This window comes from Ursus maritimus, assembly GCF_017311325.1.
Source record: "Ursus maritimus isolate PB19 chromosome X unlocalized genomic scaffold, ASM1731132v1 scaffold_X1, whole genome shotgun sequence".
NCBI lineage: Eukaryota > Metazoa > Chordata > Mammalia > Carnivora > Ursidae > Ursus > Ursus maritimus.
In genome coordinates, this window is record NW_024423319.1 from 49,607,148 (window position 1) to 49,679,236 (window position 72,089).

Below are 72,089 nucleotides of genomic sequence, written 5' to 3' on the forward strand. Positions count from 1 at the left end.
GATTCTTGGAATGGAAAGGAAAGCCCATAATAAGATTAAGAAGAGTAGAAAGCACAAAAACAGTAAAAATAAATATAGCTGTAAAAAAGGTTGTGAAGTAGGACACCATACTCTAAAACACGGGGGGAGAGAAATAAAGAATGGGTTCAAACTTAATCAATGATCAACTTAAAATAGACTGCTATATGCAAAAGATGTTAAATATAAACCAAATGGTAACCACAAATCAAAAGCCAGTAATAGATATGCAAAACATAAAGAAAAAGGAATTGAAGTATATCACTAAAGAAAACCAGGCAAACATGAGAGAGGACAAAAAAAGAAGAAAGGAAAAAAGAACTACAAAAATAAGCATAAAACAAGTAACAAAATGCAATCAATAGATACCTATCAATAGTTAGTTTGAATGTAAATGAACTAAAAATGCCAACCAAAAGACATAGGGTGATGGAATGGATAAAGGAAGACCCATCTGTGTGCTGTCTATAAGAGACTCATTTCAGACCTAAAGACACCCACAGATGGAAAGCGAAGGGATGGAGAAACATTTATCATGAAAATGCATGTGAAAAGAAAGCTGAGGTATCTGAGGTAGGGGAAAAGCACAAGGTTAATATTTCCCCAAAGCCACTGGCTAGGAAAATAAGGTTTGATTTTTGTGAATTACTGCAATCAGCAGGGCTTAAAAACTCAAGTTTTAAAGGTCAGCAGATGTGGCTGAGATAGAGCCCTGAAGACACTGCCCTACTCCTGGACAAGGCAGGCTAACAACCTGAGGGTAGACTGTGGGGAAACAGTAATCTGAAAAATGCCTGGGTCACAGAAATTTGCTCTTCTCAGAGTGTTTCCTTGAGAGGCAGCATTCACAGAGTTGCCTCTCCATGAACAAAGGAGCCTGCTGGTGCCACTTCCCTCCACATCGCTCAACAACAAAAAAGCAAACTGCAGGAAGTGTCGCAGCACCAACTTTGGCTGCTTAACGTACTTACACAAAATCACATACCTCTACACTCTGGTAGGACTGCCTTCTCAGTCAAGCTTGCCTCACTCCCAGGATGGTGGGCCACTACCCCAGATGAGCAAAAAACCCTTCCCATACCATGTTTCCTGACCAGAGATTTCTGAAGGGCTTCAGTTCCAGTGGAAGTAACATCAGGTCTCATTTAGCAAGGAAGCAGACAAGAACACCCAGCTGAAACTCACCGTATTTTGGCCAAGGACAAAACACTGCCCACTAAGGACAAGGAGAGCCTCTACAGACAACTGCCCTGTGTTGGGGTTAATGTAGAGCATGAAATCAACCATAATAGCTGGCTTGCTAAAATGTAACACAGAGACTGCTGGGGGCAAAGGAAGGTTTTGGAGAACGGCATAGGCCTTTGGAATGCCAAGGCCTGTGTGAACACTTTGCTGTAGGAATGCCACAGGGAGTTGCTTTCCTCGAAGCTTTCTTAGCCCAAACAGCCACCCTATGATTAAGAGAGGCATGCATTGTTCTTTAGGTTATGTTTAGCAGAACTCATAGAACACACAGATCAGCATATCATATCTTTCCCATAAACAGATCCTACCAGCTCCAATAAGACCCTTTGTCACACATCATGTGCTTGAGAGACAGTGATAAGGATTTTTTATTATCCTGAAGGACCAATAAAAGTGGGAGCAAAGAAGGGCAAAGGGTCCTCATCTCTGAGCATTGACCCTCTTGCCTTCTCCTCTCTTTTCACAGAGAAGTTTAGAGTAGTCTTTCATCTATTGGTACAGGGATTTCTGGTCATTCCTGACAGCCCTGAAGAATAGAGCAACCAAAACACAACAGCAGAGCTTACCCAGCATACACCACAAACACTGCCTTAAGTGCCAGTCCCTGGACTATATATGACTTTTTCTTCATAAAGCCATTACTCTCTGGAGGGAGAAACATAACAGGCTTTTCCAACACAGACAAGGAAGAGATTAGACAAAATGCCACAATGGAAGAATTCATCCCAAAAGAAAGAACAAGAAAAGTTCACAACTAGAGATCTAAGTGAAACAGATATTAGTAACATGCCTGACGGAGAGTTTAAAACAACATTCGTAAGGATACTTGCTGGGCTTGAGAAAAGCATGGAAGATATCAGGGAGACTCTTACTGAAGAGGGAAAAAAAGTCAATAATTAGTAGACATGAAAAATGCAATAAATGAGATTCAAAATAGGCTTAATACAATGAATAGAAGGCTGGAAGAAGCAGAAGAGTGAATAAGTGCTATAGGAGAAAAAATAATGGAAAATAATGAAGCTGAACAAAGAGAACAAAGAATTATGGAACATGAGAACAGACGTAGGCAAATCAGTGACACCATCAAACATAATAACATTCCTCTTATAAGAGTACCAAAAGAAGAAGAAAGAAAAGGGGGCAAAAAATTTATTTGGGGAAATAATAGCTGAAATCTTCCTTAATCTGGGGAGGGAAACAGACATCCAGATCCAGGAGGCACAGAGAACTCCCATTAAAATCAACAAAAGCTGGCCAACACCAAGACATATTACAGTGAAATTTGCAAAATATAGTGATACAGAAAAAATCCTAAAAGCAGCAAGACAAAAGAACTCTGTAACTTCCAAGACAAGAACAATAAGGTTAACAACAGATCTCTCCGTGGAAACATGGCAAGCCAGAAGAAAGTAGCATGATACATTCAAAGTGCTGAATGTGAAAAATCGGCAGCCAAGAACACTCTATCCAGCAAGGCCATCATTCAGAATGAAAGGAGAGAGAGTTTCCCAGACAAACAAAAACTGAAAGAGTTTGTGATCACCAAACCAGTCCTGCAAAAATATTAAAGAGGACTCTTTGAGTGGAAAACAAAGACCAAAAGCAACAAAGATTAGAAAGGAACAGAGAAAATCTCCAGGAAAAATGCAAAACAAGTAATAAAATGGTGATAAATACATATCTATCAAGAATTACTCTGAATGTAAATGGCCCAAACACTCCAATCAGAAGAAATAAGATGTCAGAATGGATTAAAAAAAAAAGAAGAAGAACAAGACCCATCTACATGCTGCCTACAAGAGACTAATTTTAGACCTAAAGTCACCTGCAGATTGAAAGTGAGGACAGAACATTTATCATGCAAATGATGTGGAAAGAAAGCCAAAATACAAACACTTCTATCAGAAAAACTAGACTTTAAAACAAAGTCTGTAACAAGAGATGAAGAAGGGCATATTATCATAATAAAAGGGAGAGTTCAATAAGAACTAATAATTGTAAATATTTATGTACCCAACATGGGAGTTCCCAAATATAAAAAAAATAAGAAGAAACTAATTGATAATAATACAATAATAGTAGGGAACTTTAACACCCCACTTACATCAATGGACAGATCATCTAAAGAGAAAATCAAAAAGGAAATAATGGCTTTGAGTGGCACACTGAGTCAGATGGACTTAGCAGATATGTTCAGAATATTCCATCCTAAAGTAGCAGAATACACATTCTTTTCAATTGCACATGGGACATTTTCCAGATTAGATCACTTATTAGGTCATGAATCAGACCTTAACAAATACAAAAAAATTCAAATCATACCATGAACCTTTTCTGAGCACAATGGTATGAAATTAGAGGTCAAGAAAAAATTTGGAAAGATCACAATACATGGAGGTTAAAAACATGATACTATAATGAATGTATGAACCAGAATATCAAATAAGAAATTTTAAAAAATACAAATGCAAACAAATGAAAATGAAAACAGAATAGTACAAAACGTTGGGATGCACAAAAGCAGTCCTAGCAATACAGGCCTAACTTAAGAAGCAAGAAAAATCTTAAACAAACAACCTAATCTTTCACCTAAAGTAACTAGAAAGAGAACAACAAAGGAAACCTAAAGCCAGCAGAAGAAAGGAAATAATAAAGATTAGAGGATAAGTACATGATACAGAAACAAACAAACAAAAAAACAATAGAACAGATCAATGATCAACCAGGAGCTGGTTCTCTGAAAAAAATTTAAGAAACTGGTAACCTGTAGCCATATTCATAAAAAAGAAGAGAAAAAGACCCAAATAAGTAAAACCACAAATGAGGAAGAAAAATAACGACCCAACACCACAAACATACAAATAATTATAAGAGAATATTATGAAAAAATATATGCCAACAAATTGGGCAACTTGGAAGCAATGAATAAATTTACCTATAAATTACATATAAAATTACACATAAATATATACGTAATACATAAACTACCAAAATTGAAAAAGGAAGAAATAGAAAACTTGAACAGACCCATAAACTACAAAGAAATTGAATCAGTAACCAAAAATCTCCCAAAAAACGAAAGTCCAGGGCCAGATGACTTCACAGGTGAATTCTACCAAACACTGAAAGAAGAGTTAATACCTATTATTCTCAAACTATTCCAAAAAATAGAAATGGAAGGAAAACTTCTAAATTCATTCTATGAGCCAGTAATACCTAGATACCAAAACCAGATAAAGACTCTGCTAAAAAGAGGCCTACAGGACAATATCCCTGATGAACATGGATTGAAAAATTCTCAATAAAATACTAGCAATCTGAATCCAACTGTGTATTAAAAGAATCATTAACCACAACCAAGTGGGATTTATTCCTGTGTTTCAAAGGTGGTTCAATATTAACAAATCAGTGTGAAACACCAGATTAATAAAATAAAGGAAAATAATATGATCCTTTCAATAGATGCAGAAAAAAATTTTATGTACAACATGCATGTGTGATAAAAATCCTCAACAAAGTAGGGTTAGAAGGAACATACCTCAAGATGGTAAAGGCCATATGTGAAAGACCCACAGCTAATAAAGTCCTTAATAGGGAAAAACTAAGAGCTTTTCCTCTACAGTCAGGAACAAAACAGGGATGTCCACTCTCACCATGGCTGTTGAACATAGTATTGGAAGTCTTAGCCCCAGCAATCAGACAACAAAAAGAAATAAAAAGGATCCAAATCAGTAAGAAAGAAGTAAAACTTTCAATATTTACAGATGACATGACACTCTATATAGACAACCTCAAAAAACTTCACCAAAATCTGCTAGAACTGATACACAAATTCAGTAAAGTTGCAGGATACAAAATCAACATAGAGAGATCTGTTGCATTTCTATACACCAATAATGAAACAGCAGAAAGAAAAATCAAGGTATCTATCCCATTTACAATTGCATCAAAAACCACAAGATGTCTAGGAAGAAATCTAACCAAAGGGGTAAAAGATCTCTACTCTGAAAACTACAAAACACTGATGAAAGAAATTGACAATGACACAAAGAAATGGAAAGGCATTCCATGCCTATGGATTGGAAGAGTAAATATTGTTAAATTGTCTATATTTCCTAAAGCAATCTACACATTTAATGCAATCCCCATCAAAATACCAACAGCATTTTTCACAGTTAAAAGAAACAATCCTAATATTTGTATGGAGCCACAAAAGACCCCAAATGGCAAAAGCAACCTTGAAAAAGAAAAGCAGAGCTGGAGGCATCACAATTCCAGACTCCAAGCTATATAACAAAGCTGTAGTGCTCAAGACAATAGGGTACAAACATAGACACATAGATTAATAGAACAGACTAGAAAACCCAGAAATGAACCCACAACTATATGGTCAATGATGTTCAACAAAGCAGGAAAGAATATCCAAAAGGAAGAAGTCAGTCTCTTCAAGAAATGGTGTTGGGGGGCACCTTGGTGGCTCAGTTGATTAAGCATCTGCCTTTGGCTCAGATCATGATCCCAGGGGCTTGGGACTGAGCTTCCCATCAGGCTCCCTGCTCAGCGGGAAGTCTGCTTCTCCCTCTGTACCTCCCCGTGATTGCGCTCCATCTTCCCTCCCACCTCTCTCTCAAATAAATAAATAATCTTAAAAAAAAAAAGAAATGTTATTGGGAAAACTGTACAGAAACATGTAAAAGAATGACCCTGGGCCACTTTCTTACACCATACGCAAAAATAAAAGCAAAATGGATTTAAAACCTAAATGTGAGACATGAAACCATTAAAATCCTAGAGGAGAACACAGGCTGTAACCTCTTTGGCATAGGCTATAGCAACTTCCTACTAGATATGTCTCCTGTGCCAAGAGAAACAAAAGCAAAAATAAGCTATTGAGACTTCATCAAAATAAAAAAGCTTCTGCATAGTCTAGGAAACAATTAAAGGGAGCCTGGGTGGCTCAGTCAGTTAAGTGTCTGCCTTTGGCTCAGGTCGTATTCCCAGGGGCCTGGGATTGAGCCCTGAGTCAGGCTCCCTGCTCAGTGGGGAGTCTGCTTTGCCCTCTCCCTCACCCCCTGCCCCTACCCCTGCTCATGCACTCTCTCTCTTTCTCTGTCAAATAAGTAAATAAGGTCTTTAAAAAGAGGGAACAATCAATAAAATTAAAAGGCAACCTATGGAATGGGAGAAAATATTTGCAAATGACATATCTGATACAGGGTTAGTATCCAAAATATATAAAGAACTTATACAACTCAATAGCCCAAAAATAAATAATCCACTTTTTAAAATGTGCAGAAGACATGAATAAACATTTCTCCAGAAAAAAACATACAGATGGCCAACAGACACATGAACAGATGCTCAACATCACTCATCATCAGGGAAATACAAACTACAATGAGTTATCACCTCACACCTGTCAGAATGGCTAAAATTAACAACACAGGAAATAACAGGTGTTGGAAAGGATGTGGAGAAAGGGGGACCTTCTTACAATTTTGGTGAAAATACAGACTGTTGCAACCACTATGGAAGATAGTAAGGAGGTCCTCAAAAAACTAAAAACAGAACTGTCTTATGATCCAGTAATTGTACTACTTGGTATTTATCCAATGAATACAAAAAAATACTAATTCAAAAAGATATATGCACCCCTTTGTGTAATACAGCTTTATTTACAATAACCAAACTGTAGAAGCAACCCAAGTGTCCATGAATATATGAATGGATAAAGAAGTGGTATGGGATACCTGGGTGGCTCAGTCAGTTAAGTGTCTGCCTTTGGCTCAGGTCATGATCCAGGGTCCTGGGATTCAAGTCCCACTTCAGGCTCCTTGTTCAGTGGGGAGCCTGCTTCTCCCTCTGCCTGCTACTCCCCCTGCTTGTTCTCTCTCTCTCTGACAAATAAATAAAATCTTTTTAAAAATGTGGCATATGTATATACAAGGGAATATTACTTGCCATAAAAAATGAAATCTTGTCATCTGCAACAACATGGATGGAGCTAGAGTATTATGCTAAGCAAAATAAGTCAGTCAGAGAAAGACAAATACCATATGATTTCACTCATATGTGGAATTTAAGAGACAAAACAAATTTCATAGGGGAAAAAAGAGAAGCAAAACAAGAAACTTTTAAGTACAGAGAACAAACTGATATTTACCAGAGGGGAGGTGGGTGGGGGGATGGGTTAATAGGTGATGGGGATTAAGAAGTGCACTTGTTGTAATGAGCACTAGATGTTTTATGTGAGTGTCGAATCACTAATTGTACACCAGAAACTAAATGTGCTTGAAAATGACATATCTAATACAGAACAAAATTATATTATATATAATATAAAGAACAATGGAATATCATTCAACCATAAAAAAGAATGGATTCTTTCCATTTCCAATGACATGGATGGAGCTATAGGGTATAATGCTAAGTGAAATAAACCAGTCAGAGAAAGACAAATACCATATAATTTCGGTCATATGTGCAACTTAAGAAACTAAACAAATAAGCAAAGAAATAAAAAGAGAAAATCAAGCAAAAGACTCAAGTATAGAGAGTAAACAGATGGTTACCAGAAGAGAGGTTGATGGGGAGATAAGTGAAATAGATGAAGGGGATTAGTGCTCTTGATAAGCACTGAATAATATATGGAATTGTTAAATAATTATTGTATGCCTGAAACTAATATAACACTGTATTTTAACTACATTGGAATTAAAATTTTAAAAATTTAGAAAAAAGAGAAAACTCACAGGACATATTTCAGAATAATGCTAACAGCTTAAATTTAATAAGCACAGATTATGTGCTAGACACTAAGTTGTTAATGTTTTTATCATATTTAATCCTTACATAAACACCACAAGGTACATGCTATTGTTAACTCATCTTTACTGACGAGGAAAGTGAGGAAATATGCAGCAACAGCAAATATTTTTGTTAAAGCTCCCCAGCTGGTAAGCAACAATATCAGACCTAAAACCCAGACTGCCTGACTTCAGTGACTGATCTCTTCACTAATGTTCTTATGGCAAATGTCAAAATAAGTGTTAGTCAGTAAATACTTAGAAATACAGAAAAGAGAAATTTTCCCCTAGGATAAAAATGAAAAATATATATTGGGTGTGAGTTTTCATTTTTATGTAAATGTTAGTTGTACTTTTGGGTAAGCAAACAATATGTTAAAATGGAAACTTGCAAAAAAGAAACAATAGGATGTGATCATTTGCATTACAAAGTTTTATTTGCTTCACAAACAATCATCATAATTTTCCTTTAAATAAAATCTCCCCTATCATGCTCAGATTATGATTGGGTTCACCATACACACACAAAGTAAAAGAAAAAAAAAGTTTCTGTAATACGAGTATTTTATAAAACGGTATACAACTTTACTCAATTTCATATGCAAACTCTGAGGCTTCCAACAAAGACCAAATAGATAAAGAAATAAAAACAACAACAACAGCAACGGTTTACTCATCATCTTGTCTTTTATAGATGAGAAAATGGAAACATAGGAGAGGTGATCTGTCCAGAGTTATATAGCTAGTTAGTAGCACCTTCATTAGCAAGATCCTTGTCTTTTGAACCCCTGCTTTGTTTTCTTGAAACTATACTACTTCACTCTTATTTAATAAGAAGCAAAAATAACATTAATAAATTTTATGTAAAATGTTCTTACTTTTCTGTTGTTATAATGCACGGACATATGTGAACATGTGAACCTGAATACAAGAGAATAAGAAAGCAATAAAGTAGCCCATATTAACCTGGACACTCCTATCATAACAATTTAGGTTTCACTCATTTTTTTTATAATAATATTTTTTATTATGTTCATCACCATACAGTACATCCCTGGTTTTTGATGTAAAGTTCGATGATTCATTAGTTGTGTATAACACCCAGTGCACCATGCAATACGTGACCTCCTTACTACCCATCACCAGCCTATCCCATTCCCCCGCCCCCCTCCCCTCTGAAGCCCTCAGTTTGTTTCTCAGAGTCCATAGTCTCTCACGCTTCATTCCCCCTTCTGATTACCCCCCCCTTTCCTTATACCTTTCTTCCCCTACCGATCTTCCTAGTTCTTATGTTCCATAGATGAGAGTAGGTTTCACTAATTTCTCTTACCCAATTTCTCTCATCCTGTTAAGGGTCCCCAGGATGAACGTCATTCATATATCTCCGAAAGCTAAGAATGCATTTGATCAGCTCTGTGACTACATTCCTATATCAGTGGAGCTTCACATGCTTCTGATGTGATGTCAAATGTACATACTTGCTTTGTATCAGTAGTTCAGAAAAGATTTTTCTATCAATTCACCAAGGCTGATAGGTTTATTATATAACTTCTTGTGGTAATACTTGTAAAAGACTGAAGGTGAAATGCTCTGTTTTTATTCCTGGTTTCCTTGAAGAATAATATGAACAGTAAATAAGTGAGGTCTGCAAATAAGATGAAGTCACAAAAAGAATTTATATGTGGATCACCATAGATGAAGTATAAGCATTTACTCTCTCAAATTGTGGTGAATCTAATAGTCTGTAGTCTATGTGATCAGAATTTCTATCAAGTCAATACATGGTCCTCATTCTTAAAGGTGTTTGACTCATACCATTTATATTTTGGTCTGGTTCATTAAACACATAATTTATTGGTTATTAAAATGCCCTGCAGTATTTTTCTGTTACAGAAAATATAAAAAGTGATTTATGCAGCTTGTTTGTAAATTGATATATGTCATAAAGACAAGAGTTGTAATTTGTTTCCAAATAGTACTTCTTTACAATCAGAACTGGTTATAGTTTTCAAAGCTTAATCACAGCAAAAACAATTAAATCTGGTAGTTGAACTGGTTTAGAAGCACAAAGCTCCCTTCATAAAGTCTGTTGTCCTAGTTAATTTGTACTACCCTTTTAGCTTTTGGTCAAAGTGTGCACTTGTGCAGGTTGACAAATAAAAATGGACCAATCAAGAAAAAGAAACCTCTCTGGCCCACATGAGGTTACCTATTTCATACTTTATTTTCCCAAAAGCCATTTCTAAGAGCGGGGCAGACAAGACTAAAGACAAATTGTGAATCAAAGGAAGGACAAAATGAAATAAAAATGAAGGACAAACATGATAAGATATTTGCAAGGAACATCTTTTTGATGTCTTATCTATTGATCATAAACAAAAATCCAAGCCCAGGGCTTATGGCTATAGATCACCAAACTCGTCTTAACTTAAAAGTGGCTGCTTGAACTATTCCTCCCCAAACACCAATGTTTCTTTTTCCTAAACAGAATATTTCTCCCCGTAAAAATAGTGTTCTCATTTCAGGAAAAGATCAAGTATGGATGAAAATCCTTTGCAGTACTAATGACTTTTTCCATCATATTTCTCCTTTGAATACATATAGCTTCTTTCATTTCTGGAATGTCCTTTATTGCTTTCAACATCTTCCTTGTCTACAGTGCTAGAACTATGCATACATGATTCTAAGACAAATAAGGGCCTTGTAATATGAGAGCATTAATTTGAGTAAATAAGCATTTGTTGGGTTTTTAAGTATTTTATTATTAAATTCACCACATATTTGGTGCTTTTTTATTCCAAGTAATATTTTGTAGGGGAATTTTAATATCACTTAGACTCCATTATCAAAAATGAATGCCAGCAATGTTCTTAAGAGATGCAAATTCTGCTACTTCGCCTTCCACACCATAAACTTATTCACCTTTTCCATTATAATGGGGCTAAATTAATGAAGATTTCAAAAGTGCAGCATTTGGTGAAAATTACAGAAGTACTTAAAGGGCTTATTATTTGCAGATTCACTGGCAAATGATGTGATTTTGGCTGCTGACTAGCATGTACGTATATCCTGCTATATTGTCTCCAGGATGCGCTGCATTTCACTCTCTGTCATACACACCAATGAAGAAGAGTAATAAAACACATAATACAAAGCAGCAGGTGACTTGCTGATCTCCTCATTAACCTGGGGAGTAAAGATAAAGGGATGTAGGGGCTGCCACAGGAGAATAGTACAACTTAGGCTTTTGTGTTTTTTTTTCCTTCTAAGGGTAACCATAAAAAAATCAAACACAAATAATTTGTCCTTAGAGGTGCCCACATTGTCTATAACCTGTTTTTCCCAGAAACTAGCATGCATGCTCATCTTCTAACTGCCCAGGAACCTCACAGAACTATTACTCCTATTGTCTCCAGAGATCCTTATGCTCTGCATGTTTCCTTGCTCTCGTACCCAACCCAAAGCAAAGCCTGCTCTGTGTTCCATTTCATTTCATCACTAATTTATGCTTTCCAAGGTGGCATACACACATGTTGCCATTCTGCTCTCAACATGCCCACAGGAGACCACATTAATCAGATATTCCTGAGTCAGGCTCACAGCCTTTCTCAACAATCCAGACAGCCATTACCACTTTAATAAAATGAAAAAGCATGTTACAAAAATTCTATGACTTAAATAGATACTTTCATAGCTTGATAAATGGTATCATATAAATGTTAACAGTGAACCAGTATTTTTAATAAAGTCAAAAGGAAAATAAAGGATTTTTGTTATTGTTGCAGTTATGTAGCATTGAAAGGGGCTCATGAGAACTAAAGCATTCAAAAGTCTTTGTGTTGTCCAGTTGGAGGGTACCAATGTTGACTGATTTTAGAATTTTCTATGTTAAAACAAGGATACTAAAATAGGTAAGTAATCACTGAAATTTTTTTAAAAACTCAGTTTAGGGGCACTTGGGAGGCTCAATCATTTGTGTCTGACTCTTGATTTGACCCAGGTTATGATCTCAGGGTCATGGGATTCAGCCCCACATCAAGCTCCATGCTCAGTGGGGAGTCTACCTGACATTCTCTCTTTCCATCTCCCTCTGCCCCTGCTCCCTGATATCTCTCTCTCTCTCTCTAAAATAAATAAATAAATCTTTTTAAAAAGTTCAAAAGATTATAATAAAGTAGAAACAAAATACAACAAATAGAAAATATATATGATAATTTAGATAAATGCAAAAACTTCACTAATCACTATAAATATAAATAAACTGTCCAGCTCAAACACAAAGAGTGTTCTACTGAACTTTCTTTTAAAAATCCAGTTATGGAGGAGGGGGGCTGGCTAAAATGGCAGCGTAGTAGGAGGACCATAGGCTTGCCTCATCCCTTGAACAGAGCTAGATAAAAATCAAATCATTCTTAATACTCAAGAAATCAACCTGGGGACTGATAGGACAAACTGCACAACTAGAGAGAGAGAAAAGGCCACTTTGAGAAAGATAGGAAGTGTGGAGATGTGGTTTGGGGGAAAAAGGATCATGGGTACAGTGGAGGGAAGGGAACACTGAGGGAGGAAGTTTGCAGAGAAAGGTGAGAGAGACTGAAGTGCACAGGAATATACACAAAGAGAACACTTCCCCAAAATCATTGGTTGGGAAAATGAAAGGGGCTGAATGTTGTGAGTTTTTGCAATCAGAGGGGATCAGACTAGAGTTTTAGAGGTCCCCAGGCATGGCTGGGATAGAACCTGAGGATGCCACCCTACTCCTGGAGAAGAAGCAGGCAAACAACAACAAGGCAGACTGTGTGATCTGAGGATCACCTAAGGGGCATGGGGAGAAACTGTATATATATTTTCAAGTGCAGCCGTGAGAGATGGTATGGCCTCTCTGTGGACAAAAGAACCAGTGGGCCATTTGCTTCTCTCACCCCTCAGCATGGACACAGAGACAGCTGCTGAGGGTGGATAACCCAGTCACTGGCTATTTAGCATGCTTGCTCCAAATCCCCAAATGCCCCAGCGCTCTGGCATGACCATTCTTCTGTGTCAACCCTGCATCAGGCCCAGTGCAGCAAGACCCTTTCCCACAGGACCAGTGCAGGTCCCCACCATGCCAGGTCCCCTGAAGTTTGGAATTTTAAAAATCAGCAGGCTTGGGTCAGGGAGAGCCCAAGGTGTGCCATGCTGCTCCAGGCAAGCAAGTGACCCAGAGGCAGACAGTGTGAAATTAGCAATCTGGGAAATACTTCTGGCACACGAAGGAAAATTATTTGCTTCTCCAAAACTCCCTCCTTGAGACTCCCCTTCCCCTCAGCATAAACCAACTTCAGTAAACACCACCAACACTGGCTGCCTAACCTGCTTACACCCAGTCATGACCCCCTGTGTTCTGCTGGTACTGCTTTTTTTTTTTAAGATTTTATTTATTTATTTGACAGAGAGAGAAAGACTGCCAGAGAGAGAGGGAACACAAGCAGGGGGAATGGGAGAGGAAGAAGCAGACTCCTAGCAGAGAAGCCTGATGTGGGGCTCCATCCCATAATGCCAGGATCATGCCCTGAGCCAAAGGCAGACGTTTAACGACTGAGTCACCCAGGCACCCCATGCAGGCACTGCTTTTTTCCAGCAAGTAGGCCTAAGGACTAGTGCAGAAAGCACCTCCCAAAAGAGACCAGCACAAAACCCTGCACAAACCAGTCTACTGACCATAGAGTTCTACAAAGCTTCAGTTCTAGTGGAAATAGCATCAGGTCTCCTTTAACAAGCAGACCAGAGCTCACCTAGTTAAAACTCACCACACTCTGGCCAAGGTTCAAACACCGCCCACTGTAAGGAGCAACTCTGCAAATGATGGACCTGAGGCATAGAGCAGCCAAAAAAAAAAAAAGGCAGCAGAGTGCATGCAGCACACACTAAAGACACTTCCAGAAGTGCCAGGCCCTCAACATTATATGACTTCTTCATAAAGCTGTTACACTCAGGAGCAAGGAACACAACAGGCTTGAAGAAGAAGAAGAAGAAGGAGGAGGAGGAGGAGGAGGAGGAGGAGGAGGAGGGAGGAAGAGAAGGAGAAGAAGAAGAAGACAGAGACCTTGACAAAATACCAAGACTGAGGAATTCATCCCAAAAGAAAGACTAAGAAAAGGTCATGGCCAGGGATCTAATTGAAACAGAAATAAGTAATATGCCTGATCCAGAATTTAAAGCAACAATCATACGGATACTAACTTGGCTTGAGAAAAGCATGGAAGACATCAAGGAGACACTTATCACACAGGAATAAAAGCTAAGAAACAATCAAGCCAAAATGAAAATTGTAATAAATGAGATTCAAAACTTACTGAATGTAAAGACTACAAGGATGGAAGAAGCAATGGAGCATATAAGTGATATAAAAGATAAAATTATGATTATAATGAAGCTGAACAAAAGAGAGAAACATTTTAGATTATGAAATTAGAATTAAAGAATTCAGTGACTCCAACAAACATAATAACATTTGTATCATAGGAGTCCCAGAAGAAAGAGAGAAAAGGGGGCAGAAGGTTCATTTGAGAAAATTATAGATAAAAACTTTCCTAATCTGGGGAAGGAAACAGACATCCAAATCCAGGAGTCACAGAGAACTCCCATCAAAATCAACAAAGGCAGGTCAACACCAAGACATATTGTAGTGAAAATTGCAAAATATAATGGTAAAGAAAATATCCTAAAAGCAGCAGGACAAAGGAAGTCCCTAACTTACAAAGGAAGGCCCATATGGCTAGCTGCAGATCTCTCCACAGAAATATGGCAAACAAGAAGAGAGTGGCATGATATATTCAACATGCTGAATGGGAAAAATCTGCAGAAAAGAATACTCTACCAGCAAAGCTATCATTTAGAACAGAAGGAGCAATAAAGAGTTTTCCAGACAAACAAAAACTACAGGAGTTTGTGACCATTAAATTAGCCCTGAAAGAAATATTAAACAGGACTCTTTGAGTTGGAAAGAAAGATCAAAAGCAACAAAAACTAGAAAGGAACAGAGAAAATCTCCAGAAACAACAACAAAACAAGTAATAAAATGGCACTAAATAAGATCTATCAACAATTACTCTGAATGTAAATGGACTAAATGCTCAGATCAAAAGACATAAGGTGTCAGAATGGATAAAAAAAAAAAAAAGACCCATCTGTATGCTGCCTACAAGAGACTCTTTGTAGACCTGCTGATTGGAAGTGAGGGGATGGAGAAACATTTATCATGCAAATGGATGTCAAAAGAAAGCCAGAGTAGCAATACTTATATAGGACAAACTAGATTTTAAATCAAAACTGTAACAAGAGTTGAAGAAGATGACTATATCATAATAAAGGGGACTATACAAGAAGATCTTACAATTGTAAATATTTATGCCCCCAATGTGAGATCAACCAAATTTATAAAATAATAACAAACATAGAGGAACTCATTGATAATAATACAATGATAGTAGGGGACCTTAACACCTAACTTACATCAATGGACATATCATCTAATCAGAAAATCAACAAAGAAAAAATGGCTTTCAATGACACACTGGACCAGATGGACTTCATAAATATATTCAGAGCATTTCATCCTAATGCAGCAGAATACACATTTTTTTCAAGTGCACATGGGACATTCTCCAGAATAGATCACATTCTAGGTCACAAATCAAGCCTTGACAACTACAAAATGATTGAGATCATAGCATGCATATTTTCCAATCACAAAGCTGTGAAAGTTGAAGACAACCACAAGAAAAAAGAATTAGAAGGACCACAAATACAGGGATGTTAAAGAACATCCTACTAACAAATGAATGGGTCAACCAGGAAATTAAAGAAGAATTTTAAAAATACATGGAGACAAATGAAAATGAAAACATGATGGTGCAAAACCTTTGGAATGCAACAAAAGTGGTCTAAGGGGGAAGTATATAGCAATACAGGCCTACCTCAAGAAGCAAGAAAAATCTTTAAAAAAAAAAAAACAACCTAAACTTACATTCGTAGAGCTACAAAGAGAACAATAAATGAAGCCTAAAGCCAGTAGAAGGGAAATAATAAATATTGAGGATAAATAAATGATACAGAAACAAACAAACAAAAATTCACAGAACAGATCAATGAAACCAGGAACTGGTTATTTGAAAAAAATAATAAAATTGAAAAAAATTAATAAAATTGATAAAACCCCAGCTGGATTTATCAAAAAGAAAAGAGACAGGACCCAAATAAATAAAATCACAAGTGAGAGAGGAGAAATAACAACATCACTGAGATAAAAACAATTGTAAGAGAATATTATGAAAAATAACATGAACAACAAATTAGACAACATGAAAGAAATGGATGAATTCCTAGAAACATAAACTGACAAAACTAGAATAGGAAGAAATAGAAAACTTGAATAGACATATAAACAGCAAAGAAATTGAATCAGTAATAAAAAATCTCCCAACAAACAAAGTCCAGGGTCAGATGACTTCCCAAGTGAATTCTACCAAACATCTAAAGAAGAGTTAATACCTATTCTTCTCAAACTATGCCAAAAAATAGAAATGGAAGAAAAACTTCCAAACTCATTCCATGAGGCCAGCATTACCATGATTCCACAACCAGACACTAAAAAATAGAACCACAGGCCAGCATCCCTAATGAAAATGGATGCAAAAATTCTCAACAAAATACTAGCAAATTGAATCCAACAGTACATTAGAAGAATCATTCACCATGATCAAGTAGAATTTATTCTGGGGCTGCAAGGGTGGTTCAACATGTGCAAATCAATCAAAGTGATACACTGAATTAATAAAAAGATAAGAAACATGACCCTCTCAATAGAGACAGAAAAAGAATCTGACAAGGTACAACATCCATTCTTGATAAAAACCTTCAACAAAGTAGGGATAGAGGGAACATACCTCAAAATCATAAGGGCCATATACAAAAACTCACAGTTAATATCATCCTCAGTGGGGAAAAACTGAAAGCTTTTCCTCTACAGTCAGGAGCAAGACAGGGATGTCTACTTTCACCACTGTTATTTAACACAGTACGGGAACTCCTAGCCTCAGCAATCAGACCACAAAAAGAAATATAGGCATCCAAATTGGCAAGGAAGAAATCAAAATTTCATTATTTGCAGATGGCATGATACTTTACATAGACAACCCAAAAGATCCCACCAAAAGATTACTAGAACTGATTCACAAATTGAGTAAAGTCTTAAGATACAAAATCAAAGTATAGAAATCTGTTGCATTGCTATACCCCATAATGAAGCAGCAGAAAGGAAATAAGGGAATTGATCCCACTTATAATTGCACCCAAAACCATAAGATACATTCGAATACACCTAACCAAACAGGTGAAAGATCTGTACTCTGGAAACTATAGAACACTGAAGAGAGAAATTGAAGATGACATAAAAAAATGGAAACACATTCCATATTCATGGATTGGAAGAACAATTGTTAAAATGTCATACTACCCAAAACAACCTACACATGTAATGCAATCCCTATCAAAATACCAACAGCATTTTTCACAGAGCTAGAACAAACAATCCTAAAATTTGTATGGAACCACAAAAGAACCTGAATAGCCAAAGCAACCTTGAAAAAGCAGAGCAAGCTGAAGGCATCACAATTCCAGACTTCAAGTTATATTACAAAGTTGTAATGATCAAGACAATATGGTACTGGCACAAAAACAGTCATACAGATCAATGGAACAGAATAGAAAACTCAGAAGTCAACCCACAACTATATGGGCAATGGAAAAAAGACTCTTTAACAAATGTTGTTGGGAAAACTGCACAGCAACACACAAAAGAATGAAACTGGACCACTTTCTTACACCATACACAAAAATAAATGCAAAATAGATGAAAGACCTAAAGGTGAGATCCGAATCCATCAAAATCCTAGAGAAGAACACAGGTGGTAACTTCATTGACATGGGCCTTCGTAACTTCTTGCTAGACATGTCTCATGAGGCAAGGGAAACAAAAGCAAAAGTAAACTATTGGGACTTCATTAAGATGAAAAGCTTCAGCACAGAAGCAGAAAGAAACAATCAATAAAACTAAAGGACAACCTACAGAATGGAAAAAGACATTTGCAAATGACATATCTGATAAAGGGTTAGTATCCAAAATCTGTAAAGAATTTATCAAACTCAATGCCCAAAAAACAAAAAATCCAGTTTAAAAGGGGGCAGAAGACATGAATAGACATTTTTCCACAGAAGACATACAGGTGGCTAACACATGAAAAGATGCTCAAATAAAAATTACAATGAGATATCACCTCACACCAGCCAGAATGGCTGAAATCAACAACACAAGAAGTAATAGGTGTTGGTGAAGATGTGGAGAAAGGCAAACCCTCTTACACTGTTGGTGGGAATGCAAACTGTTGTAGCCATTCTGGAAAACAGTATGGAGGTTCCTCCAAAAATTAAAAATATAACTACCCCAGGATTCGGCAATTGCAGTACTAGGTATTTACCTAAAGGATACAAACAAATACTGATTTGAAGGGATACATGCACCCTGATGTTTATAGCAGCATTATCAGCAATGGCCTAATTATAGAAAAAGCCCAAATGTCTATCCACTGATCTCATGAGTGGATAAAGAAGAGATGGTATGTGTGTGTGTGTGCGTGTGTGTGTGTGTGATGAAATATTACTCAGCCATGAAAACTTGCCATTTGCAAGGAACAAAGCAGATGAACATAGAAGAAAAAAAAAAGAGAGAGACACCAGAAAACAGATTTTTAACTATAGAGAACAATCTGAAGGTTTACTTGCAGGGAAGTGGGTGGGTGGGGAGGGGATGGATTTAATGGGTGATGAGTATTAAGGAGAGCACTTACTGTGATGAGCACTGAGTTTTGAATCACTAAATTCTACTCCTGAAACTAATACTACACTGTATGTTAACTAAATGGATTTTAAATGAAAACTTTTTAAAAAAAGATTAAAAAAAGAAATAAAAATGTAGAACAAAAAAAATTTAAATAGTGAAAATCCAATTATATACTTTATAAAAGAGTATATGAAGTTAAAGAGTGAAAACATTGTTATGCAACATTAAACTTAAGATTAGGGTTAGCCAAGAAAGTGGGTGTAGATACATTAGTACAAGACAAAATAGACTTTAATAATAATAAAAAAAGAACCCTGCACTAGAGATAATGAGGGTCACTACATATTAGCAAAGACTTAATTCACCAGAATCATAAAGCAATTCTAAACTTCATTAATCTAGTAACAATGCCCCCTCAAATATTAAACAGTAAAGAATTATAGGAAGCAGTTGAATAATATACCATCATTATGAGAGATTTCATCACAATTATCTTCATAATTGACAAATTGAGGATATTTTAAAAACAAATAGGACTGTAAAAGATTTCAGCTGTAAAATCTGAAATGTGAAAGAATTGGTATCATACAGGCCACATTCTTTGACTCTAATAAAATTTAAAAATCACTTTTTTCTAGAGTTTATGTTGTCTAATTTTTCCAGCTTAATGAGGTATGATTAACAAATGCAAAATGTATATATTTAGAGCAAACTATGGGATGTTTTGATATATGTATACATTGTGAAATCATTGCCATAATCAACTTAAAAAACACATTTATCGCCTCACAGTTACTTTTTTTTTTTTTGGTGTAATAAGATCACTTAAGTTCTGCTCTTTCAGCAAATTTCAAGTACACAATGCAGAATTATTAACTATAATCATCATGTTGTACATTAGATTCCCAGAACGTATTTATTCTATAACTGAAAGTTTGTGCTCTTTGACCATTATTTCCCCACTTTTCCCAATCCCTCATGAACACTGTTCTATTCTCTAGCCCTATGAACACAACTTTTTTAGATTTATCACACCTGTTAGAATGACTATTATCAAAAAAATAAGAGAAAACAAAGTTTGATGAAGGAGGGTAGAAAAGGCAACACATGTACACTGTTGATGACAATGTAAATTGGTATGAACAAAATGGAAAACAGTATGAAATTTCCTCAAATAATTAAAAATAGTAATACCATACAATGCAGCAGTTCCACTGCTAAGTATATATCCAAAGGAAAGGAAATCACACAAATTTTATATATAATAAGAAAAACCCATTATTGAAAATTGAAAACTCAATTATAAGTAGCTCATATATCAAAGAAAACTTTAACATAAAGATGTGAAAATACTTAGAACTGAATGATCTTGAAAACATTATGGACCTAAACACATGAACACCTAAAGTGATATTTTAAATTAATTTCATAGCCTTAAATTGCTACATTATGAAAGAAGAAAAATAGAAAATAATGATTAAACCATTGATCTCAAGTACTTAGGAAAAAAAAACAGCAAAACAAATCAAGGGAATATTTAATGAAATAGAAAAAGAGCATAAAATAAACAAAATAAACAAAGGTATAAGTTGGTTCTTTGATAAGATATTTTAATGACAAAACTTAATGGAATTAAGGAAAAAAAGAAAGAGAAGTGAACAAATATATATTAGGAATGAGAGAGAAAGGATACAAAAATAAAACTAGGAATTAAAAGTGAAGTATAACTATAGATGATCATATTTAACTGAACAAGAGGTTAGTATATATAACTTTTGATAGTAAATTTGAAAACTTAAATGAGTAAATTTATCAAAAAGTATAATTTTATCAAAACTGACTGAAGAAGAAATAGAAAACCTGAATAACCCTATAGCCATTACATAAATTTAATTGACAGTTTAAAAAAAATCTTCCAATGAAGAAAATACCCTGCTCTAAAAGGTTTCTAGAGAAATTCAAGAAGCACATTATTTCAGTCTTATACTTTTCCATAAAATAATAAAAGAAAAACTCCTAATTTATTTTATGTGGCTGACTTAGTATTTATATCAGAATGAGACAAGAATAATTCAAAAGACCTGTATGCTTTTGGTAAAACTGTACTTTGTTTCCACTACTTTGCAAAAAAAGAATGTTTACTCTCATAGATGAATAATATCAATTATCTAAATTGCCATGTCTAATAACTTTATTCTGAAAATTAGGGGGAAAATAAGGTAAAAATTTTAAGTTGTAAACTTGAAACCGAGTTTTAGGCTGGGTATCCTATAGTAGTGAACTAAAATAACCACCTTGTTATTTAACTAGAAAATGGTGATTAGTTCCCTTTTTAGTATTATTCTTTTGAAGCTCACTTCCCTCCTCTTGACTCCTACCTTCACTTCCTTTGTAATAGATAATATAGAGGTTATTGAGTCTAACATCTCTCAACATCATTCCTGCCCTGTTATAATTTATCTACACCTGAACATATAATTAGTCTCTCACCTTCCGTTACAGAGAAAGAGACTAAGATAATCCTTCTACCTGTGCTGTTTCCCATTTCCTCCAACACTTCATTCCATCAATTATTCCCATTTTGTCCTATAATTTCAACATCTCTCTTTCCCTTAATTCTTTCCCTCCATAATTTCAGTTCATAACACCATTAACCAGTTACTCATTTAGAAAAATTAAAACCAGGGAGAGGTTCTTGACTCATTCCACCTTGCTCTTCCCCCTCCCTCTACAAATCTATACAAAACCCAAGTCTTGCTGCTAATTTTGTTCCATGAATAATCCTCACATTTCCCCTTTCTTTCCATTCTCACAACCACAGTTTTTGATGCAGGCTTTCATCATCATTCATTTCTAGATTGATACAGTGCCACCTAATTTAGAGTATAGTCCAGAAGAAAATCATAGATCTTAGAGTCAGGGTGCTTTCAGATGCCAACAATATATTTTATTATAATTTTAACTTTGGGGAAATTAATCTCTCTAAACCTTATTTTTGTCAGCTATAAAATGGAAATGATAATGCTTGTTCTTAAGTTATATTGTGGTGATTAAGTGATATTATGTATATAAAACATTTAGTATTGTGCCTTGCATATAGTAGGTACTCCAGGAGTATTAATTCTCTCTCTCCTTATAGCTTATTCTTCTCTAGTCCTTTTTCTACACTGCTATGAAAGTGACCTTAACAAAAATCTGATCATATCACTTTCCTAAAAAAAAAAAAGCCTTTGGGGGTTTTAATTTGCCCACATGTTAAAATTTAAATTCTATTAACATGGAATATAAGGCTCTTCATTGGTTGACCCTCCACCCCTGTTTTCACTTCTGCCTCAAAGTTATGAATGCACAAACAGAATTTGTCTTATCCATCTTTAAATCCCTAAGGTCTAGCAATAGTGCTAGGTTCCAAATAAATACTGCTAAAATAGAATAAATGTTCATTCATATGCACGTCTAAATTTTGAATGGAATTCACTTCACAGCTATAAAATAGTTGATATTTGGAAATTTCATGAGTGGATTTTGCTATTAAATTAAGAAAAACGACACTTTTATTTTCACATGTTTGTTATTTGCAATCATAGGCATCATCAATTTTGATTTACTCTGAAGTTTCCTAAACTGACAGGATAATATCAAACATTAGGAAAATCACACCTAAGTAAATCATGAAGGGATGGATCAAAGGGAAATCAATGTCATGTAATGCAGGAGTCAAACAAAAAAGCAACATAGAAAACATCTCAAATAGTTTAATTTTATGTGATAATCATGGTAGTTTCACTTTATATTTTAAAAGGATTTTCCTTCCAAAGATCTCTAGGTACTTTGACTCTATTATCTTGTTTTTACTAACAAAGTTCCTAGGCGATGAAGAATTATAACTTACGTCAATAAAACTTGCTTTGGACCCTTCACATTTTTTTTTTGTTTTGTTTTTAAGTGTCAAATGTTTCTGTTTTTACTATATTCAGATTAGTGAGCACTGATGGTGAAAATCGTGCAACTAGACATATTACTACCATTATATTCATGGCCACCATTGATCCCTAAACCACTTTATAATCTCAGTTTCCTTGTCAACTCATAATATATAATTCCGTAGCTACTTCAAATCCTTCCCATTGTTTTAAAATATCTATGACTCCTCATCTCCAAATCTTCTTTTGATCTCTATCAATAACCTTCCCTTTTTCTTTCTCAGAGAGAGCCACCAAACCTACAAACCTATGTGTACCTAACCATCCCATTTTCTCTTCTGTAATAAAATAAGAGGTGGTCCTTATATTTAAAATCAAACCCTCCACCTCTCCTCTGGTTCCCAACCCTTTTATGATTCTCAGGAGTTTCCCACTTGTAATTTTCCCCTTTCTTTTTTGTATCATCATGTTCTCATTTTCTATTGAATCATCTCCATCTTCATTTATATATGCTCAAGTCCTAAAAGCATCTTAAGCCCATCTTTCCCCTCTATGTCTCCTCCTCACATTTCCTGAAAATGTTGCCTACATTTTTTGTCACAATTTTCCTACATTCCAGTCACTCCACAACCCAATTCAAATTAGTTTTGCTCAATCATTCCACCAAAAATCCCTAATAATTAATGACTTCCATGTCACTAAATCCAATATACATTCTATTTCATCTTATTTGACCTTTCCACTTTGACAATGTTAAATTAACCACACACTTCTCTTAGAAACACTGTCTTTCTTTGCCTGGTGGAAAAGGTAGTAAGTACATAATAACCAGTGCCTCTTTTTTTATATTACAAACTCTGAATGATCTTTTCTCAGATTTATTATCTCATTAAGGGCTTTTTTAAAAATGATAATATTCTAGTTATACCAACAGGGTGACATAGAAGCATCTCACTCCCCTGTATAAAATCCTTCAATGTCCATTATTTTGGGGATAAAATCCAAATTCCCTAACATGGATGCTTACAAGTTTATCAACTGGAAGCTGCCCTTTACTGCAGCCTTATCTTATGCCACTCTGCCTCATACTTTGGGCTCCAGACATATTGACTTTATTGCAGAGTCCTGAATGGGCCATACTCCAGATAACTTCAGGGCATTCACATGTGCTAGAACCTCTGTCAAAACTTTCTTTTCACTTACACTTTCACCTAGCTAACTTCTTACTGCTTCTTATACCTCAGTTTAAGTATAGCTTCTTCAGAAAGACCGTCCCAATGTCTAAAACTAGGTTAGCTCCACCTGTTATATGCTCCCACTGCAATCAACATTTCTCCCTTCATTACAGTATTGATGCTTTGAGCTGTCTACTCCACCAACTGTTCTGTTTGTCACTGTACCTATAATATCTGAAGAGTCCCCAGGACATAGTAGGTGCTTAGTAAGTACTTGCTGAATAAATTTATGACACCAAAATTTCAGTTTTTCTTCTTGAACTGATAATAAAATATGTTCATGTTATAGTCTTATAAAGCATTTTTTATATAAACCATCACATTAAACACCACAACATCCCAATGAAGGTGGAAGAAGCAGACTGGCTTCAGTGTATTTTTTCTCTTCTGTTTCTATAAATTATGTTATGAACATTGTTACCATGATATTCTGTCATCTTGAATGAATATGGTTTGAAATATCTACTTATTTCTTCTGTTTTGTATCTGAGATTCTAACATCTAAAAGAGCTCTCAGACCAATCCTTGAGTGTGAAGGATTTATATTGCCTAATGCAACTTAATCGTATCAGTTCTAAGTAGGAAGCTGCTATCCCTCATTCTCTGACCTGGCATCAACCTTCTAGGTCTCTCCCTGAACCTAATCCCAACATAGTTAAGGATGTCTTTACCTGGGCTATATTTGAATTTGTGCATACTTCTGATATTGCACCTATTGTTTTTTTATCTACATCACTTAAACCTACTTGTTAGACTGTGATCTGCTTGAGGATAGGTACTAATCTTTATTCACTTCTACATGTCAAATGCCGAGCACAGTGCCTGGTACACACTAAGATGCTCACATCACAATTACTGAATTATTAAAATAGATTAACATGTTCTCTTGTCTACATTTAATTCTCATATAATGAATGGCTGGGTAAATTTGTTGTGGTGGTAGTGGTAGTTATTATCTTGAAAAAAATGAATGGAATCAGAACTCCTAGTCAAAATATAATAAGATGAAAATGAAAGTATTAAAATGTTGGATATCAAGGAGGACTAGTTTAAATGGTGAACTGCATGTGGGAATCTAATTTTAATTCCCCCAAACCCCACTAAAAATGCAGGGAAAATTGTTTTTAAAAACATAAACCCAAAAAGCTGATAACTTTAGAAGAGGTAACAACAATGTCCATTGACAGATGAATGGATAAAGAAGATGTGAGATATATAGATATAGATATAGATAGATAGATATTTATATCTATATATAGAGAGAGATCTATACCTATCTATCTATAAAATGGAATACTATTCAGCCATCAAAAAATGAAATCTTGCCATTTGCAATGATGTGGATGGAACTAGAAGGTATTATGCTAAGCAAAATAAGCCAATCAGAGAAAGACAATTATCATATGATCTCACTCATATGTGGAATTTAAGAAACAAAACAAAGGATCATAGGGGAAGAGAGGGAGAAATAAAACAAGATGTAATCAGAGAGGGAGACAAATCATACGAGACTCTAATCATAGGAAGCAAACTGAGGTTTGGTGGATGGGAGAAGGGAGGGGAGATGGGATCACTGGGTGATGGACATTAGGGAGGGCACATGATGTAATGAGCACTGGGTATTATGTAAGTCTGATGAATCACTGAATGCTACATCTGAAACAATAATACATTACATGTTAATTAACTGAATTTAAATAAATAAATAAATAATAGAACAAAGTAAATATGAAAGAACTGAAAGACATTTCAGAAAAATAAACAGCTATGCAATATATGAAGGCAAAAGCAAATGGATTAGTGTTAGCTGATTTAGCAAACCTGAGATGGTAGAGACTGTAGCCAGCAGCAGAGAATGCTAGGAAATAATGCAATTTATAATTCAGTACCCCCCTGAGCTTCAAGAATTGACAACACTGGGTACCTTTGAAACTGAGAGTTAGGGGAAAGAGAGAATAAATCAGGAGGTTTGGGTGAAATATTTTGAAAAGCAGTTTAATCTAGAAAAATCCTCTCCCTCATTCCTCAGAGCTATGTAACTGTCCTTCTCCTACCTCCACAGAAGTTTGGAGGTTTATTCTCCAGCAATGGGAAAAAAAAAAACAGGTAGACACCAGGCACAGTCGACTTGGACACTACCTAAAACAAAGGGATTAAGCAACCATATGCATAATTAATTGAATGCTTCCCTTACTAAGCTTGCAGAACACTAGCAGCCAATCTTCCATCCTCTAGGCAAGAAATTGGAAAAGTCCTTTATGTAGAACCTGCTGACCCCAAGACAAATACCTAAATGTCCAGTTAGCAGGAATTTAGAAATGAATAATCTGCCCACACACCTAGTAAACAAGCTATATCTTAGGCTCTGAGTTATAATCAGCACTCTCAAACATGAGCAGATAACCAAGGACTGGTAAATCCTGAAGAAAGTATCCAACATTTAAGTTAGAGACAGGAACAAAAGCTAAAAAACAAATAGAACTTACAAAAAAAGATATAAAAAAATACAGAACAAAAGAAACTTGAAGTGAAGACTATACAAGGAGAAGAAAACTTTATAAAACAATCAATGATATATTCAGAAAGATAAGTAGGGGTGCCTGGGTGACTCAGTCATTAAGCGTCTGCCTTTGGCTCAGTGCCTGATCCCAGGGTCCTGGGATCGAGCCCCGCATTGGCCCACTGCTCTGCTGGGAAGCCTGCTTCTTCCTCTCCCATCCCCCTGCTTGTGTTCCCTCTCTTGCTGGCTGTCTCTCTCTCTCTCTCTGTCAAATAAATAAATAAACAAAATCTTTAAAAAAAGATAAAGTATTACATATATATGAAGCAAGAATAGGACAATTTAAAAAGGCATATTCAGAGAACAAAGACAGAAGAATTTTTGGAAACTCAATAAACAATAACAGAGATGTTTCAGGTAATTAATTTTAAAACTATTATTTTTCTGAGTTTGTGATGTCCCTGGTAATTGTCAATTTTTCACATTTGTAAATTTGTGATTTATTCTCTCATTATGAATAAATATTCCCATTTCACCTATTATTTAATTTTGTTTTGTAATTTTGTGTTCATTTTCCTGAGGTGGACCCCCAAAATTGTATGATAACTTCAGACCCCTCAAAACTTGTGTCTGCCCCAATGTCAAATTCATATTTCCAGTTGCTCACATCAAAACTATTGGAATTATTACTTCCTCTATTTCCCTCACACCCACATCCAATCTGTCAGGAAACATTGTTAGTTCTGACTTCAAAATATATGCATAATCTTATCACCACTATGAACCTGATCCAAACCATCATCATTTGTCTGGATTCTTGCAAAGGCCACTTAACCTATCTCCTAGCTTTCACCCATCCCCTCACTGTGTATTCTCAACACAATAGTCAAAGATTTATCTTCTTAAAACCTAAGTCAGAAAAGATCATTTTTCTGCTCAAAACCTTCCAATGTCACTCCATTCTGATCTCCTATGGAACCTTCTCTGATCTCCTATGGAACCATTTTCTCTTCAGTTCACTCTGATCCAGTCACACTGATCCTTTTGCTATCCCTAAAAGATACCAGGTATGATGCTCTCACTTTAATACTAACTGTTCCCGCTTCTTGATACGCTCTAGATATCTGTAAGACAGTCTCCCTAACCTCTTTCAAGTCTCTGCTTTGTACTATTTTCTCAAGGAGGCCTATCTTGACCATCCCATTTAAAATTCCAACCAAATCTACTGTGTTCTGGCCTGGCACTATCAACCTTGCTTTCTCTTCCCCTCTTGGCTTAAGAGCACTTTTTACATTCTAATATATCATATAATGTATTCATTACACTTGTGGTTCATTGTATGCCCAGTGCCATTAGAATAGCTACATAAGAGTAGAAATTTTGCTTTATTCACTTATATATCACTGATATAGATAGATAGACAGATAGATAGATAGATAGATAAATAGAAGGATAGGTAGATATACATGTTTATATATACATATGTATACATATATGTATATATAAATCAGTGATATATAATACATATTATTATGTATATAAAATATATATAATTATGTATGATATATCAAAAGCTTCTCTCATATATTTATATTATTATTATATATTATATATATTAATATTATATATAGAGAGAAGCTTTAGCTAAAATAGCTTCTCTCTCTATATATATATGAAAAAAATATATAAATATATATATATGCCTGCAAAAGCATCCACTTCTTCACAAAACAGTTTCGGAAAGACCTGGGTAGTTCAGTCAATTAAGTGACTGACTCTTGGTTTCAGCTCAGGTTATGATCTCAAGTCAATCTCAAGATTATGAGATTGAGCCCCATTCAGGCTCCATGTTCAGTGCAGAGTCTGCTTAAGATGTTCTCCTTTTCCCTCTCCTCCCCCCTCTATCCTTCTCCCCCCTCACACACTCTCTCAAATAAACAAATAAAATCTTTTTAAAAATAGAAAAATAAAAATAGCTTTTGGCATATAGAAGGTGGTCAATAAATATATGATCAATTTGAATATAATATACAGGTACATGAATATATACATATATGCATACATATAGCTCTATGCTGTGAAGATATGACTGCTCATGCACACACACGTATACACATGCTGTAAAAGCATATGGTATTTCTGGAAGAATACTCAAGAAAGAAAGAACACTGACTGCTTCTGAAAAGAGGGGCTGGTTAACAGGGGAAGAGGGTAGAAAGAATACTTTTGCCATATGCCCTTTGATACTGTTCAAAATTTGAACCATATGAATGAACTACCTTTTCCATAAAAGAATAAAACACAATTTAGGTTGAATTTCATAACATAAAAGGCTAAAAGACTAGAGTTTGAGAGGTTGGCAGGCTTGGTTGGGGTTAGAGACATGTGGGTACTGCCCCACTGCTGAAGAGAAGGCAGGCAAGCACACTGTGTGATCTGAAGATACCCAGAGGTCCACAGGAGAGACTGTTCACTCTTTTCAGAGTGCATTTGTGAGAAATGGCAATCCCAGAGTCACCTCCCCAGTACAAAAGAGCCCACAGGCACCATTTCCCTCCACCACCCCTCAGCATAGGTCCAGAGAAACCTTCAGAGGGCTGTTAAACCAGACACTGGATGTTTAGCCTTTTTTGCTTCAAAACCCATGCCCCTGCACTCTGGTGCAATGACCCTTCTCAGTCAAACCTGCATCTGTCCCAGAGTGGCAAGACCCTCCACCAGAAGACCAGTTCAGGTACCTGCCACATCATGTCCCTAAACTTTGGAGTTTTAAAATCATCAGGCTTGGCTAAGATACAGCCCAAAGTGCACTGTGCTGTTTCAGACAGGCAAGCAACCCAGAGATAGACAGCATGAAAAATACCTGTGACACACGAAGGAAGATGATTTCTCTTTTGGGAGTGCTTCCATGAAAGGAGCAAGCATGGAGACCTCTCTTCAGGGACAAAGGACCTACCTGGTGCCATTTCCCTCCCCAACCCCTCAGCTTAAGCCAACTTCAGTAAAGAGCACACTGCCAACACTAACTGCCTAACCTGCTTACCCCAAGTCCTACCCACCCCCAACTCCTGCACTCTGCTGGTATTGCTTTTCTCAGGCAAGTGTGCTAAGGACCAGTGCAGCAGGCCCCTTCCCCAGAAAACCATCAAAATCATGCACACAAACCACATCTACCAACTATAGAGTTCTGCAAAGCTTTAGTTCCAGTGGAAGTAGCATCAAGACTCATTTAACAATCAGACCAGAACACACCTAGATAAAACTCACCACACCCTGGCTCAGATCCAAATACTTCCCACCAAAGGCAAGGAGAATCTCTGCAGATTACTGACCTGAGGGATACAGCAGTCAAAACACAGCAGCAGAGTGCACACAGCACACAGCAGAGACACTTCCTGAAGCATTAGGTCCTGGACACTATATGACCTGTTCTTCATAAAGCCATCACATGCAGGAGCAGTAAACATAACAGGCATTTCTAACACAAAGAAAAGGACAGACACCTAGACAAAATGCCAAGACAGAGGAATGCATCCCAAAAGAAAAAATAGATTGAGGGTTCTGCAGAGGGGAGGCATGACCTTTTCCCAGCCATTCCATTTCTTTTGGGATGCATTGCTCTGTCTTGGCAAGAACAAGAAAAGGTCATGCCAAGAGATGTAAGCAAAACAAATATAAGTAACATGTCTGATGTAGAATTTAAAGCAACGATCATAAGGATATTCACTGGACTTGGAAAAGCATGGAAGACATCAGCGAGACATTTATTACAGAGATAAAGGAGTTAAAAAACAGTCAGAAATGAAAACTATAATAACTGAGATTTGAAACCATCTGAATGTAATGACCATAAGGATGGAAGGAGCAAAGGAATGAATAAGTGATACAAAAAAATAATAGAAAATAATGAAGCTGAAAAAAAAAGAAAGCAGAATTATGGAAGATAAGAGTAGACTTAGGGAACTCAGTAACTCCATGAAACATGGAGTCATTCATATTTGCAGGAGTTCCAGAAGAAAAAGAGAGAGAGAAAAGGGGGCAGAAGGTTTATTTGAAGAAATTAGACCTAAAAACTTTCCTGATCTGTAGGATCAGGAAAATCCAGGAGGCACAGAGAATTTCCATAAAAATCAACAAAAGCAGGCCAACATCAAGACATGTTGTAATGAAATTTGAGAAATACAGTGATAAAGAAAACATCTTAAAAGCAGCAGGACAATAGATGTCCCTAAATTACAAAGGAAGATCCATAAAGATAGCTGCAGATCTCTCCACAGGAACATAGCAAGCCAGAGAGGAGTGATATGATATATTCACTGTGCTGAATGGAAAAAATCTGCAGAAAAAAATACTCTGTCCAGCAAGGCTATCATTTTGAACAGAAGGAGAGATAAAGAGTTTCCCAGAGAAACAAAAACTAAGGAAGTTCATGAACACTAAATGGTCAGCCCTACAAGAAATATTAAACAGGACTTGTTGAGTGGGAAGGAAAGACCAAAAGTGACAAAGACTACAAAGAAACAGAGAAAATCTCCAGAAACAACAAAATAAGTAATAAAATAACACTAAATAATATCTATCAATAATTACTCTGAATGTAAATAGACTAAATACACCAATCAAAAGACATAGGATGCCAGAATGGATTAAAAGACAAGATCCACGTATATGTTGTCTACACAAGACATTTTAGACCTCAAGACAAATGAGGATTGAAAGTGAGGGGGTGGAGAAAGTGAGGGGATGGAGAATTTATCATGCAAATGGAAGTCAAAAGAAAGCCAGAGTAGCAATACTTATATCTGACCAAACTAGATTTTAAGCCAAAGACTGTAACAAGAGATGAAGAAGAGCACTATATCATAATAAAGGGAACCATCCAACAAGACTTTCTTGTTATATTATAAAATACAAATATATTATAAATTATAAATATTTATAATTATGCATCCAACATGGTAGTACCTAAATATATAAAACAATGACAAACAGAGAAGCTCATTGATAATAATGTTCTAAGAGTAGGGGATGTTAATACCCCACTTACATCAATGGACAGATCTTCTAAGCAGAAAATCAACAAAGAAACAATGGCTTTGAACTACACACTGGACCAGATGGACTTCACAGATATATTCAGAACATTTTAAGCTATAGCAGCAGAAAAACATTCTCTTCAAGTGCACATGGGACATTCTCCAGAATAGATGACACATTAGGTCGCAAATCAAAAAGATTGAGATCAACAAGTACAAAAAGATTGAGATCACACCATGCATCTTTTCTGACCACATTATGAAACTTGAAGTCAACCACGAGAAAAAATTTGGAAAAACCACAAATACATAGAGGTTACGCAACATGCTATTAAGTATTGAATAGGTCAATAGGAAATCAAAGAAGAAATTAAAATATACATGAAAACAAATGAAAATGAGAACATAATGGGCCAAAACCTTTGGGGTGCAACAAAAGTGGTCGTAAGATGGAAGTATATAGCAATAGAGGCCTACCTCAAGAGGCAAGAAAAAAAATTCAAATAAACAACCACATCTTACACCTAAATAAGATAGAAAAAGAAAAACAAATGAAGCCTAAAGCCAGCAGAAGGAAGAAGATAATAAAGATTAGAGTGGAAATTAATGATATAGAAACTAAAAAATAGGGCAGATCAATGAAATCAAGAGGTGATCCTTTGAAATAAATTAATAAAATTGATAAATCCCTAGCCTGACTTATCAAAAAAAAGACCCAAATAAATAAAATCACAAATGAGAGAGAAGAAATACCAACCAACACCACAGAAGTAGAATTACAAGGGAATATTATGAAAAATTATCCACCAATAAATTGGGCAATCTGGAAGAAATGAATAAATTCTTAAAAACGTATAAACTATGAAAAGTGAAACAGGAAGACATAGAAAACTTTAACAGTAATGAAACTGAATCAGTAATCAAAAAATTCCCAAAAAACAGAAGTCCAGGGCCAGATGGCTTCATAGGGGAATTCTACCAAACATTTAAAGAAGAGTTAATACTTATTCTTCTCAAACTATATCCAAAAATAGAAATGGAAGGGAGACTTCCAAACTCATTCTACAAGGCCAGCATTACCCTGAAATCCAAAACGAGACAAAGACTTCATTAAAAAAAGAACTACAGGCCAACATCCCTGATGAACATGGATGCAAAAATTGTCAACAAAATACTAGCAAAATGAATCCGACAGACATTACAAGAATCATTCACCACAGTCAGGTGGGATTTATTCCTGGGCTGCAAGTGTGGCATAATATTTGCAAATTAATCAATGTGATACACCAAATTAATAAAAGAAAGCATAAGAACCATAGAGGCAGAAAAAGCATTTGACAAAGTATAACATCCATTCATGATAAAAACTTCCAACAAAGTAGCAATAGAGGGAGCATACCTCAACATCATGAAGGCCATATATGAAAAACCCACAGCTAAAATCATCCTCAGTGGGGGGAAAAGTGAGAGCTTTTCATCTATGGTGAGGAACAAGACAAGGATGTTCACTGTCACCACTGTTAAACATAGTACTGGAACTCTTAGCCTCAGCAATCAGAAACAAAAAGAAATAAAAGACATCCAAATTAGCAAGGAAGGAGGAGTAGAGGACACTAATTTCATCTGCTTTCTGGAATTCAGCTAGATAATTATCAAATCATTCTGAACACCTGCAAAATAAATCAGAAATGTGAGAAACGAATTGCTGCAATTCTGCAAAGAGAAAAGCAACCACTTTTTGGAGGTAGGAGGTGCAGAGACATGAATCTGGGGTGATATATCTGAAGATAGGATGGAGGGGTGGGAGCTTGCTTAAGGAAGCTACCACAAAGTATCATAAGTAGTGGAGCACAAATTTGGAACTTTTAGAAGCCTGCTACAGTGGGGACTTCCCTATTGCTCAGATGGTGAAGTGGGGCCAAATCCTAGGTAGGACAATGTGTCCTCAGGATCCCTGGGGCCACAAGAAGAACAGGGGTGCTGAGTGCAGCAGAGTTTCCGGACATCAGAGCAGAGAACCTTGCTGAAAACAGTAAGTCTATGCAGCAGCTTTCTGCTCAGTGTTGCCATAAACTGTGAACTGCTACAAGGTCATGTGACTGCTTTCCAGGCAGGAGCCTGGAAAAAGACAGAAGCACTGGAAGATCTCCCTCCCTCCCCTGGCAAGGGTCCATGCTGTAGGAGTCCATAAAGTTTGGAGACTCGAAACTGGGTCATGCACCTGAGATAAAAATGCTATGTCACAGGCTGGGTGAACACAGAGTTCCAACGGACAGCAGGGAGACAAGAGTGATTGACTGCTTTTCTGTGAGGGCTTACTGAAGAGTGGGGGGTGCTAACTTTCAGCTCCAGGGCTAGAGATCAAGGAGCCACCATTTTTATCCCACGCATCAGTGCTGAAAGCCTTCAGGGAACAAAACAGCACCACATAGTGCAATCCGGAGCCACTTACACTGAGCCTGGCCCCCTGGTAAAGGGGGCACAATTCTACCTGTGCAAGGACACCTGAGAATCAGCTCCACAGGCCCCTTGCCCCAGAAGATAAGCAGGAACAATTCGCTAACACCAAGATTACCAATCACAGAGAACTGCAAATCAGGGAGGAAGAAGTCAGACTTTCCTAATTTGCAGATGACATGATACTCTATATAGAAAACTCAAAAGAGCACCAAAAAAATTGTTAGAACTGATAAAAGAATTCAGGAAAGTCATAAGATACAAAATCAATGTACAGAAATCTGTTGCATTTCTATACACCAATAATGAAGCAGCAGAAAGAAAAATTAAGGAATCAATCCCATTTACAATTGCTCCAAAAACTATAAGATACCTAGTAATAAATCTAGCAAAAGAGACAAAAGATCTGTACACTGAAAACTATAAAACACTGATGAAAGAAATTGATGATGACATAAAGAAATGGAAACACATTCATGTTCATAGATTGGAAGAACAAATATTGTTAAAAGGTCTATACTACCTCAAACAATCTACACATGTAATACAATCCCTATCAAAATATCACTAGCATTTTTCACAGTTACAACAAACAATCCTGAAATTTATATGGAACCACGAAAGACCCTAAATAGCCAAAGCAACCTTGAAGAAGAAAAGCAAAGCTGGAAGCATCACAATTCTGGACTTTGAGTTACATGACAATGCTGTAGTCATCAAAACAGTATTGTACTGGCACAAAAACAGACACAAAGGTCAATGGAACAGAATAGAAAACCCAGAAGTGAACCTACAATTATATGGTCAATTAACCTTCATCAAAGCAGGAGAGAATATCCAACAGAAAAAAGACAGTCTTTTCAACAAATGATGTTGGGAAACTGTACAGCAACATGCAAAAGAATGAAACTAGACCATTTTCTTACACCATACAGAAAAATAAGTGCAAAATGAATGAAAGACCTAAATGTGAGACAGCAAACCATCAGAATTCCAGAGAAGAACACAGGTGGTAACCTCATTGGCATAGGCCATTGCAACTTATTGCTAGACATGTCTCGTGAGGTAAGGGAAACAAAAGCAAAAATAAACTATTGGAACTTCATCAAAATAAAAAGCATATGCACAGTGAAGGAATCAATCAACAAAACTAAAGGACAACCTGCAGAATGGAAAAAGATATTTGCAAATAACGTATCTGATAAAGGGTTAGTATCCAAAATATATAAAGAACTTATCAAACTCAACACCCCAAAAAACAAATAATCCAGTTAAAAAATGGGCAGAAGGTATGAATAGACATTTCTCTAAAGAGACCTACAGATGGCTAGCTAACAGGCAGACACATGAAAAGATGTTCAACATCACTCAACATCTGGGAAATATAAATCAAAACTACAATGAGATATCACCACACACCAGCCAGATGGCTAAAATCAACAAGACAGGAAACAATAAGTGTTGGTGAGGATGCAGAGAAAGGGGAACCCACTTACACTGTTAGTGGGAATGCAAACTCATTCAGCCACTCTGGAAAACAGTATGGAGGTTCCTCAAATGTTTAAAAATAGAACCACTCTATGATCCAGCAATTGCACTAGTAGGTATTAACCCAAAGGATGCAAAATTACTGATTAGAAGGTACACATAAACCCCCATGTTTATAGCAGCCTCATCAACATTAGCCAAATTATAGAAAGAGCCCAAATATCCATCAATTTATGAATGGATAAAGAAGAGATGGTATATGTATACAATGGAACATTAATCAGCTGTATAAAAGAATGAAATATTGCCGTTTGCAATGACTTGGATGGAGCTAGAGAGTATTATGCTAAGCAAAATAATTTATTCAAAGAAAAACAAATACCATATGATTTTACACATATGTGGAATTTAAGAAACAGAACACATGAACATGGAAGTGGGTGGGAGAGAGGCAAACCAGGAAACAGATTCCTAACTATAGAGTACAAACAGGGTTGCTGGAGGTGGGCTGGGTGATGGGTTAAATAGGTGATGCGTATTAAGGAAAGCACTTGTGATAAACACTGGGTGTTGTATGTAAGTGATGAATCACTAAATTCTATACCTGAAACTAATATTATTACACTGTATGTTAACTAACTGGAATTTAAACAAAAACTTGAAAAAAAATCGAATAACAAAATTAAATATATAGCATTATCTGATTTACATTTTAAAACATCCATGTGTGTGAGGTATACATAGGAAAAATCTGGAAAAGGAGAGCTTTCACATATAAATTTTTAAAACTTTTTTGGAAACAACTTCAAGCTTAAAATGCCACTTCAAGATTTAACTTGTTGGGTTTTAGGTAATGTACCTTGAAATAATTACTTTTCACAGAGTCATCCTACATATAGGGTCTTATGAAGGACTACTTTCTTTTCCTGGAAAGCTACTAGTTGCTTCTAACTACTTCCTATTTCTGACTGAATGAATATCAGGATGACAACTGGTACTGAATCCTGAGATAGCCTGACACTTAAAGGACCATAGACAAGAAAGGTAGGATTTATTTATCAGCACCCTCTGCAGTCTCTCACAGAGTACAGAATCTTCTAGTAAGGTCAGAAATGATCTTTGAACAATTTTTTTTAAATCTAATTCTAAGAAGCTAGTTGGCCTGACATACGTGACTTTTCTCTTTTCATGAGAAAAGAAGCATGAGAGCTTAAACAAGTACCAGAATCCAGTCTTTCTAGTCTTTTTTTCAAACCTTTGTAAGTGAATTTTCCCCATTCTCCTTTAATTCTTCCAATGCTCATGCAGCGGAACCGCCACAACAGTGTTTGATAATGCACTCAATCAGTGTCTTAAAAATAATCACTAGAAGGCTTGAGCAAGCAACTGGAACAAGACAGAAGCAAAGCATTAACAGAGCTGAGGAAGTGCAATTTTCCTTCAAAAGGGTCTTTTAGATTTTTCTAAGTCTATGTAACAATTGTGCGCAATTAACAAAAATTTCAATTCTTAAATCACTTTTAGATTTTAAAAGAGCTACTTCTTTTTCTAAAATAAATAAAACCAATTATTACATTTAAAAATAAATTTATTTTGAGTAAAGTTTGCAGGACTTAAAACTCCTACCATTTAGGCATTTATTGAGCAAAATAATTTTAAAATTTATTTATAAGATCATTAAGAATCTATTTATTGAGCCACTTAAGGATAATGAGTTAAACCACCTGTCATTTTTACAAAACCATACATCAGAAAAGTGAAGACTATGGTCACCAAAAAAGGCATTATTATCAAAGTTAAAACTCCATAAGTATAGCATATATTACCTATTTTCATTAGGAAAATTATCCTATTATCTATACAACATATAATACAGATTGTGGCCATTACAGCAAATTTTATAACATTTTATTGGTAGAAAAATAAATTTGAATTTAACCACCTACAAAGTATTCCACTGAGACACATAGCACAGTAGGTATTGAAAATGGAAAATAATGTTGAAGAATGACAGAGCACTTATTTCTGTTTTCAGTGGGGAAGGGCAATATGTAATCAGCAGATTTCCTAGCATTAGCAAAACACTTCACTGTAGAGGGGGTGGAGAATGAAAGCAATAAACTGTTAACTGAAGTATACTGTAAGGCACTTTTAAAGACCAAGAATATAAGACCTGGCGTATTAATCACTCATATTATAGCAACCTTGAAGTTGAAAATAGAGCCTGCAGACTGCTCTTCCTCTTCCTGTCTTTCCTCCAAGCTTTTTGCCAATGTTTCTTACTCTAACCTCTATCAGGGAGCAGAAAGAGAGACTATGATGAAGAAGTTAACTGACTGAAAGTTAAAGGTAGAATATTGAATGGTATTTCAAAATGCTTGCTTGGGATTTGAGGAAATTTATTTTTTCCCTAACAGTGACTACAGTGATGCACATTAAGTCCATGGACAATAGTACAGTAAGTTAAAAGTATGTGCTCAAGTACTGAGAAAGAGAGAGCAAGCCAAAAACATCAAGAATACTTAGATGAGTATAAAAACTCTATGAAGGTCTACAACATCCTTATTTGTATAATCCCATTCTTGTCATGCCATGCCTCCAACACCAACATCCCATAAAATATCTTACCACGGAAAAAAAGGAGTTCATAAATATTTCTAACCATAACTACTGTAAGGTACTCACAGCAAATCCTTAAGTTTAATGATAGAATTTGAAAAGGGACAATTTTGCTTAATCATCACATTCTCCCTTCACTTGAGAAATTATTGTCATGCTGTCTATTAGAAAGATATCAGCCATTTCCAAAACCTATACAATTAAAATGATTTTGTATAATTCAGACAAAATTATTCATTCAGGATTCTGTTCTACACAAAAATATAAATATTTTAACAAATTAAGCTTAAGTATTCATCTTTTAATTTTAAGCATATGCTTTTTAACCAATTTCAACTAGTTTAACAGAGTGCCAAACACCCAGCATTTCAAAAAAGTTAAAACTCAAGAGATATTCAAACCATGTCACAAATGAACAAACAAATATTTCAATTGCATATTCAATTATGTCATCCTCTTCTTCTTTATTTGAAGACTGACTGCGATGGATTAAAAAGCTTTTTTGAGAGTCCATAGTCTCTCATGCTTCATTCCCCCTTCTGATTACCCCCCGTTTCTTTATCCCTTTCTTCCCCTACCGATCTTCCTAGTTCTTACGTTCCATAGATGAAAGAAATCATATGATAATTGTCTTTCTCTGCTTGACTTATTTCACTTAGCATTATCTCCTCCAGTGCCGTCCATGCTGCAGCAAATGTTGAGAACTCATTCTTTCTGGTAGCTGAGTAATATTCCATTGTGTATATGTACCACAACTTCTTAATCCAGTCATCTGTTGAAGGGCATCTCGGTTCCTTCTACGATTTAGCTATTGTGGACAATGCTGCTATGAACATTGGGGTGCATATGGCCCTTCTCTTCACTACTTCTGTATCCTTGGGGTAAATACCCAGTGGTACAATGGCTGGGTCATAGCGTAGCTCAATTTTTAACTTTTAAGGGACCTCCACACTGTTTTCCAGAATAGCTGTACCAACTTGCATTCCCACCAACAATGTAGGAGGGATCCCCTTTCTCCACATCCTCTCCAGCAATTGTTGTTTCTTGCCTTGTCAATTTTTGCCATTCTAACTGGTGTAAGGTGGTATCTCACTGTGGTTTTGATTTGAATTTCCCTGATGGCTAATGACTTTGAACATTTTTTCATGTGTCTGTTAGCCATTTGTATGTCTTCATTGGAAAAGTGTCTGTTCATATCTTCTGCCCATTTTATGATTTATTTGTTTCTCACGTATTGAGTTTGAGAAGTTCTTTGTAGATCTTGGATACCAGTCCTTTATCTGTAGTGTCATTTGCAAATATATTCTCCCATTCCGTGGGCTGCCTCTTAGTTTTTCTGACTGTTTCCTTGGCCGTGCAGAAACTTTTAATCTTGATGAAGTCCCATAAATTCATTTTATCTTTTGTTTCTCTTGCCTTTGGGGATGTGTCATGAAAAAGGTTGCTTTGGCCGATGTCGTAGAGGTTGCTGCCTATGTTCTCCTCTAGGATTTTGATGGATTCCTGTCTCACATCGAGGTCCTTCATCCATTTGGAGTTTGTTTTTGTGTATGGTGTGTGATAGTGGTCAAGTTTCATTCTTTTGCACGTAGCTGTCCAATTTTCCCAGCACCATTTATTGAAGAGACTGTCTTTTTCCCAAAATGTCATTGGTATTTTGATCGGGATAGCATTGAATGTGTAAATTGCTCTGGGTAGCATGGACATTTTAACTATGTTAATTCTTCCTGGGTGGCACAACAGTTAAGCGTCTGCCTTTGGCTCAGGGCGTGATCCTAGCATTATGGGATCGAGCCCCACATCAGGCTCCTCCACTATGAGCCTGCTTCTTCCTCTCCCACTCCCCCTGCTTGTGTTCCCTCTCTCGCTGGCTGTCTCTATCTCTGTCAAATAAATAAATAAAATCTTTAAAAAAAAAGCATTTCTGAATTTTTGGTTTTTAACTAAATTCACATTTAAAGAAGTGTTAAGGCAAAGGGAAAAAACTACTTAAGTTTTATCATTACTTTTCCACTTTAATCATCTGTGAGAACTCTGAATCTAGTCAAATTAATTAATGAAAATAAAAATTCATTTCCTATGCTACACCACCCTCATTTTAAGTGTGAATACATACACTTAAGTACATGTGAATAGTGGCTACCATAACAGACAGTGCAGATAGAGAACAATTCCAATTTCACAGGAAATTCTACTAGGTATTTCTACTCTAGACACTTATGTGGATTTTAAATGACCAATGCCCAAGCATTCTTTGCAGCCTCATTGAAAGTATACATTTATTTAAAAATCCACTATATCTTAATATTTATTATTGCTGGTTGTGGAGGGATGATTTGGATTCCCATATATTAGAAAATTTGACTAACTGCAATGACAAATATAGAGAACACAAGCAAAAAATTGAACACAAGTTACCATTTTGTCTATTATAGTCTTTGCTTTTCCTAAGAATATTGCATGATTATATTATTTCAAAATATATAAGAATTAAAAACCAATTAGTTGAAATGTTCAATAAATAAAATACTTCAATTAACAGAATTTTATCTGATGTTTAAATAATAACTTTTCAATTTTGGTAAACTTACTTATAATCTTTCTAAAATATATGAACCTATTTCCCTGTCTTGTATTCTCAACATAATCGAAACTTCCTTTGAAGACCCACAATTTTGCAGGGCTTCAGGTTCATCATACTGAACATCGGCGATCCCTATAGAGGACAGCAGGGAAATCTTCAGTCAGTGTTCACTCTAGGCTATGCCCTGAAAGTTAGATTTGTGATTAAATATCTTATATGTAGTTTATTTTTATTGTAACTTGCCTCTTTAATCTAAAAGTTAAATTGCAAAGAATAAAAAATTATTTACTCAATATAAGACTTCTGGCAAGTAGGGTATGTTCATTTAAAATTTTGCTAAAATTAGAAAGCTTAATCATCACATTGTATTCCAAAAAAGCTCTCTGAAGTTCTTATCAAAATGTTACATGATATGTTTTAAGTATTTAGTTTATAATTCCAAGTTCAGTTTTTATTTTTTAAAATTTTAACAATGTGGGTTTTTTTAATATTAGAAATTGAAAGCTGGGAATATTATTTCAAAGGAATAAGGAATAATTTTCCCATGAAGTTTGATGAAGATTTATGAGTTTATTATCTCAGTTTGAGAATATTTCCCTAAATGAAAAATAAAATGTTGGAGGAAATTAAAAGAAAACAACAGAAGCAAAAATAAATAAATAAAAGTTATCAATCACTTCATTCTTCTCTTGCCTAGTTCCCCAGTCCCAGTGACTAAGCCAGAAACAGAAACCAAGCAGAAGGCTGAATGAGTAATCTATCCTTCTGCCAGTCCTGCTAACAGAATCAGTCTATGGATGAAACACAATGTAACAAACTCATTGCAGCTCAAACAAGAGACAGGTTTGGCATATACCTTCTTGAATTCAAGAACTAAAATTCCATAACAAGAAAAATATTGGAATGTTTCTTCCATTCTATCTGTATTGACCAACACTCATTTAAAATGTCCACTTTTAGAAATATTTCATATCTTACCTTCTCCATGAAAAACTGTTGTAATCTTCTGGTCTTGATATTCTTTTCCTCCTTTGAAATTCTAGATGATTTATTAACCATGTGATTCACTTATTATTTATTAATTTATTGCCTTTCAACATCTTTTTGAATCAATTTTATTATGTATCTGATCATAAAATTGAATGTGATGTTCTTAAAAATATATCAAACTCTAAAGGATGAAAAAATCAGCCATATCCAAATACCATGAAATAATCTCTGAGAGGACGTAGATAAATTTCCTTTTCATTTTTATACATTATAAATGTATAACTACTTTAATTTCTAGAACTGGAATGCATTCTGCTCATTATATTTTTCATTTATCATGATGACATAAACACTTCCCCAAGTTCTAAATATTTTTCAAAAATAGGTTTGTGGGAATTCTACTTTCAGTATGAGTAAGCTCTTAAAATTACCCTCTGATGAATTAAAAACTACAAATTAAAATCATGTGGATTTGAAAGAGAAGTCAAAATTTGAAGGAAGCAACTGGTATAGAATAAACTTCCAGTTTTCATTTCAGACCAAAGAAAACTAAGACAAATACCATATGATTTCACTCATATGTGGAATTTAAGAAATAAAACATATGAGCAAAGGGGAAAAAAGAGAGACAGTGAAGCAAACCAAGAAACAGACTCTTAACTCTAGAGAACAAACTGATGGTTACCAGAGGGGAGTGGGTAGGGGGATGGATTAAATAGGTGACAGTATTAGAAGTGTACTTGTGATGAGCATGGGGTGTTGAATCACTGTACTGAACACCTGAAACTAATATTACAGTGCATATTAACAAACTTGACTTTAAATAAAAACTTTAAAAAAGGAATTGAAATCATGCAGAGTATAGTTTCTGAACACAGCAGAATTACATTAGAAACCAGAAACAATAATGGTCTACAAAATTCCCAAATATTTAGAACTTAACCAAGATATTTCCTGATAATTCATGAGTTAAAAAAGAAATTGCAAAGAAACCGAGAAAACTAAAAATTATTCCACTTGAATGGTAATTAAAATAAAATGTGTCAAAATGCAGTCCTTAGAAGGAAATTCATAGTTTTAAATGCTTATATTAGAAAAGAAAAAAATACTAATATTAATGACCTAAATTCCCACCTCAACAGGCTAAAAACATAAGGAAAAAATAAATCAAAAGTGAGTAAAAGGAAGAAAATAAAGATGAGAGCCACCATCATAGACTGGAAAATTCAATGTTGTTGAAATGTCATTTCTCCCAAAATTAATCTGTAGATTCAACACAATCCAAATCCAATTTCCAGCAGGGATTTTTTATTATAGGCAGAAATTGCGAAGTTGATTTTAAGTGTATATGGAAATGCAAGTGACCTAGAATTGCCAAAACAATTTTTTCAAAAAGAACAAAGAGGACTTATACTGCCTGATTTCAAGACTTACTATAAGGCAATAGTAATTGAGTCTGGTATGAAAGAAAGGACAAACATACTGATCAAAGGACAAAAATAGTCCATAAATAGTCTCATATACATGGTCAAAATATTTTTCAACAAATTATCAAGGCCATTTAATGGAGAAAGGAAAATCTAAAACAAGTAGTGCTGAAACTGGATATCTACATGGTAAAAAAAAATTAATGTTGAAACTTACCTCAAGCATTATTCAAAATTCACTCAAAATGGATCATAAACCTCAATATAAAAAACTGAAAGTATAACATCTTAGAAGAAACATAGGATAAAATATTTATGACTTTGGTGTATGTAAATATTTTCAAGTCACAGAAGTCAGTAACCATAAAAGAAAAGAAATTGTTAAATTAGACTTCATCAAACATAAACGTTTTTTGCTCTTTAAAAAAGCAAAGTTTTCTTTATTCTTACTTATTTCTTTAGGAAAATAAGAATATGAGCCACAAACTGGGAGTAAATTTCTTACGTTGCTTACATCAATGGACTTGTATCTGGCTTTTATAAAGAGTTCTTACAACTCAGTAATAAAAATTAAAATTCACAAAACATTTGAACAGAAACTTCACAAAAGAAGACACAAACACAAATGGTCAATAAGCACAGGAAGAGATACTCGATATATCAGTCATCAGGGAAATGCAAATTAAAACCAGAATGGTGTACCACTAAAAATGTAAAATGACTAAAATCTTTTAAGAAAAGTTTTCATGTAGATAAGGAGTAACTGGCATTTTTATACATTTTGGATGGGAATGAAAAATAGTACAATTTTTTGGAAAACAGTTTAGCAATTTCTTAAAATACACACATACACTATTTTAAAACTCAGCAATTTGACTCCTCAGTATTTACCTAAATGAAATGAAAGCATATACCTACAAAAACCTGTACATAAAAAGTTAATAGTGCCTTTATTTGTAATAACCCAAATTTGAAACAATACAAATGTCCTTCAACAATTTAATAAATAAAATGTGGCATATTCATATAATGGAATAATACTCAACAATAAAAAAAATCGGGGCACCTGGGTGGCTCAGTCATTAAGTGTCTGCCTTCGGCTCAGGTCATGATCCCAGGGTCCTGGGATTGAGCCTGGCATCGGGCTCCCTGCTCAGAGGAAATCCTGCTTCTCCCTCTCCCACTCCCCCTGCTGGTGTTCCCTTTCTCTCTCTCTGTCTCTCTCTGTCCAATAAATAAATAAAATCTTTAAAAAAAAACAATAGAAAGAAATAAACTATTAATACACCTGACAAAATGAATGAATCAGAAAATAATAATGCCAAATAAAAGAAGCTAGCCAAAAACACCACATACTGCTATTCTATTTAGATTAAACTCAGGAAAGTGCAAATTAATTTAGAGAGACAGAAAGCAAATCATCTGTTGCCTGGGACATACAGAATGTAGGATGGATTGCAAAGTAGCACAAATAGTCTTTTGGTGGTGATAGAAATGGTATGTATCTTGAGCATGCTAATATTTTCATGGGTATATATGCCTGTCAAAACTCAAAACTTGTAAAATTGTACAATTTTAATGGATTCAGTTGACTGTGCATAAATTATGCCTCAATATAGTTGATTTTTTAAAGAAAGGATAATGGCTACATAATTTTTTAGCATTTGTATGTACAACAATATGTTCAAGTCAAAACTCTATTATTGGATATTTGGGGGAGCATGTTTAGTAAAAATAAATCATATAAAATATGCAAATTCAAATAAAAATTCTAAACATTATATGAATGCAGCCCAGGGATGCATCAGAAAGAATTGGAAAACTGAAAGACAGTTTTAGCACTAGAGAACCAAATGGAGTGAGAAAACAATGTTTTTTTTTGGCCAAGATGGTGACTGCCAACCAAAAAAAAAAAAAAAAAACCCAAAAAACCCTATTTCTCTCCAACAGCAATGAAGAACATTCTGACAAGTCATTTACTCAGCCATTGGTATGCCTTGGGTGTAGAATAGTTTAGATGGTTATTTATTTGATGGTTCATATAGTCTTGGGAATGCAAGGATGGCAAATATGGTGTTTGACAATAGTCCATGTAACAAATTGCCCTGAGAGAATTTATGAAAGTTTTCAGAGATTGTGATACTGAGTGAATTCTACTTGAAGGCAGAGAACTAACATCCTACTTTATAAAACCTGGTATTTAACAAACCTCATTAGCAGTGTCCCTGACACCACCTAAATTTTCTTGTTAAAGTCTCTTTGCTATTTGAGATGAAATGGGCAACAAAATGTCTTCCCCTGAGTTCTTTGGAAAAGGAAGACTATAAATCCCAGGCATTACTGTTTGTTCACTGGAAAAAGGAAGATATATTTACTCTTTTCTGGCACTTATAGAAGACTTAGTTACCAATAAATTATTTGGTTACATCACAGAGGAACAAACAGATTGAAGACAATCAAGGCTATGAATCAATGCTCCAAAAGTTAATTTCTGATGGCAAAATTAGGCACCCATGACAATTTTGGCTTTTCCTCACTCTTTTCCCTTTTCTCGTCTTTGTCCTTGAATAGGCACGTGACACTTTTTAAACTCTCCTCCACTTTTTCAAATAAAGCATTTCAAAACATAGTTCTCCCAGTTCCTAATTACATTTAATTTTTTAATAACACTCAACACATGTGGATAAATACTCATCATTTGAGGGTCTCTACCCATACCTCATTGCAACACTATATTAATGACAGAAGACAATCTGGGTAGGAAAAGAAAATTTCTTATTTAACTATTTTTATTTGTTCTATGTAGGAATGTCTAAAGTCATGGCAATGAAAATATTCAAGAAAGGTATATCTCGTATTGTATAAACAAATGAAATTTCCAATTCTTAAGTGTTTATATTTGGAATAACCAAAAACTACCTAATTTTGGATACTATTTCTTTAAGCACTTTAGTTCAAATACTGTTTTCAAATAATTGATTATTTAACTTTTTAAAATTAAAGAACAATTTTTCTCTGGAATGATAATCATTCTAGAGTGCTGAATTTACACTTGACTCTTTGGTATTATATTATAATGATGTAGTATTTCGTTTTCAAATTAGTGTTGGAGATATTCAATAGTAATCAAATACTTGAAGTTCTTATAGAATTTTAAAATTTGATTAAAATCAAGAAGTTACATTGTTTTCTTATTTCTACTTAGATACAGAAGCATGAGAGAATTTTAAAAGTAGAGCCTAGCAGTGTTAACAAAATTCTTTTGGTTTCACTGCTGATATTATCAGTCTACCCTTGCAGAATGTCAACTGCTAAACATATTCCATCCCAGGACTGGCACAGTACTAAGAAATGGACTTTACCATCTGGCTTTCTAGCATTTTTGTCAGGTCCTTTAATTAGGTTCAAATCAGTGATCTCCAACTTTCCCTGCTTTCTACCTTTTTTCAATGCCATTAAGACAGAACTCATTCCCAGCGCACTACAGTGTGCTCAAGTGGAACTTAAATTGAATAGTATTTTTCCCCAGGTTTTCACACGTTACATATGCTAGCAAAAGTCATGTCATGCTTGCCTAGTAGTGCATATAATTCAATTTTTGTTTTATTAAGATATGAAAATGACCATTACATTAAAAAGCCAGGCAACCTTAAGAGAACTATATGAAAAATGGTACCATAGTTAGAGAAATTAAAGATCTCTGCAAGGTAAGGAAAAATGAGTGGAAAGCACTGAAATTTTGCTCTTGAACTTAAACTGCTGAAACAATGTGTATAATAGAAATACTAAAACAGTTTCAACTTAAACTTAATGTTGCACTCTCTTACAAAAATGCTTCCACAGGACTTGTGAGAAGATAAAAAACTGCTCAAATTTGGCTATGTCAAATTTCTCCTGTTAATTTAAAATGCCCCCAATTCAATAAAGGTCTAACAGCAGAAAGCTAGTTGGATAATGGGAGTTCATTTTTCCCTCTGTCTGTGGCAGGACAGTTGACCAGAGGTGGTATTACAGTACATCTGAGGTTGTTTTTATTTGTTTGTTTTGTTTGCTTGTTTTCTTGAAGGGGAAGTGTCAGTCACTCCCATAGAGTAAGCTTACTACCCTCATAATATTCACCTCAAGATGGTCTCATATTCACATAAAATTGATTTCCAGGGAAGCAAGAGTGTTTTGTTTTATTTTGTTTTGTTTTGTTTTGTTTGGGGGGGTGGAGGCAGAAAGAAGACTTGCAGGGTGAATACCAAGTTGTATTTCTAAGAAGCATTCAAAGCATTTAGGATCTTTATTCACTCTTTGTTCAAGCAGATGCATACTTTTTTTTTTTTTTATGGTTCCATCAAGATGTGTGTGGTAAACTTAATAGGACCAAAGGATTGGCTCTTCCTAATTTGCTAAGACAGTCCTGGGAAGGGTGGGTTATACTTCTCTTGAGCCTCTGCCATATAGGCAACCTAGAATTGAGCAGACAGATCTTTCATTTGCATGCAATCTGGCATGCATAAATAGATTAAATTTTACTGTTAAATTCAAACTGATAATTCTGGATTTCAAAAGTGAAGGACTTGAATATTTTGCAACCACTGTGATTTTCTACACTACTCTGAGGTTTGGGCAAAACAAGCAAGCAAACAAACAAAAACAACAATAGCAACAACAAAACCTGACCTACAGAGCTGCTACTCAGGAATTCTATGTACTTTTTTTTTCTCTAGGTGATTACAAATAGTACCTAGGATCCTTCCATATGTACCTTCATGATGCAATTTCTCATTCTTCTTTTGAATATCTGAATCCACTCCATAGCACAAAGAATACAGATTTTTGATAATCTGTATGGTGCAACACCTGTTTACATTGACTTCAGAAGTTTAGGGTTGGAGCATCCACATTCAGATTAAATAACACAAAAGGGAAATCCTATAACCCAAGAGAATAATTTTGCCTAAGTTTTGCTCACCAGAGTGTAACTGCCCACAGATTCTGGGTATTCTGCTTTCTAAGCACTTTATAAATAAATGTATGCTACAGGAGCTGCAAACTTTCATTTTCATTTCTTTTCTAGGTTGGGGTGGAGTGTCATTTTGGGGCTAGCTTCAACTTTCATTACTTTAACCAATAGCTGCAGTTTTGCTAGCAGTTTAAGTGACCCTGAAATAATTTATATATTTTTAGAATCCTCTCCTAAGGCAGTCAAACCAACCACAGATTATTAAATTCATTGAATTTTTCCTTTTTACACATTTCTTACTGCAGATGTGCTAAACCATTTAGCAAAAATTTAGGGTACTGCAGAACAAGTAGAGACTTGCAGAGCCGTAATAATTACAGGATAATAGAGAACTAAAATAATTCTTTTGAATGTTGAGGTTTAATATCATCTGTTCTTCTCCCCCACATTCCCAGTGGAACAAATGAATCAATTTCTCCAGGCACAAATCTTTCATAACCCATGCTTAACTTTCTGAGCTTTTCTCCACCGGGAGTATATACTGTAGCACATTTCTCCCCTTCAACTGAAATAGTCAATCACATTTTAACCCACCAGGCCATATTGGTCCATCTCTATCCTCCAGCAGTATTTATAAGAACCAGTCTTAGCCAGAGGGATAAAGGCAATGTAAGTAACAAATTTTGACAAATTTTCCCTTTCCTGGGTCACAAGTACAAATTCCTTCAGGGTTTATTTCTTAGTAGATGAACTTAGTACCACAATGAGAACAAAAAGGAAAATCTTCAGAAGAGAATATAGTATTTCCACGTCCCTAGAGATCTGCATCACCTACCAAAAAGCTATGCCTCTGCACAGTATTTCTAGGACCTTCCTAACAATCAAAGATCTTAATATCTTGTTTTAGACACAAAATATGACAATACAGCCTTAACAAGAAGGCAACCACTTCCCCACGTGTTTGCTGTTTCTCACTTGGCACAAATTGTTACTCATCCCTGGTGAGGAAGTAATTACAAGGCTTTTGTTTCACAGAGCAGCTGTGGCCTAATATTTCAGCACAAGTTTCTGAGTGAAGAAGTCACCTTGTGATTTGTAGTCATGCTAGCCATAAATCTTGGTCATAGTTTAGGAATAGACTAAAAAATGTGTCAGTAATATATGCTATGCTATGATATCTCATTTAGCTATTATATGATAAAGTGTGACAGCTGCAGCCTGTGAGTAATCAACCTCACAATGAAGCTTTCCTGTAGAAAGCAAGACTTCAGAGTCCACCATATGAAAAGAAGCTGTTTTACTTCTTGCTTCTTGTTTTACTACTTGCCTGTTTTATCAGACAAAGTTTAGTTGCACATCCAAATTCTGCTTTTTGAAAGATGACAGAGGTTGCACAGATGGCTCTTTCATGTCTGAGGTTTTTCTAGTTTCAGACTACAAATGATGAATCATCATAACACTCCTGGATCAATATTAGTATTTTCATTTTTCAAGTAGAGCAAAACTAAGACAAAGATACTTTTCAATATTCCCATGGAAAATGCATGGAAGAATTAAGATGAGTGTGTCTGTGTGTGTCTGTGTGTGACTTTTCAAATTATCCACATTTAGACAATTGAATGTAGCAGACAGGAAAGCTAGTTCTTGTACCAGAAGTATGAGAGTTGTGAGAATTTGACATCTAGCCTATCTTTATTGGCTTTCCTCTTTTTAAAACCTAATGGATTGCTTCCTGACATAGACTATGCCAAAATGGATAAAAATATTTCAAATATACAGAGGAGGTTTGCATTCATTGATCAGGGTTTATACATTGATTTGTGGTTATGAGAAACCCATTCTTTCCACTCCTCTCTGTTGTAACGAAAATGAAATATATTCTAATTTGAACTGAAAGAAGATATGTAAAGGCAGAGGTTTTTTGTTTTTTAATTTAGTGTCCGAATGTTGGTTAAATAAGTCATGCTATTCTTAATGTTCACAGTAATGGCCAAAGCCAACACTGACATTCCCTAAAGTCATCCTAAAATTAAAAGGTTTATTTTTGATCTTTGTTATATACTTGCTTATTGTAGAAGTTTGCATATGGATATCTTCCTGAAATGAAATATAGATATTTTCAGGTTTAAAGGAACTACATTCACAAATACACATAAAAACACACACATTATATACAACTCTTAGATGTTCCCATCATAAGGATGTTTATCATGTTTGATCCAAGGTGAAACAAACTTCTATCACTTCCGCTGCATAGAAATATATAATCTGGAATAGAATGATACAAATAGATATTAAGAACATTGAAAATGGAAAGAATTAAACAAGTCCAGAAGTGAAATACATGAAAACTAAGTTGTAGTGGATTTTTGAAAGAGGTAAAATTTGCAGGAATTTGATGGTCAAGAAACAGCTTGTTGAAATGGGGCTTGAATGGTATTCCAGACATATGGTAGAAAAAAGATTGAAATTTAAAAGGAAGACTTTAAAACCTACAGAGAGATGACTGGCAAAAAGGGATATTTAATAAAAGGTGTGTTTATAAGTTCTGGGAACATTTAAGAGTGTAAGAAGATGAATTAAATGAAGAGGAAAGTTATAAAAACAAGTCAAGTGGTCAACCTCTTTGCTTCTGGTCAAGATGAAACATAAATTATCACTTAAAAATTGCCAAATACACAAGCACTTAGAGATTTATGAAACTGTTCTTTTCCCATTTAAACAAGTAATTTCAATCATCTTCCAAGTTTCAATAATTTCTGATATAGTGTTTACCAATGTATATACCCCTACTATTATTGTCTGAGTTAATTTTAGAGGGATAATGGAAATAACACATTTTGTAGAATAATACTCTGAATTCGTATTTTGACTAAGTACCTATAAAAATCCTAAAATGTATACTGTAAACTAGAATATTATTTGTTAATTTATGTGAAAAGCCTATTTGGACTCAAAATCTAGTGCCCATATATTACATTTTTCTGTCTAGTTGATAACAGCTCTGCTAATCTTATTCTTCATTTTCTAAGATGATGCTAAAGGCATAAGTGGTTTTCTTTGGTTTGGACATGAACAAATTTAGTAGTGTGAGAATGGAAATCTTTCCACATTTTGCCGTTTGGAAATGTAATCTCAGGACCTAAGATGACAACAGAGTACAAAGACCTTAGGTTTGCTTCATCCCTCAAACACAGCTAGCTGAGTTTGAGAAAAGGATGGAAGACATCAGGGAGACCTCTACCACAGAGATAAAAGACCTAAAAGCTAGTCAAAACAAAAGGAAAACCGCAATAATTGAGATTTGAAACCAGCTGAATGTAATGAACACAAGGATGGATGAAGCAGAGGAATAAATCAGTGATGTAGAAGATAAAATTATGGAAAATAATGAAGCTGCACGATAGGGAAAGAAAAATCTTGGATCACAAAAGTAGACTGAGGGAGCTCAGTGACTCCATAAAGCTTAATAACATTCCTATCATAGGAGCCCCAGAAGAAGAAGAGAGGGAAAAGGGGGGCAGAAGGTTTATTTGAGGAAATTATAGCTGAAAACTTCCCTAATCTGGGGAAGGAAACAGTCATCCAAATCCAGGAGGCAGAGAGAACTCCCATCAAAAGCAACAAAAGCAGGGCAACATATTGTAGTGAAATTTGCAAAATAGAGATAAAGGGAAATCCTAAAAGCAGCAAGACAAAATAAGTCCCTAACTTACAAGGGAAGACTACTAACTTAACAGTAGATCTCTCCACAGAAACTTGGCAAGCCAGAAGAAAGTGGTATGATATATTCAATGTGCTGAATGGGGACAATCTGCAGAAAAGAATACTCTACCTAGCAAGGCCATCATTTAGAATAGAAGGGGAGATAAATAATTTCCCAAACAAACAACCAAAAACTAATGGAGTTCTTGACCATTAAACCAGCCTTGCAAGAAATATTGAAGGGGACACTTCAAGTGGGAAGGAAAGACCAAACGTGAAGGAGACTAGAAAGGAACAGAGAAAATCTCCAGAAACAACAATGAAACAAGTAATAAAATAGCACTAAATTCATTTCTATTAATAATTACTCTGAATGTAAATGGACTAAATGCCCAATCCAAAGAATGAATATATATATAAAAGCAAGACCCATCTATAGGCCACCTACAAGAGACTCATTTTAGACCTAAAGACACCTGTAGATTGACAGTGAGGGGATGGGGAAATATTTATCATGCAAATGGATGTCAAAAGAAAGGTGGAGTAGCAATACTTATATGGGACAAACTAGGCTTTAAACTAAAGACTGTAACAAGAGATGAAGAAGGGCACTACATCATAATAAAGGGGTCTATCCAACAAGAAGATCTAACAATTGTAAATATTTATGCCCCCAACTTGGGAGCACCCAAAAATGTAAAACAATTAATAACAAACATAAAGGAACTCATTGATAATAACACGATAATAAGGACTTTAACACCCCATTTACATCAATGGACAGATCATCTAAGCAGAAAATCAACAAAGAAACAATGGCTTTCAATGACACACTGGACCAGATGGGCATTACAGATATATTCAGAACATTTCATCCTAAAGTAGCAGAATATATATTCTTTTCAAGTGCCCATGGGACATTCTCCAGAAGAAATCACATACTAGGTCACAAATCAGACCTCAACAAACACAAAGAGATTGAGATTGTATCATGCATATTTTCTGACCACAATGCTATGAAACTTGAAGTCAACCACAAGAAAAAATTTGCAAAGACCACAAATACATGGAGGTTAAAGAACGTCCTACTGCAGAGTGAGTGGGTCAACTGGGAAATTAAAGAAGAAATTTAAAAAAAAATACATGGAAACAAATGGAAATGAAAACACGACCATCCAAATCCTTTGGGAGGCAGCAAAAGTGGTCATAAGAGGGAGGCATATAGCAATACAGGCCTACCTCAAGAAGCAAGAAAAATCTCAAATACCAGCTTAACCTTACATCCAAAGGAGCTAGGAAAAGAACAACAAATGAAGCCTAAAGCCAGCAGAAGAAGGCAAATAATAAAGATCAGAGCAGAAATAAATGATACAGAAACAAACAAAGGAAAAACAGTAGAACAGATGAATGAAACCAGGAACTATTTGAAAAAATTAGTAAAATTGATCAACCCCCAGCCAGACTTATCAAAAAGAAAAGAGAAAGGACCCAAATAAATAAAGTCACAATTGAGAGAGGAGAAATCACAACCACCACAAAAACACAATTATAAGAGAACATTATGAAAAATTATATGCCAGCAAATTGGGCAATCTGGAAGAAATGGATAAATTCCTAGAAGCAAATAAACTACCAAAATTGAAACAGGAGGAAATAGAAAACTTTAACAGACCAATAGCCAGCAAAGAAATTGAATCAGTAATCAAAAAACTCCCAAAAAAACGAAAGTCCAGAGCCGGATGGCTTCCTAAGGGAATTCTACCAAACATTTAAAGAAGAGATAATACCGATTCTTCTCAAATTATTCCAAACAGTAGAAAAGAAGGTAAACTTCCAAACTCATTCTAGGAGGCCAGCATTACCCTGCTTTCAAAACCAGACAGAGACTCCACTAAAAAACAAACAAACAAACAAACAAACAAACAAAAAACTACAAGCCAATATCCCTGATCATGGATGCAAAAATTCTCAACAAAATACTAGCAAATCGAAATCGACAGTACATTAAAAGACTCATTCACCACGATCAAGTGGGATTTATTCCTGGGCTGCAAGGTGGTTCAATATTCACAAATCAATGTGATATACCACATTAATATAAGAAAGGATAAGAACCATATTATCATTTCAGTAGATGCAGAAAAAAAAGGTTTGACAAAGTGCAGCATCAATTCTTGGAAAAACTCTCAATAAAGTAGGTTTAGAGGCAACATACCTCAACCTCATAAAGGCCACATATGAAAGACCCACAGCTACTATCATCCTCAGTGGGGAAAAACTGAGAGCTTTTCCTCTATGGTCAGGAACAAGACTGGGATGCCCACTCTCACCACTGTTATTTAACATAGTACTGAAAGTCCTAACCTCAGCAGTCAGACAACAAAAAGAAATAAAAGGCATCCAAATCAGCAAGGAAGAAGTCAAACTTTCACTATTTGCAGATGACATGATACTCTTTGTGGAAAACCCAAAGGACTCCACCAAAAAATTCCTAGAACTGATACATGGATTCAGTAAAGTGGCAGGATACAAAATCAATGTATGGAAATCTGTTGTGTTTTTATACACCAATAATTCAAGCATCAGAAAGAGAAATCAGGGAATCAATACCATTTACAATTGCACCAAAACCCACAAGATACCTAGGAATAAGCCTAAGGAAAAATGTAAAAGATCTGAAAACTATAAAACACTGATGAAAGAAATTAAAGAGGACACAAAGAATTGGGAAAACATTCCATGCTCATGGATTTAAAGAACAAATATTATTAAAATGTCTACACTGCCCAAAGCAATCTACACATTTAATGCAATCCCTATCAAAATACCACCCACATTTTTCACAGAACTAGAACAAACAATCCTAAAACTTTATGGAACCACAGAACCTCCAAATAGCCAAAGCAATCTTGAAAAGGAAAAGCAAAGGTGGAGGCACCATAGTTCTGGACTTCAGGTTGTATTACAAAACTGTAGTGATCAAGACAGTCTGGTACTGGCACAAAAACAGACACATAGGTCAGTGAAACAGAGTAGGAAACCCAGAAATGAACCCACAACTATATGGTCAACTAATCTTTGACAAAGCAGGAAAGAATATCCAATGGGAAAAAGAGTCTCTTCAACAAAAGCTGTTGGGAAAACTGCACGGCAACATGCAAAAGAAAGAAACTGGACCACTTTCTTACACCATACAGAAAAATAAGTGCAAAATGGATGAAAGACCTAAATGTGAGATCTGAATCCATCAAAATCCTAGAGAAGAACACAGGCAGTAACCTCTTTGACATAGGCCATTGCAACTTCATTCTAGATATGTCTCTTGAGGAAAGGGAAACAGAAGGAAAAATAAACTCTTGGGACTTTATCAAGATAAAAACTTCTGCACAGTGATGAAAACATTCAATAAAACAAAAAGGAAACCTTCATAAGAGAAAAGATATTCACAAATGTCATATTTGATAAGGGGTTAATATCCAAAAATATAAAGAATTTGTGAAACTCAGCAACCAAAAAACAAATAATCCAGTTTAGAAAAGGGGCAGAAGACATGAATAGACATTTTTCCAAAGAAGTCTTCCACATTGCTAACAGACAGATGAAAAAATTCTCAAGGTCACTCATCATCAGGGAAATACAAATCCAAACTACAATGAGATATCACTTCACACCAGTCAGAATGCTCCAAATTAACAACACAGGAAACAATAAGTGCTGGCAAGAATGCGGATAAAGGGGAACACTTGTACACTGCTAGGAGGAATGCCAATGGGAGCAGCCAATTGGAAAACAGTACAGAGGTTCTTCAAAAGGTTAAAAATAGAACTACTCCATGATCCACTATTTGCACTACTATATATTTACACAAAGTATACAAAAATACTGATTCAAAGGGATACATGCACCTTCATGTTTATAGCAGACTTATCAACAGCCAAATTATGGAAAGAACCCGAATGTCTATCAGTTGATGAATGGATAAAGAACAGGTGGTGTATATATAAATACAGTGGAATATTACTCAGCCATCAAAAATAATGACATCTTGCCATTTGCAATGACATAGATGGAGCTATAGAGCATTATGCTAAGTGAAATAAATCAGTCAGAGAAAGAGAAATACCATGTGATTTCACTCATACATGGAATTTAAGAAAAAAACACATGAACATAGGGGGAAAAAGAGAGAAGCAAACCAGAATACACGTTCTTTTCTATAGAGAAGAAAATGAGGGATGCTGGAGTGGAGGTGAGTGGGGGGATGGTTTAAATGGGTGATTAGTATTAAGGAGGGCACTTGTGATGAGCAGTGGGTGTTGTTTGTAAATGAGGAATCACTACATTTGACACCTGAAACTGTTACCTTGTATGTTAACTAACTGGAATTTACATAAAAACTTGAAAGACTCAAACAAATAAGTAAATAAATCTTATGAGTCAGGAAAATAATGAAATGTGATATTGATGTCTGTTTGCATCATGTAAATCCTGAAAGATGCTGTTTCTTTTTGTAGCTCTGCTTTTACTTTTGTCATGCAAAGAATATATTGACCTTTGTATTTCAGTTCTCATTGCTTCACCTCAAAATTTCACTTAGAACCTGTTATACACTGGGTACTGTACTAAGCCTTAGTGATGTATGAACTCTGGTCCAAGTCATTATCATCTTTTATCTGGGCAGCTGCAACAAAGTGGTTTCTCTGCTTTTAGAATGGCTTTCCTCCAATCTTGCCTTGACTCTGCAACCAAGGTGAGCTTTCCAAAACAAAAATTTAATTGTCTCACTCTTCTCCTTGAAATTCTTCAAATAGATTCATTCTGATGCTCCAATATATAGCCTCAATACCTTACTTTGGCTTCCATGGTCCTGCATACTCTTATCCTCATCTTGAACCATTTAACATTCAAGTTCCAGACGTACTAAATTTCTTCTATTTCTTCAGAAGCTCTACATGGTGTCACTCATTTTAGATATGCTTGTTGCTTTACCTGTTCAATCCTTCCTCTATGCTCACTCTGGTCTCTCTTGAGCCTCAACTTAAGGATCACCATAGGGTAGCATCGCTCCAGAGTTCACAGTGTAAGTGCTGCAACATCCTGTTAGGTTCTCTTGCTTTATGCTTCCATAAGACTATAAAATATACCCCAATTACAATGTATAAATCTGCTTCGACTACCACAACAAAATGCCGCAGATGGGTGGCTTAAACAAGAGAGAATTTTTTCTAATAGTTTCAGAGTTTGGGAAGTCCAAGATCAAAATGCTGGCAAGGTAGGTTTCAGTTAGAGGACTTTTTTCTTCCTTTGTAGATGGCCACGATTTCACTACGTACTCAGACCTCTTTCTTATGTGGACATTGCCCTGGTGTTTCTTGCTCTTCCTTTTTTTTAAAATATTTTTTTATTATATTATATTAGTCACCATAAAGAACATCCCTCGTTTTTGATGTAAAGTTCGATGATTCATTAGTTGTGTATAACACCCAGTGCACCATGCAATACATGCCCTCTCCACCACCCATTACCAGCCTATCGCATTCCCCCACCACCCTCCCCTCTGAAGCCCTCACTTTGTTTCTCAGAGTCCATAGTCTCTCATGCTTCACTCCCCCTTCTGATTATCCCCCCTTTCTTTATCCCTTTCTTCCCCTACCTATCTTCTTAGTTCTTATGTTCCATAGATGAGAGAAACCATATGATAATTGTCTTTCTCTGTTTGACTATTTCACTTAGCATTATCTCCTCCAGTGCCGTCCATGTTGCAGCAAATGTTGAGAATCATTCTTTTGATAGCTGCGTAATATTCCATTGTATATATGGACCACATCTTCTTAATCCAGTCATCTGTTGAAGGGCATCTTGGCTTCTTCCATGATTTAGCTATTGTGGACAAAGCTGCTATGAACATTGGGGTGCATATGGCCCTTCTCTTCACTACGTCTGTATCTTTGGGGTAAATCCCCAGTAGTGCAATGGCTGGGTCATAGGGTAGCTCAATTTTTAACTTTTTAAGGGACCTCCACACTGTTTTCCAGAGTGGCTGTACCAACTTGCATTCCCACCAACAATGTAGGAGGGATCCCCTTTCTCCACATCCTCTCCAGCAATTGTTGTTTCTTGCCTTGTCAATTTTTGCCATTCTAACTGGCGTAAGGTGGTATCTTAACGTGGTTTTGATTTGAATTTCCCTGATGGCTAATGATTTTGAACACTTTTTCATGTTTATGTTAGCCATTTGGATGTCTTCATTGGAAAAGTGTCTGTTCATATCTTCTGCCCATTTTATGATTTCTTTATTTGTTTCTCTGTATTGAGTTTGAGAAGTTCTTTGTAGATCTTGGATACCAGTCTTTTATCTGTAGTATTATTTGCAAATACCTTCTCCCATTCTGTGGGCTGCCTCTTAGTTTTTTTTTGACTGTTTCCTTGGCTGTGCAGAAGATTTTTAACTTGATGAAGTCCCACAAGTTCATTTTTGCTTTTGTTTCTCTTGCCTTTGGAGATGTGTCATGAAAAAGGTTGCTGTGACCGATGTCGTAGAGGTTGCTGTCTATGGTCTTCTCTAGGATTTTGATGGATTCCTGTCTCACATCGAGGTCTTTCATCCATTTGGAGTTTATCTTTGTGTATGGTGTGAGAGACTGGTCAAGTTTCATTCTTTTGCCTGTAGCTGCCCAATTTTCCCAGCACCATTTATTGAAGAGACTGTCTTTTTTCCAGCTGATGTTTTTTCCTGCCTTATCAAAGATTACTTGCCAAAGAGCCGAGGGTCCATTTCTGGGTTCTCTATTCTGTTCCATTGGTCTATGTGTCTGTTTTTGTGCCAGTACCATGCTGTCTTTGTGATCACAGCTTTGTAGTACAGCTTTAAATCTGGCATCGTGATGCCCCCAGCTTTGTTTTTCCTTTTTAACAATTCCTTGGCGATTCGGGGCCTTTTCTGGTTCCACACAAATTTAAGGGCTGTTTGTTCCAGTTCTTTGAAAAATGTCATTGGTATTTTGATCGGGATAGCATTGAAAGTGTAGATTGCTCTGGGTAGCATGGACATTTTAACTATGTTAATTCTTCTGATCCAGGAGCATGGAATATTTTTCCATCTTTTGTGTCTTCTTCAATGTCTTTCAAGAGTGATTTGTAGTTTCTAGAATATAGGTTCTTTACGTCTCTGGTTAAGTTAATTCCAAGGTAATATATGATTTTTGGTGCTATTGCAAATGGGATGGATTCCCTAATTTCCCTTTCTTCAGTCTCATTGTTCATGTATACAAATGCAACTGATTTCTGAACATTGATTTTGTATCCCGCCACATTACTGAATTGCTCTATAATTTCTAATATTTTGGGAGTGGATTCTTTCAGGTTTTCCATAATGAGTATCATGTCATCTGTGAAGAGAGACAGTTTGACTTCTTCTTTGCCCATTTGGATACATTTTATCCCCTTTTGTTGTCTTATTGCTGTTGCAAGGACTTCTAGTACTATGTTGAATAATAGTGACGAGAGTGGGCATCCTTGTCGTGTTCCTGATCTTAAGGGAAAGGCTTCCAGCTCTTCCCCATTGAGAATAATATTGCTGTAGGCTTTTCATAGGTGGTTTTTATGAGATTGAGGAATGTACCCTCTATCCCTACACTCTGAAGGGTTTTAATCAGGAAAGGATGCTGTATTTTGTCAAATGCTTTTTCTGCATCTATTGAGAGAATCATATGATTTTTGGCTTTTTTCTTGTTGATAAAATCTCTGACACTGATAGATTTGTGAATGTTGAACCACCCTTGCATCCCAGGGATCTTTCCCACTTGGTCATGATGGATAATCCTTTTAATGTGCTGTTGGATTCTATTAGGAAGGATCTTGTTGAGAATTTTGGCATCCATACTCATTAGGGAAATTGGTCTGTAATTCTCCTTTTTGATGGGGTCTTTGCCTGGTTTGGGGATCAAGGTAATATTGGCCTCATAGAATGAGTTTGGTAGCTTTCCTTCTGTTTTTATTTTTTGAAATAGCTTTAGGAGAATAGGTATTATTTCTTCTATGAATGTTTGGTAGAATTCCCCTGGAAAACCATCGGTCCTGGCATTTTGTTTTTTGGAAGGTTTTTAATCACTCTTTCAATCTCTTCATAATTAATTGGCCTACTTAAAAAATCAATATCTTCCTGTTTCAGTCTTGGTAGTTTATAGGTTTCCAGGAAGTCCTCCATCTTTTCCAGATTGCTTAATTTATTGGCATAAAGCTGTTGATAAATGTTTCTAATAATCCTTCCTATTTCATTGGTGTTGGTTGTGACCTCTCCCTTTTCATTCATAATTTTATTAATTTTTGTCCTTTCTCTATTCTTTTGCATAAGTCTTGCCAGTGGTTTGTCAATTTTATTAATTTTTTCAAAGAACCAGCTTCTAGGTCTGTTGATCTGCTCTACTGTGCTCCTGGTTTCTAATTCATTGATCTCTGCTCTAATCTTGATCAACTGCTTTCTCATGCGTGCATTAGGCCTGTTCCTCTGCTGCTGTCCCAGGTTCTTGAGGTGAGAATATAAAAACTGCATTTTAGATTTTTCTATTCTTTTGAGTGAGGCTTGGACAGCTATGTATTTTCCCCTTAGGACTGCCTTTGCAGTGTCCCATAGGTTTGGACCATTGTGTTTTCATTGTCGTTGGTCTCCATAAATTGTTTAAACTGATTTTTGATTTCCCTGTTTACCCAATCATTCTTGAGCAGGATGGTTCTTAGTTTCCAAGTGGTTGAGTTTCTTACAAATTTTTCCTTGTGATTGAGTTCCAATTTCAAAGCATTGGGGTCTGAGAATATGCAGGGAATAATTTCAGTCTTTTGGTATTGGTTGAGACCTGTTTTGTGACCCAGAACATGATCTATTCTGGAGAATGCTCCATGTGCATTCGAATAGATTCTTTGGTTCTGGGGTGTAGTGTTCTATATATATCTATGAGGTCCAACTCCTCGAATATGTCATTCAAAGCTATTGTTTCTTTGTTGATTTTCTGCTTAGGTGCTCTGTCTATTGCTGATAGTGGAGTGTTGAGGTCCCCTACTATTAATGTATTTTTATCTATATGTCTCTTTATTCTGGTTAAGTGTTGGCTTGTGTATCTTGTTGCTCCCTTTTTTGGGGGCATAGATATTTATAATTGTCATATCCACTTGTTGGATACATCCTTTAAGAATAATATAGTGCCCTTCTGTATCTCTAACTATAGTCTTTAGGTTAAAATCCAATCTGTCTGATATGAGAATTGCTACCCCAGCTTTCTTTTGAGGTCCATTGGCGTGAAAGATGGTATTCCATCCCTTTACTTTCAGTCTGGATGTATCTTTGGGTTCAAAATGAGTCTCTTGTAGACCCCAAATGGATGGGTCATGTCTTTTTATCCAATCTGCAATCCTGTGGCACTTTATGGGAGCATTTAGGCCATTCACATTGAGACTGATTATTGAGTGATATGATTTTAATGATGCCATGTTGCCAGTAAAGTCTTTGTTTCTATAGATTGTGACTTTCTGTTCTGTATCACTCTTGGGGCCTTTTTACTTTTATAGAACCCCCCTTAATATCTCCTGTAGGGCTGGTTTCATGGTTATGAAATTGGTTAATGACTGGCGATTCTGGAAGGTCTTTATTTCTCCATCAATTCTGAATGACAGCCTTGCTGGATAGAGGATCCTTGGCTGCATGTTTTTTTTCTGAAAGAGCTTTAAAAATGCCCCCCCAACCCTTTCTCTCATTCCAGGTCTGTGTAGACACATCTGACGTAATTCTGATACCTTTGCCTTGGTACGTGAGAAATTTCTTTGCCCTGGCTGCTTTCAGTGCTATATCCTTGGATCTAATATTTGCGAAATGCACTATGACGTGCCGTGGTGTAGCTTTGTCGTGGTTGAGCTTGGGAGGGGTCCTCTCTGCCTCTTGGACACAAATGCTTGTTTCCTTTGTTAGATTAGGGAAGTTTTCAGCTACAATTTGTTCAAATATCTCTTCTAGACCTCTGTTTTTCTCCACCCCCTCAGGGATGCTGATGATTCTGACATTGGAACATTTCATTGAGTCAGTAATCTCCCACAACCTACATTCTTGAGATTGGATTTTTTTGAGCCAAGTTTTTATTTTAGCTTTCTCTTCTACTAACCCATCCTCTAATTCACTGATATGTTCTTCTGCCTCCTTCACCTTGGCCATCAGAGCCTCTAGTTTTGACTGCATTTGATTCATAACATTTTTATTTTGTGCCAGATTCACTCTCATTTCTGCCCTTAGAGATTCTATATTCTCATTAACATTTTCGTTAATACTTTTTTCAAGTCTACACATTATCTTGACCATTGTTACTCTGAACTCCATTTCTGATCATTTGGTTATATCCATATCCATTAGTTCGGTGGCAGAGGCCACAGACTCATTGTCTTTTCTTGTTGGGGGGATTTCTCCTTCTCGTTATTTGGATGAGGAGAGGTTGCAGGGTTTTCCAGAGCCCAAATTATTGACCAGGGCCCAGGCAGTGTGCACTTGTTTTATAGGGACCTTAGGGATGTGGGCTTCTTGATTTTTCAGCCTGCCCTTGGGGGAGGGGCCTGCCATGCTGATACTCAGGCAACCCTGTTTGGGTAGAGTCTCCATGTCCCCTGCGAGGGGTGATGGGGATGGGCACACTGTGAGCTAGTATTTCCAGGCTTTTGTTCTCTGGCGGCTTTCCCTGGCGGTTTGCTGTGCCTCTTCTGAGAGTCAGAGCAGCAGTAGCCAAATCCCAGCCTCTGTCTCAGAACAGAGGGATCACAGACCGTTCTCCACTGATGTTCTCGCCACTTTAACTCTGTTTCTGTTGGTGCTGCTCAACCCTGCAGCATCCCGGGATGTGCGCCCCACACCTGGCATCCCAGCCCTCACTTCTAGGGCTGGCATGTCTCTGTCCTTTGTGTTTCTAACAGCGCCAGCCACCATCCGCTCCAGTGCACTCTGGAGCGCCATTTCAGTGTGGTTCGCACGCAGTCTGGAGCTCCGGTTTTCAGTCTGGTCGCGCGCGTTCCCTAGCTCACGGTCTCATTCTGCTCTCTCGCGAGTGCCAGTTCGCGAGTCCGCCCGCTCCCCCATGTAGGTGGGTAGCACTTCCCAGCACCTGAACCTGGCAGCTCCCTCCCCCTTCCATTTGTCTTCCATTATCTGTGTGCAGCTTCACGGCTCCCCGCTTCGTACCTCAATACTCAGCGCTGAAGATGTTCATTTGTAGAGATCCAGATGTATCTTCCTGCATCTCAGGCTGATTCTGTGGATGTTCAGGATGGTCTGGTACCTATTCAGCTCAACTCAGGGGACAAGCTGAAAAAGGGGACCCTTGCTCCTCTGCTATCTTAACTCCTTTCTCTTGCTCTTCTTATAAAGACATCAATCCTATTTGATTAGGACTCTATCTTATGACCTCATTTAATCTTATTACCTCTTTATAGGCCCTATCTCTAAATACTGTCACACTGGGGGCTGTTTTTTAACATATGAATTTTGGAGGGACACTATTCAGTCCATAGCATCTAACGTTCATTAAATTTTATCATTAAAGCATATTTAAGATCTGTTTCACCTCCTATATTATAAGCTACGACATAGTAAGAACTTAATTAACTACTTTTGAATGAGAAAAGAAGAATAAGACATGGTCTATGCCCTCAAAAAGTAATAAATCTAACTTATTAATTCACATAAGTTATGATACAGCATAGCAAACTTGATTATAATTATATGAAAAAGGATCATTGGAAAGAATTATTAATTTATTAATTTTGACCTGGATGAAGGTGAAGATGGGGTATGAGTCAGGGTGAAGGATGGCTTCACAGAGGAGATGATATTTGAGCTGGGCTTTAAGAGATGGCTTCTCTAATGCTTTGACTATTGCTATAAGTAAGGTTTTCTTCCAAAAACAAAAGAAAACAAAATCTATAATAGCTCTTAAATGTGTATTTCCAATAATATTCTCATTTATTTATTTGGCATAGAGAGCCATAGCCAGCGAGAGAGGGAACACAAGCAGGGGGAATGGGAGAGGAAGAAGCAGGCTCCCAGTGGAGCAGGGAGCCTGATGCGGGGCTGGATCCCAGGACTCTGGGATCATGCCCTGGGCCAAAGGCAGACACTTAATGACTGAGCGCCCAGGCCCCCCTAAATTTTTATTGAGCATATTTACCTGGCATTGTGCTTGATGGAGGTGTGCACAAAGACAATATGACAAGGCTCCTGACTTCATAAAGTTCACTCAGGGGATTGGTCCCACTCTTTTTCTGCAAATTGACTTGTGGTAAATAGCATTTGTTTATTTTTGCAAACTTCAAGATTATTATCTCTAGGAATATGTGTGTTACTTGTAACTTGTTGAATTGAAAGGATCTCAGATCTGTGCAAACAGAAGCATAGCTATGAATGGAACTTTGAATAAATTCCTTATTTATTAGGTATCCATTATGTGACCACTCTATGCTGAATATTATAGAAATACAAAAGAAATATAAGACAAAATATCTTCCCTCTATGAGTTTAGAAATTAAATAAAATGCTGAATATAAAAGTGATTTATAAAGCATGAATATATTTTTATTACCAAAGTAAAATTGGAGATACTGCTTTAATGAATAGAGAGCCATAAAAGATAACGTATAATTAAGTGCTAGAGTATATACTATAAACTTATAAATCCTATTCAAATCCAGAGTTGAGAAAAGAGTTGCATGAAATAAAATAGTCAAGGAAGCGTTCAGGAAATAATTGATGATAATAGTCATGAATTATTATACTAAAAGTGACAGAAAACCAACTCAAACTGGCTTCTACAAAAAGGGACATTTATTGATTTATGTAACTGGAGAGTTTGGGTGTAGACTTGAGATACCAATGCGTTCAGAAAATCAAAGTAATCACCTCTCTTTCTCTTCTCTTTCTTTCCGTCTGTCAGCTCTACTTTGCTCTGTATTCTTAGGAAGACTCTTCTCTGAACCACTGTAACCAAGAGAAGGCAATGCTGTGGTTGGTTAAGTCTGGGTCACAACCTCATCACAGGAGGGGTGGGGGGTATTGTAATACCACAAAGAAAATCCTGGAAATGTATCAAAGTGAAAACAAAGCAAAACAAAGCAATGGAAGTTAGATAAACAACTAAAATCCAATTAATTCAAACATGTCCTAGAGGAAAATACCAAATTTGCTTCTTTGGTGAAAAGGTAAACTGAGTTTCCAAAGAAAGATAGATGGAATAAAGATAAAGAGATAAGGAGTGTGCCATCTCCAGAGAATAAATTCTGTTTTATTACATGGGCATTTATCACATAAGAGATCATCCATTTGCTTTGATTTACCATATTTAACATATCCTGGGCAAAACTTTTTTTAGTCTTGGCTAATCCAGTTAACACAAAACAAAACATAATCAGGAAAATAAGCAAACCAAATGGTAGAATTCATATCCATCCCCCTCTGTCTGACTGCTTGCTTTTATCTTTGATGTTTTCTATTTCCTGATTCATAAGTGTTCCCTGAAGTTCATATAGTCAATTAGTGTGAATGTTTCTTAACAATTTTGCCACACATCCCTGCCTTCCTACATCTCAAAAAGAGTTTCATTTTTAAATATAATGTAATATTAACATGCGGGACCAGCCAAACCCCATTGCACTAAAGCTTGACACATGTCATCACAGATTAACCTTAGCATATTGGAAAATTTTTCAGAGTTGCCAATTTTTCTCAGAAGCTTCAAAAGTCTGGTTCTGTTACTGGCATTGAATACTTTAGCAAGGCCTATGAAAACTACATAAATAACTCTATGCCTGGATTTTTGCTATATTGGGCATCTCACCCAGGAAGGGGCAGTAACAACAGGCTGCTCCAGACTCAGAAAAGCAGGCAAGGGGTTGTATTTTCTATAGAAAACTTACAACCAGTACTAAAACATAATAAAGCTCACTGCTTTTTATTATCACCATGCACTTGCATTTTAAACAATGTCAGGGATAAAATACTCCTCTGGGGAAAAAAAACTTTGATCAGTCTGAGTCAATTTCAACCTCAGCACTTTTGACATTTTAAGCTGGATAATTCTTGCTGTGGGGTTGGGGCTGTCCTATGCATTGTAGGCTGTTTAGCAACATCCCCAGCCACTACACACTAGATGCCAGTAGCACCTCCCTCCCCAGTTATGACAACCAAAAATGTTTTTAGACATTACCCAATGTCCCCTGGGAGGCAAAATCACCACTGGTTGAGAATCACTGGTCTAAGTTTGAAATAATTGCAATGATTACTATTAAGATTTAATAATTTATATTTTATTACTTTAAATAATAATAATAATTTCTATTAGTTAACTCATAAAAAACATTATATTTGACATGGAAACTAACTCAAAGAACTTTCAACTATACACTTGACCCCTGCACATATGGATCCTTCTATATACATTCATTTTAAGAGGAAATTCGTAACAGTTTAGAATGATTTGAGCTCACTTTTGGTAGAGTTCATATCTCCAACCCTTGTTTTTCTGCATATTCCTGTATTTAAATAGTAGCTTCAAAATAAACAATGTCAGTACAATGATTTTCATAACAAAAATACTGGATGTGAGATGCTTCAATACTATCATTGTATGTGACTACTTGAATTGTGAAACAGAGGGAAAGCTGTAATACATTATTCCTTAGGTATTTGGGTGTGGTGTTTTGGTACACCTGGTTTGGTATTTGGTGTGGTAAGCAGAAAGTTAATAAATGAAATATTTTACTAAATTGCATATATTTAAAATTAAAATTTACCCTATTTTAACTTATTATTCAATTGTTTCTAATTGTTATAACATTATTATTTATTATTGCAGTACACCGATATATATGTATATATTTTTCCTTTAAAAATACATTAGTATAGGGGCACCTCAGTGGCTCAGTCAGTTAAGAATGCCTTTGGCTCAGGTCGTGATCCTGGGGTCCAGGACTGAGTCCCAAGTCAGACTCCCTGCTCATCCAGGAATCTGCTTCTCCCTCTGCCCCTCCCCCTGCTCGTGCTCTCTCTAGCTCTCTCTCTCATAAATAAATAAAATCTTTAAAAAATACATTAGTACATAACTAGAATTAAAATAAAAACTTAAAAAGAAAAAAGAAAATGCAAATAAAATCATAATGTGATATCACCTCTCATCTATTAGTAGGGCCACTACAAAAACCAAACAAAACAGAAAAAAAAGTGTTAATGAGGATGTGGATGAATTGGAACCCTTGTGCACTTTGGTGGTAATGTGAAATGGTGTAGCTGCTAAGAAAAAGAGTATGAAGGCTCCTTAAAATATTACAAACAAAATTACCATGTGATCCAGTAATCCCATTTCTGGGTATAGATCCAAAGGGATTGAAAAGAGGATCTTGAAGTGGCATTTGTACACCCATGATGATTGCAACATTATTCACAATAGCCAAAAGGAGGAAGCAATGTAAATGTCCATCAACAAATTAATGCAGAAAGAAAATTTAGTATGTATATACAATGGAATAATATCCATTCTTAAAAATGAAAAAAAACTTTTATATGCTGTAACCTGGATGAACCTTGAAGATACTATGCTGAGTGAAAAAGACAAACACGGCATGATTCTACTTATATACTGTACGTTGTGTAGTCAAAAATTAGAGACAGAAAATAGAATGGCAGTTACCAGAGGCTGAGGGGAGTGGCAAAGTTGTTGTTTAATTTGTATAGAGTATCAATTTTGCAAGATAAAAAGTTTGGAGGATCTCTTACACAGCAAGGAGTGTGTAATTAATACAACTGATCTGTTAGGATCATAAATTTTACATTATGTGTCTTTTTACCACATTAAAAATTGGGAGCAAAAATTTCTAACAATTTTAGTACACCAACAAATCACTGCTTCCTTTTCCCATTTTCTATTCTTGGCCATATGCATAAAGAATAGGTTGCCATAATTATGTTCATAGTCTACGCTTATATCTGTCTAGACTTTTTCTTAACATTCTATCTCCTACAGTTTTACAGGCCATTTTGCATTTTTCATGATCCTTTAATTGCATAGACTATATATGAAAGAATGTAAACATAAACAATAACTTTTTTACTTATTACATGATGGAATTACAACAATTTGGATATATTGATGAAGCAAATGGATTATTAAATCAAAAAATATATTGGTATAGTAAAAGTATTGAATAATTACATTTTTCTTTCTTTTTAAATAATTTTAAAATTTTAATCCCACTATACTTGACATAATGTGTTATATTAGTTTCAAGTGTAAAATACAGTGATTCAACAATTCTATACAGTGCACAGTGCTCATAACAAGTGTATTTTTTAATCCCCATCACCTATCACACCCATCCCCCACCCACCTCCCCTCTGGTTACCATCAGTTTGTTCTCTATAGTTAAGAATCTGTTTCTTGATTTGCCCCCCATTCTTTTTTTTTTATCCTTTGCTCATTCGTTTTGTTTTTTAAATTCAACATATGATTGAAATAATCTGGTATTCATCTTTCTGTGACTTATTTCGCTTAGTGTTATACTCTCTAGCTCCATCCATGTTGTTGCAAATGGCAAGATTTTATTCTTTTTTATGGCTGAATAATATCCCATTATGCATATATACCACTTCTTCTTTATCCATTCATCTATTGATGGACACCAGGGATGCCTCATAATTTGACTATTGAAAATAATGCTATAATAAACATAAGGGTGCATGTATCCCTTTGATTTAGTGTTTTTACATTTCGGGCATAAATACACAGTGGTGTGATTACTGAATCATAGGGTATTTCCATTTTTAACTTTTTGAGGAATCTCCATATTGTTTTTCACAGTGTTTGCAGTAGTTTGCATTCCTACCAACAGTGCACAAAGGTTCTTTTTCCTCCACATCCTCTCCAACACCTGTTGTTTCTTACATTGTTAATTTTAGCCATTCTGACATGTGTGAGGTGATATTTCATTGTACTTTTGATTTGCATTTTCCTGATGGTAAGTGATGATGAATCTCTTCATGTGTCTGTTGGCCATCTGTATGTCTTCTTTAGAGAAATATCTGCTCATGTCTTCTGCTTATTTTTTAATTGGATTATTTGAGTTTTGGGTATTGAGTTGTATAAATACTTTTTTTAAAAAATTTTATAATTTTTATTTTTTACGTAAGCTTTATGCCCAGTGTGGGGCTTGATCTCAAGACCCCAAGATCAAGAGTCTCATGCCTTACTGACTGAGGCAGTCAGGTGCCCCTGAGTTGTATAAGTTCTTTGTATATTTTGGTTACTAATGCTTTATCAGAGATGTTATTTGCAAATATCTTCTCCCGTTTGGTAGGTTTTCTTTTCCTTTTGTTGATTATTCCCTTTGCTGTGCAGAAGCTTTTTATTTTGATGTAGTTCCAATAGTTAATTTTTTGTTTTCTTGTCCCTTGTCTCAGTGGACATATACAGAAAAAAGTTGGTATGCCTGATGTTGGGGAAATTACTGCCTGTGTGGTGTAAGCAGGGGTCCAGTTTCATTAGTTTTCATGTAGCCATCCAGTTCTCCCAACACCATTTGTTGAAGAGGCTGCTTTTCCCCATTACATATTCTATCTTCTTTTGTTAAACATTAATAGATCACATAAACATAGGTTTATTTCTGGGCTTTCTATTTTATTCTATTGATCTATGTGCCTATTTTTGTCCCAGTACCATAAAGTTTTAATTACTACAGCATTGTAACATAACTTGAAATCTGAAATTGTGATGCCTCCAGCTTTGTTTTTCTTTTTCAATATTGTTTTGGCTATTCAGGGTCCTTTGTGGTTCCATACAAATTTTAGGATTGTTTATTCCAGTTCTGTAAAAGTGTTGTTGGTATTTTGATAGGGATTATATTAGGTCTTTAGACTGCTTTGGATAGTATGGACGTTTTAACAGTATTGGTTCTTCCAATCCATGAGCATGCAAAGTTTTTCCACATGTTTGTGTCATCTTCAATATCTCTCACCAATCTTTTATAGTTTTTAGAGTATGGGTTTCAACTCCTTGGTTAAGTTCATCCTCACTATCTTTCACCAGTCTTTTATTGTTTTTAGAGTATGGATCTTTCACCTCCTTGGTTAAATTCATCCTAGGTACTTTATTTTTGGTGCAATTATAAATAGGATTGCTTTCTTAGTTTCTCTTCCTGATGCTTCCTTATTGATATATAAAAATGCCACAGATATCTGTACATTGATTTTCTCTCCTGCAATGTTAGTGAATTCATTTATCAGTTCTAGTAGTGTTTTTGCTGGCATCTTTAGGGTTTTCTATGTAGAGTATCATGTCATCTGCAAATAGTGAAAGTTTGACTTCTTCCTTGATCATTTGGATGCCTTTATCCCTTCCTCTTGTCTGATTGCTATGGCTAGGACTTCTGGTACTATATTAAATAATAGTGGTGAGAGTGGACATCCTATCTTGTTCTTGACCTTAGGGGAAATGCTCTCAGTTTTTCACCACTGAGTGTGATGTTAGCTGTAGGTTTTTCTTAGATGACCTTTATTTTGTTGAGGTATATTCCCTCTAACCCTACTTTGTTGAGGATTTTTTATCATGAATGGATGCTGTACTTTGTCAAATGTTTTTTTTTTCTGCATCTATTGAAATGACTGCATGGTTTTTATCCCTTCTTTTATTGATGCAATGTATCACATTGATTGACTTGCAAATATTGAACTACCCTTGCATCCCAGGGAGAAATCCCACAGAATGGTGTTGAATGATTTTTTAATGTATCACTGGATTCAGTTTTCTAATATTTTATTATTGATTTTTTTCATCTATGTTCATCAGAGCTATTGACCAGTAGTTCCCTTTTTTGGTAGTATCTTTACCTGATTTTGGCATAGAATGAATTAAGAAGTTTTCCTTCCTCTTGCATTTTTTTTCTTTTAGAATACTTTGAGAAGAACAAGTACCAACTCTTCTTTAGATGTTTGGTAGAATTCACCTGTGAAGCTGTCCAGCCCTGGACTTTTGTTTGCTGGAGGTTTTTTGGTTACTGATTCAATTTCATTATTGGTAATCAGTCTGTTCAAATTTTCTATTTCTTTCTGTTCAAATTTTAAGAGGGTATATGTTTCTAGGAATTTATCCATTTCTTCTAGGTTGTCCAATTTGTTGACATAAAATTTTTCATAATATTCTCTTATTATCTTTTTTTATTTCTGTGGTGTTGGTAGTGATTTCTCCCCTTTCATTTCTGATTTTATTTGAGTCTTTCTTTCTTTCTTTCTTTCTTTCTTTCTTTCTTTCTTTCTTTCTTTCTCTTTCTTTCTTTCTTTCTTTCTTTCTTTCTTTCTTATTGTTTCTTATGAGAATGGCTAATGTTTTATCAATTTTGTTGATCTTTTCAAAGATTAGCTCCTGGTTTCATTGATCTGTTACAATTTTTAAGCTTCTATTTTGTTTATTTCTGCCCTTATCTATTTTTTTCTTCCTTCTACTGGTTTTTGTTTGTTTAGTTTCTTTTCTTTTTCTAGTTCCTTTAGATGTAAGGTCAGATTGTTTATCTGGGAATTTTCTTGCTTCGTTAGGTAGGCCTGTGTTGCTATAAAATTCCCTCTTAGAACAGCATTTGCTGAATCCCAAAGATTTTTGGATCATTGTGTTTTCATTTTCATTTGTTTTCAACTATTTTTTGATTTTCTCTTCGATTTCTTGATTGACCCATTCATTGTTTAGTAGCATGTTACTTAACCTCCATGTACTTGTGTACTTTCCAGGTTTTGTGTTGTGGTCATTTTCTAGTTTCACAGCATTGTGGTGAGAAGAGATGCACGGTATGACTTCAATCTTTTTGAATATACTGACGCTTGTTTTGTAGCTGATACATGATTCATTCCAGAGATTGTTTCATGTGTACTTGAAAAGAATGTGTGTTCTGTTGTTTTGGGATGAAATAAATGTTCCGAATATATCTGATAGATCCATCTGGAGCAATGTGCCCCTCAAAGACACTGTTTCCTTTTTGATTTTCTGTTTGGATGATCTGTCCATTGATGTAAGTGGATCTACTATTATTAGATTACTATCAATTATTTCCTTTATGTTTGTTATCAACTATTTTTTGTATTTGGGTGCTCCCATGCTGGTTGCATAAATATTTACAATTGTTATATTTTGTTCAGTTTTACCATTTGTGATTAGACAGTCTTTGTCTCTT